The sequence below is a fragment of the Leuresthes tenuis genome, unplaced genomic scaffold (genome assembly GCF_036924035.1).
Source record: "Leuresthes tenuis unplaced genomic scaffold, fLeuTen1.0.hap1 SCAF_17, whole genome shotgun sequence".
NCBI classification, from domain to species: Eukaryota; Metazoa; Chordata; class Actinopteri; order Atheriniformes; family Atherinopsidae; genus Leuresthes; species Leuresthes tenuis.
In genome coordinates this window covers 8,524,165-8,579,149 of record NW_027325371.1, presented here as the reverse complement: position 1 = coordinate 8,579,149, position 54,985 = coordinate 8,524,165, and the positions used below count along the sequence as shown (strand labels likewise).

Here is a 54,985-nt window from a genome sequence, read left to right as displayed (position 1 = left end):
ACCTTTTCTATCACATTTGTACGGCTGAACTTAGTCTCCCGGAAAAACCTTTTGCAGTGACCTTTTATGTTGTGATAATGAAAATAAATCTTTTAACTCCTGTATGCAATGTACATACGTTGATTAGATGAGGGGTGTTTGTGCGTCATACTTTACATCAGTACTATCACGAAGCATAAGTAATTCAAGCTGGATGAAGTTGGTTTTATTGGGTTTATTCATTAACTTTTTAAAATGAAATCGACCCCAGTTATCCCACATATACAGTCTGCTGTCGGAAACTGCATTACGATGCCTTGGGTAGAGGATGGGTTATGGTTACTAAAAAATACTTCCTGAAAGCGTTTATTGGTTGAATGAGCTTCATATTAATATGCTAAATATAAATGTTTGTGCATCTTTATGCAAAGTGACACCCTTTTGACTGATATGAGCCATGGATTTAACTGCCACAGGGGAACTGAGCTTAATTTGAGTCGAGGTCTCAGATCCTAGTTGGTTGTCTGTCTCTCTCACGAGACCCTAAAGAATGGAGTGGGTATAGAAAATGATGGATGCTCCACTTTATACTTTACACAGCAGTAATGACCAGAGCCACTGTGCAGTCTGAAAAACTAAATATGAATGCAAGAACTATCACCACACTGCACATTTCAGTTTGTTTATTTCTTCACAGTAAGATCGCAATGAAAAGTGCAACATATAAACCGTAAGACACAAATATAAAAGCATGAGAAGGGCTGAGAAAAACTGCATTGGGCACATTGAAACTGATAGAAAAGCAGGTGGATCGTTAAAGCTCTTCGACACAGGGTGAAGTCACCAAATACTTCAGCCAGTGGAAGGACTATTTTGTCTCGAGCGCGCCGTCTCTGATCCTCCACATCCAGGCAGAGCTGAAGTCTGGAGCAGGAACACAGCAGAGCTCCAGACCAGATTCATGCACCTCCTCGTCGTGAGCAATCTGCTGGCCCTGTGGAGTCTCCAGAGTGAACACCCGCTCAGAGATCTACAACGGAGACGCTCAGTTAGCTCTTTCTTTTCATCCACTCAAACTGAACAACAAGAACATCTCTCAACACGTGACTGAGTGTTAGCTCTCACCTGATCGCTTATTCCAGTGGCGATGTGGCCCACTTTAACACGACGCATCTCTCTTATCCGAATGTTTCTGCTGCTGAAGTCTCTGATGCAGACATCCACCCCTGCAGCAGAGCAGAAAGGTGTTTCGTTTGATAACACACGAATGTAATGGGAGAGCGATAGACGTTTATCTATTATCTCACCTTCAAAACAGCAAGGTGGTGGAAATTGTGTGTGACCCAGCAAATCCATACTGAAGACTGGCGCATCTGGCTGACTATTGTAGGAGAACACACCAGAGCTGAAGTCGTCTCCAGGGCTCAGGGACCAACGGCCAGAGTCCTGTGGTTTGTGTAAAAAGAAAAACAGTTGAGCTGATTATGCTTCAGCCAAAGCAAATTAACCCACCAAATAACAAACTTTCAGAATATCACGCTCAGCTCAAATTTGGTCTTTATAGTGAATTTTAAATTGTTGACAGACAGCTCAAATGTTAAATCAAAAATGCCCGCTTCTGGCCATTTTGAATGACCTTTTTATCCCATGGTTCCCAGTTGGAGTTGTAGTCACTGTTGATACAAGACAGCAGTTGCTCCTGCATCTCAGGAGGATGAAGCTGGGATAGACTGCTAACGAAGAAATCTGAAAACGAACATGAAAATCATGAGCAGGGCCCAAGCGGCACATCTAACACATAAACATAAGCAGAACACTGACACCTCACCTCTCTCCAGTTTGCGAAGCTCGAGTTCAGGCACAGTGGTGATCTTGTTGCACCTCTTGAGGTTCGGCTCAGACATCAGCGTTTGTGGACTAGAAGACAAACCTCGCTTTGACTCATTGGAACCAGCCTTGACCTCTGTCTCATCATCCAGTTTCTGTGTCCTCAGTCCTGCTGTGATCACTTTGTCAGCAGACTCCAGATGTCCCTCCTCATCCTCAAAGTCAGTACTGCTAATCATGAGCTGAAGGGAGTCAGACGGTTTGTTGACAACATACAATGGCTCAAAGTAGGACCCTCTGACTGGACTGGTGAGTCCTCCAACTGCAATTAAAAAGAAAAAAAAACACATGATGAACTGTCCAGTTGTTATACTGAAGATCACAGATGATCTGAGTTGATAAAAATGCTGATGTCTCAGATGTTTTTTTCCACTTAGGCTACATAAAGCTGCACTGCCATACTGATGAAGGTGGCTGCAGATTGGAATACTCAGACTGATCAGTGCTGAAAAAGGTTATTACAACTATGCTACTATTCTTACTAGTTTAAATATTATTATTTAAATAATATACTATACAATATACTATTGTTCTAAAAATATGTTTTTAAGTTTAAGAGATGCTGGTACAGACTATCGAGCCGTTATTCTTTAAAAGTATTTAACCTCTGGAACCAAAACTTCAAAGGTAAAGTAAAAAATGAGGAACAAAAACCGTGCTACTTTACTTCACCTTTACGTAGAGCCCTGGTAGTTTTTTTTTTAAGGTCGGATGCTGATGATCTTTCCTCAGGATCTTTTTTGAGTCCCTCCTTTATGACTTCAGCAGTGAGAGGGGAGCAGTCAGGTGGGATTTCTCTCAGAGGGGGGGGCTCGTTTGCAATCTGTAACCATCACAATTACAGGATGTAGTCAATGGTATGAAAACTCGGAGATGATGCTGCAGGGTTTAATATCTGTGCGTTGCTGTGAAAAGTACCTTCAGGTAGAGTCTGCAGGTGTAGTATCTTGTCCATGGTTGACACCCATTGAGCATGTGCAGTAACATACAGCAGCTGCTCCACACATCTGCTTTGGCTCCCCGGGGATCCCCTTTTACAATCTCAGGGGCCATGTGGGTCTCTGTGCCCTTCAGATCTGCATTGAATTACATTGGGAAAACATTAAATTGAGGCATGGAAGTGGATCAGTTACATGGCATCTGATATGATTAGCTGAGGCAGCACTCTTTACCTCTGGACCCACTGAGGCTCTGCCCCTGATTGTTGAGTCTCTCTGCGTGTCCAAAGTCACACAGAAAGGCGTCTCTTCCATCTTCTGATAGCAACACGTTGTCAGCTGTGAGAACCAAGCAGAGCCATTAATCTTTGCACAGCTCGGCGGCCTCACAGGCGCAGTGTTGTAGCTGAAGTTTGTCGATGACATAATTAGAAACAGAGCAGCTGTATGGACATTATATGGTCGGCAGACAAAGGAGCCGCATAGAGGGAAACATGGAGTCAGCGGGGGACAGCTGCTGCAGGAAAAAAACTTTAATGTGAAATGAATGTGGAGACGAGTAACCGGGAGCCAGGAGATTTTTAAATGTTTAAAAAGTTGTCCTAGCTTTCTCATTTTTCCTGAAGCATTACAAACACCAGGTGGCGCTTAAGCTTTGCCAGAAAAAAAATCTACTTCTGTTGCCTCTTGTGCTTTTGTCCTTTTGCTATTCTTCTTCTGATGTCATTCTGCTTCTGTTTTTCTGTTTCCTTATTCTAAATCTATCCCCACATTGTTGTCATATTCTCTTCTTCTTTCTACACGCTTAGTTTTTCTTTTCTTCTGCTCTCTCTAACTTCCTGCTCCTCGTCCCATCCCCCATCTGCATCGTTCTTCCTTTCTTTCTTGCTCTCCTGATCTTGTGCACATGCGCCGTTTCTAAAGAGCAGCGGTGAGTCACACTGTGGGAAATTCCCAGCCCGGCAGTGCTAATCTGGTTTCACAAAACACACAGGTGCCTCTAGATCAAATCTAGGCTGTATCTATGACACTTGTGTTCCAAACAACATCTTCACAAAGACGCCAAAATCCTCTGAAGGGACTTAAGTAGAAATCTGACTTTCTCTCTGTATATTTCGTTTTCCACTGGCTACAGAGGGAAGTGAAAGTCAAGCTGATACATTTTGTTCTACTTTTGTTACTGCTGTGAAACTGTTCATTTTCAGGTGTTTATGGGCCAATATTCGGAGTTTGTCCTTGGCATCTAAATATGACATCTCATCACTCCACAGGCACGATGTAAAAATAACATTTACTGAATCACCATAATCGAGGTTATTGTTAAGTTGAAGACAAAATAAGGATAACGTTATCGAGGAAAAAGTCAATTACTATTCTTTCCTGTGGTATGAATGGTGTATAATAATAAAATATAATCAGGTTTTAGTTCTCGAGCATCATCAAATACGCCGCTTAAGAATTAAACATCAAGTCATTCTTCTTCATGATACTTTGCATTTTTAGGTTTTAGAATAACTAAGAGCAGACTTTGGACTTTGTGAAAGGAAACCCTCATTTCTATAACATACCTTTAATATCCAAATGCACCACTTTTTTCTTCCCCAAGTACTCCAGCGCCGTTAAAACCTGAGAGTGGTAGTACAAACTTAGATCCTCTGGCAGACGGCCACGCTCCACGATCAGCTCACCGAGGGAGCCTGGACAAAACAGATGAAGTCAGACCAAGACAAAGACTTGCTGGTATTCATCCACCTGGATAAAAACATTCTGATTTTATGGCATGCGAAGAAGACCAATTTTTGATGATAAATTTATAGAGAGCAACATATGTCATTGTGATGTTTGATGTAGTATGGGCCACAACACTTATAGGAAGCTCTACAGTCATTTACAGCACCCAAGAAACACCCACTGCCACATCTTAACATCAATCACACGCTCATTTCTCAACATCATCCTGATGTTTCACAGCAGATGTGTGGCAAAAGTCGCTGATCCAAAAACGCAAAAAAAGAGAAAAAATTAGACTTGCTTACCAGATTTATGCGCCATCAAAAGGACAATATAATGTCCCTCTCTGACCACTCCGAAGAGTTCCACCACGCGAGGAGATCTGAGGGTACTCCACGTACCCACCTCCTCACTGTTGAACCTCTTAAGAGGAATCTGTGAAAAACAAAGGAGCAGGAGTAAGATCCCACACAGCCCACTTCTAAGTTAGGCAATGGAAAAAAATAAGGACGGCAAAATTCTCTAATTTACCTTTTTGACAGCAAATCTGAATCCCGTGCTTACATCTTGAGCTCTGTGCACTTCCCCATAGGAGCCCTCCTTTATAAACTGTGATAGCACATACTCACTCCCCTCCTTGTATTCAGAGTCAACAGGATGAATTTTCTGTCAGAAAAAGGCGGAAGCAAGTTAGTTCGGTAGAACCACATCTAGAACAAAGATAAGAAAGGAAGTTCACTGAAGAATCGAGGAACATACTTCATTGTAAAAGATTATTCCCTCGTTGCTCACAGAATCAGCTGCAAAGAAGTCATCCTCCTCCTCCCTGGCATCCCTCTCCACATCTTTAAAAAAGGGCCCTGCGTAGCACGGGTCCCCCTGACTGACGCTGCCCCTGAGGCCAGCAAGGGCCAGCGAACAGTCTCCCAGACTGCTCAGGGAGTCTGAGCTGCTGTCCTGCTCACATGACCGCAGGCTGGGGAGGGGACACAAGACCTGGTCCCCCCAGTTCAGAGGAGAGCAGCTGGAGCCTGTGCTGTAGATTGGTGGGGTGTAGGTCCCTTGCTCCTGCTCCTCTGTGCTTTCAATGCTGCTACAGCAAGAAGTGCTGAGGTCGCTGCTCCCACCAAGAGACGACTCCTCCTACAGGGAAAAACACATTTGATCAAACATGATGTTTACATTCTTAAAGGCTGAACACTCAAAACCTTAAGGAAGCTGAGTGTTTCACTTCTAAAACACAGGAAGACTAATATTTACATGGGACTGTCTTAAGACTGAGCCTTCAACTTCCAAAGGACGAGGCAATTTCTCCTTGAAAATGATTCACAAAGAAAACACTGCACATATGAAGGATACAGTACAAATATAACTATCAACCATATATCTGAATAAGATATATAAGATACAAAGAATAACAGATTCTCACCAGGATCGGGACAAGAGAGCTTCCACTCTCCTGTTCAGGAACTCCTGAGGGCGTCCGATGTCTCTGTTGCTGCCTCTCCTTCCTCTTCTCCAGCTTCTTCTTCCCCTTGCGCTTTTGCCTCCGCCGGCTCCTCTGTCTGGGGGTGAGGTGTGCTGAAAAGCAGCCTGGCTGCTGGACAGAGGCTGTCGTCGGGCACGCCACGTTGTTGTGTTCAGAGGAAAGACTGAAAAAATATCATTTAATAACATGGTTAGACGCTTCAGTAAACAAATGTGTGGACGGTTGTCATGCTGATGTCATACCTGCCAATGTAGCAGTTTGGGGAGGGAATATAGGAGCGTTCATAACAAGAGGGGCTAAACTCCTGGGAGTCCTGGGTTTCACCTAAAGGGAGAACAGTCTTGCAATTCAATTCAATCCAGGCACCGATATTTGCGTATTAGAATGAAAGTAAAAAACGAACAAACATATTTACATTCAGCCTGAGCAATGATGGTTGAGGTCTTAAAGGGCTTTTCTCCCACTTGCTCTGCAGTTCCATGTGTCAGGAGCTTAGCAATCCTCAGCCTATTAGCCAACATTTCTCCAACATCACTGTTGTCCATTTTCTTTTCCTTCCCCTCCTCCTCCTCCTCCTCCGTCTCCTGATCTGTGTTGGAGCATGGTGGGTACGACCCCTTCAGCTCAGCTTGGGGAGATCTGCAGAATGGAGCTGTTGAGTTGAAAAGCCTCTGACTCACCGCCATTTTATCTGATGGATCTGGAAAGACAGAATATCATTCAGGTTACATTACATTCCAGTCATTTTGCAGACAATTTCATACGAAGCGACTTACGAATGCGGTGCGCATTAGGTGGAGACAATGTGGAGATTGAGTCTGCAATCATCTGATTGATAGACAGCCACACAACCTCTTGACCTACAGCCTTTATCTTTTTTTTCCAGGTACAAAGACCTCCCTTATATTAGGTCATAAATGTGTTTGGTCATGGCTTTGAAACACCAAACTCTCTCTCTTTTCTGATATCCTGTTGCCATTTTTACAGAAATGCTCAATTTGGAACTTATAACAAACATATTTGCGGATATTATGACTGCGGTTTATAATCTGCTGAGTGCTTTCTTGATTAATGTTTATCCATAAAAAGCTGGAAAAAGATAAATGCCTTCTGAAGACCTTTTGACACAGAGAGTTTAAAACCCATTCAGTTTACTATCATATAACAAAGAAAACCATAAAACACTCAGTATCAAATACTTCTGGCTCTTGCTCATTAAAAGCAACTTAAACCTTTTATTCAACAGTTACCAATTAATTGTGAACACATTTGCATTGTTTTAAAGCAGAACTCTAACATTTTTCACATGAAAATAACTTCTCACACATGTTCTCTGAACCTCTGATCACAGATAATGGTTCTGCACAGTCACATGGTAGCTGCCTGTCATCAGGAAAGAGTGACCTTTATTAATGTTGTAAAGTTCAAAATGTAACACTGGATTATTATCTTCTGCGGTGACCCTGGAAGATAAAAAAAAAAGCCAACTGACCTCCATATGCATATCTACCATGCTACATTTGAGCTGTTTCTGTTGATGACATTCTAAGTTCAGTAAGTTCAGGTCTTGTTGTTTAACTATTTCTGTTTATGGGGTGTTTTACTGATACTCTCAACGGTTACTTTTGTCATTCGAGAATCACAACCTTTAACCAAACTGAAAGGTTATAAACTCAACTCTACCTGAACCAATATTTACTCACACACACGCCGACCGATTTAACACCTTCTTAATGCAACACTTATCAGCCCGTTTGAAGTTTAGCATATTGGACAGTGCCATGTAATTTCGAGAAAACGACAATCACTTACATGCCGAACAAAAGCGACACTCTGAAAGTGTGCGGTGAGCAGAAGAGACAGGAAACCCTGCCTTCGTCTTGACAGTTGCAATTGTGTCGTTAAAGCAAGGATTCCTATTTCAGAGGAAATATACTAGGTGAAGTAGAGCCTGGCAAGATTGCAAATAATGATTTTCATCCCTCTATGCCTATAACTTGGAAGTTAAGACCAGTTCAATACGTATGACTGTAAAACATGTACGTTTAGACAAACTGCTTTTATAGCAGCACTGCTGTTTAAAAAAGCACAAACTGAGAGCCGGGAATCTCAGTTGCAGCATGTTGCATCAGTTTGTCACTTGATCACAGCCATTCCTTCGAAGTTTAACCCTGAAATCTTCAATAAAACAACCACACAGCAGCCTACAAGCTCATCGTCTTTGCATTTTACCTACAGTACCAACACTAATGTGAGTAATAATACAGGAAACCTGCCGCCGATTTTGAATAGAAACTGTTTTAAGTTTTGTGATGGCATTACCTTTTCTGTAGACTTCATGTGCTGCAAGATTATCTGTAACGATGCGATTCAACTGTCACTTCCGTCTCAAAATGCTGCACCGCCACACCCAGACAAATTTACGTGGAAAGGAAATAGAAAAAAATCCACTGTAATAAACACGACCTCAAAAACAACTCTGTGTACATGTGAGGCAGAGTACCGCGTAGACGTATCGATAGATGCCAGTCTGAACTGCTGTCTCTCTCCTGTGTATCCGCTCTAAAGAACCTCATCGATGTTAACGAGGTGCTCTGTTAGTTCGCCTTGTCCTTCATGTTCTTCGGTAATGTGTCGGCAGCCTCAGCTGCTTTGCTCTCTGCTCTGCTTGATGCTGGCGAGCAGCCAAAAGGGGGGAGGAGCCGGCTGACAATGACTTATGGGAAATGCATCTACACTTCCCCATATTCCCCCCCTCCCTCTGCTCCCTCTAAGAGAGCTGGTTTGCTTGCTCTGCCTTCTAACTACTGCAGATTAAAGGATAACATGTTTGATTACGGCTCTGAACTATGAATAGGGCCACAAAAACAGCGTTGCTTAGGTCTGTCAAGAAATGATCACATTTTAGTAGTGAAATTAAACACTTGAGCAATACAGCACAGCATCGACTTTTAAGTTGTTTGCTAATAAAGTAGAGAGCAGTGAAGAGCTATCACACTGCTCTGCATGCTAAGAGAAGAGATCTGCTCATCGATTAATCAACATCATTCAATGAAATAGAGATTTGGCCCCTTTTATGTGGGATATTGTTAGGAGCATGTGCCCCGTAGCCATGAAGTGATCTATAAGCCTGTCACATGTCATGTCACACACACATACCCCCACCGCCAACACACACACACACACACTCAGTATGTCACACAATGTGTTCTGTCGTCAAAGAGATTTCTTTGTGAAATTACGAGTATCTTCTTGTGGAAAATATTTGCAACAAGAGAACAGTAGCAAATATATGAGGTGTCACTGATGTGAGACCTCGTCTTTATCTCTCTGAAACAATCTCACTTGTTTTTCTTTAAAGCAGCAAAACAAGTTACTAAATACAAAACCACAGCTGAACACAGGAAATTCAGAATACCACTTGAGAGGCTCGGCTGTATGTCATGAGCGCCCAAAAGCTAAATGCAAGATGCACGCTGCACCTCCAGCGATAAGAGACAGAGTCTTAGAAAAACAGTTTCTGGACGATGTCGTGGGCATTTAGGATTTTAAGAGTTTCTATGACATCACCTGTTGCTCTGGAAAATTGTCGGTAACAATTTGTGCCATTTTTCTGCTATCGTGTGTTCTTTTTTTTTTTAAAGGAGAGAAAAAGCAACAATATTTGTCCATAAGTCGTGCAGAATTTTTCAAAGCATTTTGGAGCACAGCTTGCTGAGCGCACTGTGGAGAACTTGTATTGACGCCGTATTAGCTGACTCCGTCTCTTCATGCAACAACAGACTGACTCATGATGGAGAGATCACAGCTCTGTGGGGACTACGCTCTCTTCAGCAGGACTTTTTGTTACTTATTATTCAAGCTTTATGCTTGAGATCTTTGTTTTTGCCTTTGTTGGAATTTGGAGCCGATCAGGCAACTCCCTGGAGCTTCTGCAAGTAATATAGGAATCAGGCCCTAATTCTCAACACTGAACAGACCACAGTTTGGGTACATCCTTAAATCATTATGCAGAAACGCAACCCTAAACTTGCTCTATTGTTGCATTCCATCACTCATCTAGTCAAATTTTTATAGAACTCTTTAATTATTAACAAAGTTGACCCTTTTTCTGTCAGGCTGAACATAGACACCTCTCTTATCAGCTCCAACAAACACCTTCACACAGGATTTATTGCAAACTGGAGCATTGGACTACATTGGGAGCTGAAAGCAAATATCTAATAAACTTGCAATTCTGTTCCTCTTTATATGTAAGATATAAAGATGAACACTTTGTGGTGGTCTGTTGCAGGCAGATTCTGAACTGAACTCCTTACACAGTTAATTACCACACTGAGCTCACCTCCACTGTGCACTCGCACAGATTAATGAAATTCCAAAGCCTTTAGTAAGGACATTGGGAAGGGACTCAAACCGAAGTTGGACACATTATAAACATTGCCAAGCCTCCCTTAAGTGATATGCCGACCATTTGTCAGGAATACAGAGCAGCTGTCTACACATAAGAGATTTAAAAAAAACATGCGCATGCACATTTAAGAGCAACTAAGTATTTAATCACATCTGAGTATCTTCCAACAGTTCTTTTATCCGGCAACTTCCTAAGTATTAACTCAAGTAAACAAACAGGACACATTACAGAAAGTGTCTTTGCTGGACAATACTTTCCTTCAACTCGTGAAATTTTGGAAATCAACTGTGGGGATTGATTATGATGATTCAGGGGGAGGAAGAGGACATTATTATTTTAGGTTCTGAACAGTTGGTTAAACAGAAACAAGTCAAACTGAGATGCTATGCAAGTGAATAACTTGGAAACTGGCACGCATTGTGTTAGACAAAACTGCAATTCCGTGTAGTTGTGTGGTGGACAACAGATTTCATCCAGAGCATTTTCAGCACTTTCTTGCCATTTTGCAAAGGAAATGAGAATAGCACGTTTGCAGTGACAGGACACTGGGTGTTTCATTCAAAGATGGACTCAAGCCAGGGTGCTTAGCTGCAAATTCAGACCAGCAGTTTGACTTTGAGCCAAAACTGGGCCAACGTGTCTGTCCAGGGCTGGGAAACAGTCAAACTTGGACCTGACACACAGTACCCTTCAAGGGTAATTTAAAGAATGTCGTTCCCTAGATAAGAGCTAATAATGCCCTTATGCCCAATGACTGTCAGATCAGGTAGATAGAACATTAGACAATGGTGACAAAATTAAATATACCTGTACTGGACATGAATTTAACATCACAGTGGCTCTAATGGGAACTCCTTGGCAAGCTTAGTGAGGTTAAATGCTGAGAAATTTTTACTGCTTTCCTTTTTCATTAGTTTGAAGGACCTTATTGAAGGAACGTCTGAGGAACTTATCTTCATGTTAGGAGTTTTTTTAATGTGATACTGGGAGACAAAGAGAAATCATTTAAAGGGAGATGTGGAAATAAAAAAAGTGCTGGTTAGAAAAAGAAAAAATTAAACAATAAACGTGGAATAGTTCATAATCTAATCTATTAATTTAAATTATTTTCCAAATGGACATATTTTGTACAACTTATTTTCAGTATATCTTTTTAAATATTCTCATTCTTTTTTCTCTCTATTTTTTTCAGTCTCAATTACCTTCTGTTTCTCAACTGTCCCGAATGCTTCTGTTATTTCAAAATTGCTTGTTTTCCCGTTTCCCCCCCCCATTCCCTTTCCTATTCATCTACTATTTGCCTTTTTGCCATTTCCCAACTGCTTGTGCTTCTTCTAAAAACAGATGCCTCCGTGTGGCACTGAAGCTGCTTCTAAGGCAGCAGCTCTAAACACCAGACTGTGCTGCCCTACAGGAGAATTTAGGCATGCAGTTTAGTCCATGTGCAAATTGTCCCACATCCTCTTTGTTTTCTCCACACTGAAAAGCTCCTACTACAGCTCGGGGTAAAGAGAGCAAAGCCTCTCCTGAAAAGACACTATCACTGTCACACGTTGCATTTTAAGACTGTGTTGGGTTCTATTCTTCGTGGTAACAAGTTCATATTTGAGGAGATCTGTTCAAGGGAAGAAGCTAGCAACTATCCTAAAGACAGCATAAGCGGTACGGAAAAAGCTAAAGCAGCTGACAGGAAAAGGGAGGCCATGTAGAAATGAATGGGGAAAAATAAACAAGTAAGAACATTTTAAACAATACAAAAGCACATAAATGACGTAAGCAAATATAAAACCCGAACACCAAATGTAAATAAAAACAGGATAGAATAATTTGCCATAATTTGCGCTTGATGCTGCGCACATTGTTTTGAATTGGTGAAAGTTCTGGACTGCAGGCAACCAGTCCGGCACCCAAACTCTTCTGTTATGAAGCCATGCGGTTTTATTGGAGGAATTATGTGATTTAGCATCGTCTTGTTGAAAAATCCAAAGGCTTCCAAAGACGTTATCTGGGTTGGAAACTATATATACCTTCTAACATCAATGGTGATGTGCAAGTGGCAGTTCCACAGACACTGATGCAGCCTTACACCAGAGATGAGAGACGCAGGCTTTTAAACCAAGCACAGATCAACTGGATGCTCCCTCTTCTCTTTAGTCCCAAGGACAAAGCAGCCTTCATTTCCAAAATTAATTAAAAGTTTTTATTTTTCCAACCACACTTTAAATGAGCTTTGGCGCCGAGAAAGATTTGCTGGATCATTTTCACATATGGCTTCTTTTTTCTATGATTGCACTTTAAACTACATTTTTGAATGGTCGCGCTCACAGTAGATGATTTCAGGAAACCCAAGCAGTGATTTCCATGATGGACTCAAGACTGCTGCCCGACAATCAAAAAAAAAAAGAAAAAAATCACTGACATCCAATGTAAGATGTCCCCAGATTTGTCTGAATACTTTGATGATATTATGTACTGTAGAAGAAGGATTCTACACTGAAGCGTACAATTCGGAAATTTCTCAAAAATCTGTAGACATTAGGATGTTTTCCGCAGATTAATGAACTTGTGCCCATCTTTACTTCTGAGAGACTCTGACTCACTAAGGTGCTCTTTTTTTTATACCAAATCATGTTACTGACCTGTTGAAAGTTCTCAAAATTAGCTGCAATATATTCCTCCAGCTGTTTCTTTCTTAAACCACCAACCCCTGTCCCAACCTTTTCAAGACTAATCTTTTTATCTCTACATTTATTTGTTGTTTATAGTTCACTAAATATTTCCTTTTCTATTATTATTTAAACATATATTTCAACCATTTGGTTCTCTTTGTAGCACACCTATCATCCTACATCGGTTTTAGCCTCTTTGACGCATTACAGCACCAAACAGTTGAACTGCAGATGTTTAAATCGGACACATCTGTTTCAATTGGCGTGTCGTTGAGAAAAACTGTTCAAACTGAATTAACATGAAGCAACTTACGCCTAAATTACGAAGCTTTTATATTTTTAACCATCAACCTTTCAGCCACCACAATAAGCTGGAAAACAATACACGAAACTACCAATATTTCAATGTTTGCTTTTGTTTTAGGCGTTCTGAGTGCAAGAAAATCATAACTTCCTTCTCCCCATCTCCACCGCCATTTCACATAAAACTTTGTCCGGAGTGTTTTTGCCATCGTCAAGAGGCCAAGGTGTTGTAGACAAAAGGGGCTTTATTTAAAGATAGACTCAAAGATTGACCTCAGTGACTGATATCTTGGAAAATAAATTAATGTCAGATAAAAACAATAAAATTCTCTCACCGTGCCCGCAGCGAAAGGCGTCGGCCAGAAGCAGTCTCACCATAACATTTAATAGCAGTCTTCCTGGAGCAAGGTTTCCGGTTATATTTCAAAATAAGTTTACAATGTCCTCTTAATTTTACCATACTAGCATCTAATGCTATGATGCAAAACGAGCTTTGTTCCATTATATAGTTGCTACAGTTACATGTTTCTATTTCTGCTTGGGCAGTAATAAAATCATATGTTGTATGTTCTCGTTAAGTAACATTTATGCTTTAACAGAGCTGGAATAGATTACACATAGCCTAACTAAAACCTCATAAGTTATTTCAGTTTCTATTGTTCTCCTTTTTAAATATAGTTCAATTGATATCTTACCATAAAACATTTATGTGCACATTTAGCAAAGGTTTTAAAGTGAATAAAAAGTAAAGTTCTCTATTATGTTATAAGGGCAGGACACAGTGAAACTGTGTTTATCTCAGGCCTACAGTGAACTAACAATAAGGAAAAAATAAAAGTACAGAAAATATGGAAAATATGAAAAGAACTGAATAATTTGTTGTCCTGAATCACACTGAAGGGGAAAGCTGTCGTCCGATTTATTATATTAACGAGCAGCCTTGTTATGCTGGTTGTTCTCACTGATTTTCGGATGGTAAAGTTATCAAAGTGAGTTGTCAAACATTTGGTCCTCCATTTGCATTAAACTTTGCAACAGTTTCTCTTCAATGTTCTCATTGCTCCACTGCTGAGAAGCATTCTGGAGCTTTCATACATATAAAAGGGAAATTTTGTTGACAGGCAAGTGCTGTTACAAACATTTACCACATCGTATGTTCACTGATGGATAAAGCTGAACATGAGAGGATGCAAACTTGTCTTAGACCCTTGGATGAAGAGCACAAATTCACAACAAAAGCACTCTGAAGGCACTTTAAAGATACTTTTCAATCCAATTATAATCCAGGTAAATCAAATTTATCATAATGAAATTGAATCCAAATCATACTAAATTAGTCTGAATCATGAAATGCTAATTAATTTAAAAACAACATGCCTAGCCAAGGAAATAAACATATTGCATCCAATCTTCACTTAGTTTCAATAAGCCCATCTACCTCAACTGATGTGACGGTTGAGAGGACACAAAAGAGGGATCATCAAGCACATAACCAAAGGCCTGGGATAACTGCTGAGAAAAAAGTTATTGACAGTAATAATGTCATAGCTCTGTGTTCATAGAAGCATAACTAAGGCATTGTTCAGGGTCACATGAACTATCCAGAACTATAAGCTTAGTAAAAAAATTCTTCTTTCCACTTTTAGAAACTCAAGGAAGTACAAGTAAACCTGCAGTCTGAGAGCGAAGCGCTGTGTTGGGAAAACATCGTACGAAGCTTGGTCATTAAGCTTTACATGTGAGAAGAATTTTATGGAGAGAAGCCGAAATTGGAGAAACAAGATCTCTCCTGCTGAATCTAGCTGCATGTTTTGGATATGCCAAATAATTTTCATCAATATCTTGGGACAGCACAATTATCAGGAAATACAGAAGTCCAACTTTGAAGTTAGAATTATATGGATCAAATTTTCTACGTCACTCAGAGACTGGATTATCCTATTTTTTTGCAATATTAGAAAGCTAAAAGAAGGACTTCAAAGAAATCTGTTTTGTATGAAATTAGATTAGACACAAAACACACACACATAAAAAAAAACTCTCCGTTGTTTCAGTACCATGTTATGTGAAGGGTGGACAGTGCTGTTCTTTATGTTCAGTAACTTGTGCAACTTTCTTTACACCATTATTCCCAGGGGATCCAGAGCAGTCCTCAGCACAGAGCCATCCATCTTTAACAGCTTGTTAAGTTTCTTAGGTTCAGTTCTATTACATGTTATATATTGTAAACAGAAATAAATAAATGGTATTCAAGGGGAGCTTTACATTTATAAAACTTCCCTTGGCAAAGCAAATCTGTTTGGCATAAAAGGTATTCAGACTACAATTCTGCTGCCATAATGCTGAACAGGACAAGGGGGAAAAAAAATAATTCTTTGGCTCCGATGCTGCTCCTCTAAGCAGATTGACTTTCCACCACAGAATTATAGAAGATATTTTGATGCAGATGTTGAAGGACCGAAGTTCTCTTAAGTTGTACAGTCTGTTTTGTCCCTTCTTGAAGACAGCCTCAGCATTACATTTCCAACTCAGTCTGCTGTCCATGTAGACTCCCAGATATCTGTTGTCCTCAAACACCTCCACATCTTCTCTAAGGATGAAGACGGTGTTTGGCTTATTCCTGTACCTCTGAAAATCCACGATCATCTCCTTTGTTCGTTAACAATCAAGATGAGGGGATTGTTCCCAGACCATGCTGCAAAGTGGTCTACCAGCTCCCTGTAATCAGTCATCTGAGTATGTCTTGAGATGGCAGGAGATGTACTGGAAGTTTGAGGTATACAGAGTGAAGATTATCAGTGAGACTACAGTCCGCTATGGTCTTCCTGTGCTGCCATTCACCTTCTCAGACACATAAACCTTCAGGGTCCAGGTGTTTGTGGAGGCATCCATCTGTGTTTTCTGCAGCTTCTTACATAGCAGTACAGACTAAATTAAATTAAAAGCACTGGGAAAATCAAAGAACATGAATCTGACTGTGCTTGGCCTCACTGAAGCAGATAAATGATGGCACTGCCAACCCTAGGATGATATACAAACTTTAGTGGGGTCCTGAAAGGTGTTCACCTGTCTAGAGAAGTGACAGTCTCTCTAAGACATTTCAAGATGTAGGACTTGAGTCCAAACATAGATAGAAGGTTCCCCACTGTAATACTGAAAACCAAGGTAATGACATCTAGAGTAATTACATGACTGGATATTGTCTTCCTGAGGCACTGAGGTCCAAAGACAACAACTTCCATTCTGTCTAAATTTAGAAACAGAAAATTCAAAGTCTTTAAAAACTGCTTGCAGTCTAACCAACTGACTGGTTTAATCTGGCTTCGTGAATAAGTATAGCTAAATATCAACTGTGTAGCCATGGGAAATTATTGCCACACTGTCCAGTAAAAAAGAAAAATATGATTTAAACCAGCCTAATGCAGGTAATTTAATAAAAATGACATGTTTCAAATTATGTGTTGAATGAACTGATCACCACCTGGTGGTTAGTTGGACCAAGTAGCAGGGAGGTTGTCGGACAGACTTGGTGCATCAAAACGTTAAGTGACGTGAGCCTTTGGCAGAGGCCTCAGTCCAGGAGACCTTCAACTCTGATCACCATTAGAACGTCTGGTGGTTGGTGCTTGTAGTGGTAGCAACGCCTGAACCCAGGAGTACTCACCTGAGGCTAGAGAGGCTTCTGACTGACATCTGAAATTTTGAAGAATCATTCCAAGTATAGCTGCTGGCAGCTTCCATACTCATTGAGGCACCTTTGGAGTATTTTATGTAAACACGCATGCGCAGACATTTTTATAGAGGTTCAGCTGCAGGCTAGTCATTTAGATAAGAGCATTTGGCTCTCTCACAGACACTGTAAAGTCACAAGTTGAAGTGGCTTTAGATTTTAAGTGTTACATTTCATGTTATTGTGGCTATAGCTCAGATTTTACGAAAGGACACAAAGTAATGTACATTGTGTGAGCAAGTAAGTAGCAAACAGTTCAAATGCATTTATTTACGAATCTCATAGATTAATATTCTATTCACAATAGAACATATGAACCATGTCAACAGTTGAAACTCAGACATTTTACTATTTCACGAAAGAGGTTTTTGCTCATCTTCACTTTGATGGTAGTAATATGTTTAAAAAAAAGTTAGGAAGGGGCCATGTTTACCACTGTATAGCACCCCGTCTTCCTTTCAGAACAGCCTGTAAACACCTGAAAACTTTTCTAATTAGGATCCTCCAAATGTTTTCCATTTTAAAAGGTGTGGTCTGCAGAGAAACCAGTCCAACACCCAAACTCTTCCACAACAAGGCGATGTGGTTGTACTGGAAAAATACGAGGCAATTCATGAGCACCTGCTGAGATGGCCAGCAATAGCCTTCTTGTCTCCTAGTGTTTGTGGTATAGCGAGCATCCATTTAACTTATGTAAAAAAGAAAACTGCGAAGAGAATTCACATGAGAGAACAGAACCAATATCATTTATGCAACATTGCTTGAAATTTGTGTATGAGAGTCAGAGAAGTGAGGGAACGAGCAGAAGTGAAAATAAGAAGTCATTGTGGTGGGCGTAGGGCAGGCAAAGTTAATTTATAATGAATATATAGTTTAAGTGGGGATTCCATGTTGCCATCATAATAATAAACAATATCTACAAGGTTAAAAGGAGACAATGTTTTTTTTTTACAAAACAAAAGGATTGCAGATTCATCAAAAAAGTAAAGTAAAAGTTGTTTCAGTTTCATGCTAACAGTGTGAATAAAACAATATTTTCTATTAAAAATATGAAACAATGTCTTTTTAATGGATAGTTTTAAAGTCTGTTTCTTTATCATCATTTTAAATGCAAAGTTTGAAGAGTAAAAGTCAGTCTCTTCTAAAGTTTATGTTTTTTATACAAGATGTCCGAAAGAATGAATGAATGAATTTGGTCTGTGGAATTATCTCATCTAAAATGCTTTTAGTTACATTTAAAGTCTGATTGTTTAACACCATTCTGTACCACTGAGGGCTGTGATTTATTCTTATTGTTGAAACGTGGTACTAAGAGGCTTTACACAAGATGAAGTTGATCTACAGTATCTTAAAGTGAGTTTTTATTTTTTCAGGAAACATGTCAGACTACCTGCACTGACATATATCCACCACAAGATGGAGTCGTAACCTACAGACCAACAGATATGTGGAGCACTTCCGCTCCAGCACAGAGGTCTACTTTAGGTTAATGTTCACATGTAACATTATAGCCTGCGTGATTGGCAGTCATTTTAATGAACTGTTCCATTACTGAATTACTGAATTAAGTATAACTCTATTTTATGCTTTGAAACTTTGCAAGGATTAATAACATTGATAAATTGATAACCAGTTATTTCAACGTTCTCTGTAATGAAACAGTATTTCCTGAAATTTTGTTTTTTCACCTCATTGTTGCTATTTGCACAGCAGGGCCACCTTAATTCATTCTAGCTACATTTATAAGGCATCACCTGTTCTGTTTTCGAGTTTGAAGCTTATATTGCTTAGTGTGTGCAGTCACAGATGGGTAGAGACATTTGACTGAAAAAGGCATTTGTTTCTTAAATAACAGTATTCATGTGTGTACATGACCATGTAAGTAATTTAGCCTTCTGAGATCTATGAGCACGCCAGCGTGATCAGATCGTCATTACAGTGCCGTAGAAAACAAACTACAATTAATTTCGATATTACAAACTAGAAAAAAAGCTAGATAGAGATGAATATTAATGTTCATTTTAAGATGGTCTCTAGATGCGCTGCACATTTGGTACCAAGCATGGGTACGGCAAACACTTTTTTGTGGTACCAGTGGATTTTCAGCAAACCACAGACGTTTTTGATTTAAAAAGAGCAAGAAGGGGGACTGGAGAGTGTTCTTATTACTGATTATTTGTTTGCTGAAGAACATTTAAAAGACAGCTGTGTCTGTTTTGGGTGAACTTTGGGTGATTTTGTGTAACCCTATATTTGTTTTACTCATTGTAAATGCTGACTAAGTTAAAAAGAAAGTGTATCATTTCTCAACAGCAGGCATCCAACAAGCAAATACTTTGAATTTGTATTTAGGTTACATCCTAATGACAAACGTTCCTCCTCCCTGTCATCCAGACGTAGTTATTATGATTTATCATCTCCTGTTGGTTGTGATCCTCCCATTTATAGCCAGTGATTGGGGCCTCTTGCCTCTTTCAATACACTGTGCCTTGTACAGAATGTGTGGTTTGTCGAGTACACATTTCATATTTTACAACCAGCTACAAAAGGCAGATGCACGATTGACATATTCAATTTGTCAAAAATAGCATTCATTGCTACTGTCACACATCGTATTTGTAAATCACATGTAATCTTATTGACTGTCAATAATAATTATAATACATTTGTAGTTATAGTTTACAGTGTACATCCAGGCCCCCACACGGGCTTTGATTAAAAACAGGAATAACACAATCTGACACAGAAGTAATAGAATCAAGTATTAGTGTGCTGTGGGATAAAAACAGTGTTTATGTGTGGGCAATTTGACTTGATCAACAGCAAACACTGGAAACGCTAAATGTATTTTCCTCCCTTTAAAACACTGAAATGAAATTGTTGTGACCCTCAGTTGTGTTGTACCTTTGTACAAAATGTAATCCACAAGTATTCAGATAAAATTGCTTTTTTTGCATAAAACATTCCTTGGTTTTTGGATTTAGGATCTTATTACATCTCAAAATAAACCGACCCATCCTTGTGAGTAATGTAAAGTAATTTAGTGCTATGATAATAAATTATCCAGGTTCCAGGTGCTTTGTCCAGAGTGTAATACAGTCCTTATTTTAACTTCCGTGAGCAGTTAAGTGTGAAATCACTTTCTGTATCAAAGCATTAGCGATATGCATCACATTAATTATACTGCTTATGTAAATTCCCATGTGTAACATGGAAATGTTTTGGTAAGTGAGATGTGAATCCACTGCAGAGTGACCGTTTGCGGGGCGCACATCCTCACCACAGCGCGCTTCTATGTGACACACTCAGACTGAGAGGAGAAGCTGCTACTGTGCACAGAAAATGGCCGACAGATTTTCTAGATTCAACGAAGAGCGTGATTTCCAGGTAATGCATGTCAAAAAATTGACATTTGCAGAGATTCTTGCATGCTGAAACATCCGTACATTAAGATGTATTAAAACGCTATGAAAGCAAAAAACATTTTTATACAGTTGTTTGAGTTTCGGTCTACACGTCGTTTGCTAGCACTGCAAGCTAGCTAAGCTAATGCTAGTGCACTGCGGCTCTTTTGATATTTACTTCCCTAACGTCAGTGGTTGACTACTTTTGCGTGCTTTCGGCTTAATTATCAATCACATCCGACTATTTCAATTGTTTTAACCATGCAACCGTAAAATACATTCCGAAGATCAACCAGCTCGTTAGTGACCTTGGGTATGCTGGTTATTTATCGACATATGCTAACGATGTATAGCTGGCTAACAGATGGCTAGCTTGTAAACGCATTTGCTTGCTGTAACACTAATAGCCACAATTTGCTGTATCATTTTGACAACCCAAATTAAACCACAGCCATTGGTAAACACGTACATATTTGTCTTGAAGCAGGCATCTGTCTTACATTATTTGTGATTGCCTCCGTTATTTACATTAAAAAGCGTACTTAGTGCAAGTTTGGGGCATAGATAACAATAGGTTTTTAACAACTTGTCTTTTGTCAATCATGTTTTGCGCTCATTAACGTTAATCTATCAGTGACGAACGTGTGTTTTTCGTCTCGGAAATGTATTCAATGGATGTTTTGTTGTATTGACGTAGCTAGAATTATTTGCTTTATTAAGACCTACCATGATGTCATGATTTGTTTATATTCTCAAATGCGCTTTTCACAAGAAATTAGGCTTGCTCAGCCCTGGTAAATGGAGGCTTTCTTTTTCTGCTTCAGTGTGAGGTCATCCATAAAATATGTTTAAAAAGTCGGTCTCCAATGTTTTTTTGATGACATTCTCGTGGCATAACCCGAAATCACCTTGTTTATTCAAAATGAATGCAAAAGTAACCGAGTTAATGAAATGCACGAGCTGTGTTTGTGTCGTTTTTCTTTGACTTGCTTATCTAAGATGTGAGACCACACCCTGTAAAGTCTAACTCAACACCGCTTGACTTGCACAATAATCTTTATTCTACTTTGTCATGCTTACTATCATCACAAATGTTTTCTTTCAAATCCCCCATTTGGCATAAGGCTGTTAGCCCATTGTATAATCCACTTCAGAGTCGGTCAACACGTTTTTAATGATTGGGGATTTACACGTTTGTCATAGTTTTTATTGACTAATCTACCAACAGACAGTTAAACTGACAGTTGCTGCTTTAGTATCCTCTTTCATGCAACTTCTGTCACGTTCAGGGATCAGTGGATGAATATCATAAAGGTCCCTTTATTATGATAAGACTCAGAAATGATTTAATTCCCTCATCCAGGGAATCTCAAAGTATTCATTCCAGGAAGCGTCTTTTTGCAACTGGCATCATCCAGTTAGCAAAGTTGCTGCACCATCGTGTGTGAACCTAAGCTGTTTTCACACTTGAACTCCAGAGATGATATGGAACAAGTGCAGACAATTTGGTTTGGTCCTTTTTTTTCCCTGCAGTTGCTGTTAACACAAGCCCTTCACAAAGGCAGACATATGCTGGAGAAGCTCTCTCACAGCTGGAAATGCAAGGGAGGGGCTGCAGGCCAGTGTGTCTTGAGTACAGAGGAGGCAAAACCTGATGTTTAAAGTACACCTTGGAAAATTGTTGTTTTCTTTAAAAAAAAAAAATTTAAAAAAGCCACCACATGTATCTGAACGTGTAGAGTACACTCACTGAACTCGCTTAGTTGCAGAAAATGCTCTGGAAAGTCCACTTCTATGTTTGCATGTCCTCTCACCTGCTGATATTCCAGAGATTTTACTAGAGGAGGGAGGGAGGGGGGAGCTTTACAATCTCTGCAAAAAGTTCGGACATTTCGGGACTTAGTGCATGTCTGAAAACAGCTATAGAGATGAATATTAATGTTAATTTTAAGATTGTCTCTAGATGCACTACACATTTGGTAGCCAAAATGTGTGCCAATTTAAAAGCTTTGCTTCTTTTTCGTCTCCTACTACCTTATGTGTGAGAGGGGAAGATGTTGTACGACAGCACTGTTCAGTTTGTCCTGCATTAGAGTTTAGATCAGTTATTTGAATACCGTCTCGGGGGCAATGCTGGTGTCAATTCTGCCGACCTCTGTCCATCACATTTGTCCTTTAGCTAAAATCACCACATAAAAATGTTTTCTTTGACAAGACCAGCTTGGTTTGATGCTTTTTAGGTTCTCGAATATGTGGTCTTTTGTAAAACAAATATTTTTAAACCTTTTTACAATTTGCAGCTTCTCATTTTAGAATCAAGTGGGGATTTGCAGGTGCAATGTTATGGGAAAATAGGCTAATGAAGAGCATGCAATGAAATGCATTACAACTTGGATGCAGAGTACAGATATTTTGTAAAAACGTCTTTTTTTCTCCAGCATTAGCTGTTGATCTGTGTTCTCAGCTATTCTGTTTGTGAGAGGTGCATTGCTGTGTGGTCTGAATGAGTCTGTTGAGAGTGGCTCTGGCACAGCACAGTGGAGCTCTGTGTGTGAGATCTGCTGTGAAGGCATTCATATGTTCAGTATTCAGAAAGTTTCTCTCTGACTCCATGGCTTAAAACTCGCTGCCAAGCAACACAGCCCAGGAAACACCCACAGATGGTTGAACTAATATGTACCACACATTCAGCCCAGCAGCTTCGTATAGTTTATTGATTTGCTTTGTCATCGGAGCTTTAGCATGCATTGTCCTGAGTAGCAGGAAAATACAAGGCAATTCATGAGCACCTGCTGAGATGGCCAGCAATAGCCTTCTGGTCTCCTAGTGTTTGTGGTATAAAGAGCATCCACTTAACTTATGTAAAAAAAGAAAACTACGATGAGAATTCACATGAGAGAACAGAACCAATATAATTTATGCAGAATTGCTTGAAATTTGTGTATGAGAGTCAGAGAAGTGAGGGAACGAGCAGAAGTGAAAATAAGAAGTCATTGTGGTGGGCGTGGGGCGGTACTGATGGCACATTAAGTGGTCTGAGCAGAAAGGCAGGGGGAGAAATGAGAGGGGAGCTATTGATTAGCTCATAAATAAATCCTTTGCTTCTCCCCTGCACCTCCTCTTCTCATAATCCCTGGCTTCACTCATGCTGATAGAGGGTTCTGTTTCATTTGAATTAATGACTACCAGTGTGGCATCAAATCACCTCATTATGGCGAGCTGATTCTGCAGATTCCTGAGAGAATACAGTGGGTAAAGCCCCTCGCATGGCCCGTCCACTTTAGCGTTGTCTCTCTGCAGACTTGCTATCTTTAGTTTTAAAGAGCACGTTGAGCATTTTCAGTAAGCTTCTAACACAAGATGCTGTCAGTTATATAAAGCCAAGGTAAAAGTCTTAATGTGATTGTTAAATACCTGAAGTAGACATGACAATAAAAACAATAAAATGTTCTAATGTTGTGCAGTTTGTCTGAGGATTTATTACATTTACACTTTGGAGTCGCCCAGTTTCCTGCTTTTTCTCTGGTCAGGAGAAAACAGACTAACAAACATGACTTTCCTGTCTTTTCTGCTGCTGAAGTGGAGGAAGCAATCTGTGTTAAAGCAGAAACTGTTCTATAAAGTCTTCTTTGGGTTGGGGAAGGGGGGTGGGGGGTTAAGCCCATTTCTCACTCTCTGTCTGGCACAAATATCAGTGTGCAGTATGTATATATAAAGCTATGCTTAAGACAGACAACAAATGACCAGAGGTACGCTTCCCTCACTGCCACTGCTGGAATATATTTACCACAAGAGAGACACAAATCAACCCTGTCATGTGAATGTTCAGAGATGATTTTAAACTAACTAAAGCACTCAATAATTTAACTCTTTTAAGGAACGAGCAAATTGATACTGCCATGACTCTGTATGAACATATTTCTCAATAACTGCTACAGTTTTATCCCTCATATTTTCCATATAATAGTATTATTATACTGTTTTATGTCATTGACTGTTTTGTCTTCCTCTGTGATTTCTTTCAGTCAACAGAACAGCTAGTGACTATTTTTGTTGTTAAGAAATGTTCTCATTTCACAGATTGTTTCAGCACTGTTGCTCAAATCTTTAAATGTGTCCGCCTGTCTGTCTGTCTGTCAGGGTGGAAATCACTTTGACCAGTATGAGGAGGGCCAGTTGGAGTTGGAGCAGGCGTCCCTGGACAAGCCCATCGAATCGGTAAGGATGCTTCTATAATCCCGCACCATTGGACCAGCTGTGAGAGTGGATATGATTGGTCCAGGGAGAAATAAGAACCACACCTTTTAACTCCATACTGTCCGTGTAGACGCATCCAGTTTTTTCTCGAACACACTCGCCACCTAACCTGTAGAATCACTTGTCTCATGTCCATTAAGTCCCTCCCACTTTCCATGCCCTCCACTTACTCCATATCCCGTGTGACAGATAAAATTATATATATATATCCTAGATTTCCTGTTTTATGTGAAGCTTAAAAGTAAACGTTAGATTATTTTGTAACAGTCTCACATTAGTCATTGTTAGTCATCTTAGCATTATGAGATGATTCTGTAAGCATGGAGTGGATGAAGCACTGTCATTCATTGCAGTTATCTTAATATCGTAGCTGCTCATCACTTTTAAGCTAATGTAGGTTAAGAATCCAAACATGCTAATGACCAGATTTTATCCTGGGTACAGGATGGACCTGCATTAAGCGAGGCTGACATATTGAACTATTTTACAGCTTTATACTTCTGTGATTCATTGCTCATTAGCACTTTTACTTTATTTTTTAGTTTTGAAATCATTATTAATTCCTCTTACAGCACAAATTGATTAAATGTGCATTACAGCCAGGTTAGGTGAAGTCATATATCTGATTATTATTTTTTTTTAGCATGAAATCAAATTTAAAATGAAATTATGCAGTGCTTATTCCACCCCATTTAGCAAACAAGAGAGTGCACATTAGATGGTGTGAATGGTTACATTTGTGTTTGAGTGAGCGTGTATCTATGTAGCTTTAGCATTTATCTGTTAGTATATAGTGTTTGTGTCTGTAGGACAGTTATCTTATTGTACACAACTTGGGGTGTTCGACATTTCTCTCCTGCAGCGATTTGGCCCCTATTAGCTAAGCAGCAATGACCCGGTTTGTATTTGCACGCTCTGCTTTCTTACTCCTATCTTTAGGGTCCTTGTAACGCTTCTCTTACTGTCTTTCTCTCTGTACCTCTCTGTTTTTCACAACTGTCACTCTTTCCATCTATTCTCTCGTTCTACCTCTGATTCTCTCTCGCTCCCTCCCTACTACACAGTGATTCGGTGTACAGTACCCTCTGTCATTCTGTGCTGGCATGGTGCTTGTGCAACTGGGACTGCATTTTTCGCTGAAGAGGCACATCAATAATAGCGCAGGCAGCTCTCTTCTGTCTTTCTCACTCTCTTCATCCCCTCTCTGTCTCTGAAGCATTGTGGTGAGCAGGCCCAGACTCCTCTGTATTAAACATAATCAGGTAACCTCCTCTCAACATCGTGAAATTGGCTTTTTGAACCAGTCAGACAGGCTCGGCAACCAGTGAGTAAAACATTTATGTATGTGTATCTATATCAGTTGGAAACCAACATAGCGCTGGTTGATTAATCACAAGTTTTTATGTAAAATTCAACATCTATTCTGCATTTTCCTACACAGGATATTCTCAAAGACATCAATTACAAAGATTACTTAGGGTAATAAAAGAATAGAAGGGCTATCTGCTGCAAATGATTGTAGCTTTGGTGTCATAGCAAGACTAAGGGCTCATATACACCAAATCTACATCAAGAACCAACAGGAACAAAAGGGCCCCTGTCTGGGTCTCCTTCAGTCTCTGGGGAGGAGAAGAACCAAAGCAGCACTCGAGCAGGTGGCTTATTGTCATAAGTTTCTCATTCTCATGTTTTTGTGTAGTTTTATGAGATAGTAAGTGAGGAGTTAATTGTAGCAGTGGTTTTGGCAACACTTGGCCAGTTGAAAAATGAAGAAACTGCACAAAATGAGGGAAATCATGGATTCTCCTGCTACACTGAATAGCCAGAAAGAATAAAGTCAATTTAAAGTTAAAGGGGTTCAACGGTGAAGATGTTTCGTTACACATTGAAAAGAGAAGAGAGACTGACAGTTTCAAACATTCCCGATAATCGATTGGTGTATAAGAGCCTTTAAACAGTTTGTAGGAAATAGGCAATTTGCATAAGCCTTTCTTATTTCTTATACAAGGAAATAATTTTTGTAGCAGGAACATGCGTTTGTCAGGGACTTGAGCATTTTTGTTATGATGTGCTTTACCACAGTTACACAAATACGTATCTGCTTTGTGTCAGTGATGGAGAGGAATAAAAGTAAGGAAGAGAGGTGGCCTGCTCACCGGGCTTGAGTGGCCGTTCTGCTCCTGCGCTATTATTTGTGGAGGGGTGCTAAGAGCTACGCCGCAGCATCACACAGCTCTTCACACATCTGTGGAAACACTGCTGTGGCAGAGCTGCTGTTACTGTCAAACATTGTAGTATTTCTGCTCTTTTTGGAAATTTTAGGCTCTAAAAAGAGGTGACAAATGAACGCAAGCACAATAAATTTGTTTAAATAATCCTAGATATCGAAAAAGTGCTCTGAGATTTCAGTAGTTCATAATGAAAATGCCATTCATTAGTTCTTATTTACAAGGAAAATTTTACAAAATTGGGACAACGCAATGCTTTACAGTGTCTTTAAAATATCTTTAGAAGAGGAGGAGAAATGTGTTCACTTCTTCCTCCTGACAGACTTGAAGGTATGATCTACACAGTATCTCTAAATTGGTAATTCATTTGATTCACACGTCTATCATTGCCTCCTTGCTACATACCTCTAAGGCAGGACTATTTGTGGCAGTTGTCTGCTAACATTACATCTTGGAACTGTTTGTGAATGCTTCGGCCCAGCTTCTCGGAGCCCCTCCTTTGCCATTTATTGTGTGTGATTCATAGGCAGCTAGAGGTCTGTGGTACTTTTTTGGGATCTCTTTTCTCTTCCTGTCTTTCCCCTTTGGTCTTTGATATTTTTTTCTAACACTGTTTTTGCATTGCATGTGTTAACTTGGTAGCATTCAGTACTATTTCCTCTCAACACTCTTGTCTTAATCACTACTATAATTTTTCTCCCGACTCATTCCTCCTACGTCTCCCACCCCTCTCAGTTCCTTAAACCCACTTTACCCCCTTCCTCCCCCTACTTGACCCAGTGCCACAGCGATATGCAGCGGGCAGCCTCAGAGCCAAAGAAATCACACGCACACACACACGGGAAATGTAAGAAACGCGCACAAGCCACAAGAAGATAACATTTTTAGTTTGAGCTTAATTGTTTTCTGCAACTTGTCACTCTTCTCTGTTGATAATAGAGATTCTGTGGCCCTGAAGGATAGTGACGTTTGCAGCATTTTCTTTGCATAGTTGTTTTTCCCTGTTTACAGTTAGATTCTTCTCACCTTTTCCACATGAAAAAAAGGTCAAAGCCAGCCCCCTTAACATACTTTTTTTATTTACGACACCAGTTTTAAGCTAGTGAGCAGAAGGTGATGGGTTTGTGGTCTTGGCAGAGACGTTCCCACTCCAGAAGTTAACAGAGAAGCTAGAGTGGAGGTTAAACTAACAAATGGAACATACACTTTGCTAAATTCTCAGTTTTTCAGTTGGGGCGTCGGTATTATGAGGTAAGTATTGCATTTAAAATTCCATTATTTAATCAGACTGCTTTCCTGTGATATTCTCAGTCACCCCCTTTAAACCCTTCATACTGAATCTGGCACATGCACACGTTCCTCCATTTACTGTGCACACGGGACTTCTGTTTTAGTCATTTGCCTTTTGGTGAACCTCAGCAGTTGTTTCCATTTAGACACACCTGCCATAGCTGACACTGACCAGGAATGTACTAAGCCCCAAACACGAGGGAACTGCTTAAAATGTAGAGTAGCAGACAGCAGAGCTTGTCCACCAACTGCTCATTTTTAGACTTATTTAAGAACATGTCGAATACGTGATCTGTTGTTGAAGAAAGTAAACTTCCATCCATTAGTGTCCCTGTCCATACAGTCTACAATTTCTCATTCCCAGACAGGGATAAACAAATACGTGCACATACTGACACGTCAGAAATGGCTGCATTGACTGAAGCAATGAGTCTAATAAATACTCTGAGGTCTCTGGGTCGGGTCCCCTGCATATCACTTCCCTTATCCATACCTTTTGTCATGCAGTGTGCCAATGACAGCACATTGCACACTTTTATAAGACATCCCCTCCTGTAGATCTCTTTTGTTTGTATAACATTTTCTTTTTTTTCTTTCTCCTGTATTAACAATCAGTTGGTGGATTTATTGAAATGCCTACCTTTTCTGTTTGTATACAGTGTTATGTTTAAAGGCAGAGAGAGATTTATATTCTTAAGAACTAGAGAAGCTAGCTGAATTGCAGTTGAAAGCGTTTGGCCGGTTTCTTACGTTGTGTCACGTGTGACTGTTTTTTTGACAGCCCAGTATTTTAAAGCCAGGTTCGTATGGAAATGCCTTCACTCCACTTGCACTGCTGTTGGACTCGCCGTCGTTGCTTTCATCCGTCTGTCTGTCTATTCTTTTGGTGCACTCATCTGTTGTCCAACACTCAGTCTGCACCTCATCTCTGCCCTCTAACCTTTGCTGAAGCCATTTTGACCTTATCTTCTTGATGTCTGTATTTGCAAACTGTTGCCTCGTCCAACCTGCTCTGCCTATTTCTGTTTTTAAACCGTATACAAATATAATGAAATGTGTAAGAGAAAGCACCTTTATTTTAAGGTAGGGCTTCATTTGACTTTTTGGTCCTTTGTTGGACTTTTCCAACTTTGGTAATGAAAAATAAACAAATGAGTGAATGAGAGCAATTCTCGGCAGCTAGTTTTAAGTGGATTTTATTTCCCCCTTTCATTCAAGCTTCGTACATGAGCTAATTCCCCAAATGCTCACATACACAGTGTGTTTGCACCATGATATGGAAGTGAAAGATAGAAGCAGGCCAATCGTCAGTGGCGTTCACTGCTGCAAATTCTGTAGTGATTCTGTACACAGCTAAGAAAAGTGTCGTAAAAAAGCAAACCGCGAAGCAGCACCCAGTCCTACGCTGAGTTTGGACTTCAGGCTTCTAATTTGTGAGTTGATTCGGACCGGCTGCCCCCACTCGTCTCTCCTGCATGTGAGGCCCAGCACAGATTCCTCGCTTATCTCATCCGTCCAAAGTATTGGACAGAGTCTGCATGGACTGGAGGGCTAAAAACAAACTGTAAAAGAAACAGGAAGCGAATGATCTCAGCAACTCTCCAGAGGCTGGATGCATATGTCAGCTCGATGATTAGAGTATATTTATTCTGGCCATGATAGTAAAATCCCATTTCAGTGTGTTTATAACCGACCTACTTGTTTCCTCCATGAACTCATCAAATTAGGCAAAGGCAGGCAACACTTTGCTTTCAAATAAGAGTACAACTAAAAAAAAGGATAAAGTGAAATTTATTCCAGTTGCAACCTTGTGGGCGGAGATGTAGTGTGTGCTGTGTGTTTGAGACTGCCACTCCCTTCACATGCTCTAACCCATACAAGCCCAGCTTACCTCCACCACCCAAAAACTCAGCCTCATCATGGCTCAGCCTGCTATGTTCTGCCCATTTTCCTGATTTTCCTCTCTTGTCAAAGAGAACTAATTGAGCCCCGTTGAGCCATCACCTTCCTCACTGTGCCTGATCCACCTGAGACTAACACAGCTGGAGTTTTGTTAACCTGCCCTCCACCCAAAGCCTGCCCCTCTGTATGCGTACCACTCACAGTGCGCTACTAACACCGACGACCCTTTTTGTTAAAACATTTTAACAAAAAGCTGCATGCTGTTTTTTTTCTGTTTTGTTCCAACCCCCCCTCACTTTCTGTTTGTGAAAGTTGATGTCAGTCTCTTTGTGATTATAAATATCCTTTTTGTTTGGTTTGTATGGTTTTTGATAGAATGCAGCACTCTGGTGAATGTCAGACAAGCTTGGAATAGTTATAATCACAACAGAAAAAACACTGCTTATAAAGAAATCTCATTGTTTCTTGTTTATTTGTGCTTGAGGATGTACTGTAGTGTGTAGTGGTGGGACGGTCTTGCATTTCACTTAATGTTTTTGTTATCTTGCTGACGCATACTACTGATATAATGGTCTCCAACCTGCACCATTGGCCCCACGTTGTGCTGGAAATTCCTGTTGTGCATATTCACGTACACTCCTGTAGCCTCTTTGGTTTGTTATCAGTTGTCTGATGTTGTCCACATTCTTGGTTTTGCAGTATTTCCCATAGAAATCATTGGTATAAATAGAAAAGCAAGTTAATACTTTATAGTAGATGGCCTCAAGGCAGTTCTACTTTGAACAATCTTTCCATAATGAAGCCATTTTTAATGTATTTTAGCTAACCATACAAACAGGCCATCTGGTCTGTAAAGTATGTTATTTAAGTTTCTGAATACAAATGAAATCTATGGGAAAAACAGCATGAATTCTTTGTTTAGAATTAAAAGTTGGAGCATGTTTGGGATCTGACAGTCGATAACAGATTAAAGATGCCAGAGGTGTCCAAAATCATGCACAACAGCCATTTCTAGTACATCTTATGGGGCTCGATGCACAAAACGTGTCCCTCTCTTCACCTGCACACCCACATTTCCCTTCACACGTGCATAGTCTGTCCACCTTGGGCCTTGTAATGGTAATCCAAGGCCCACTAGCTCCACTTCTGTCTCCTCCTCCTGCTATATTTTTTTGTGACAGCTGCATATATTTCATCATGCTCTCCTTGTCATGGTTACGGAATCACAGCAAGCTTGGAGTTTCTGGTCTTCATTTTGTTATTGCTAGATTTCCATACCTGTTCTGTGTCACTTTACTTTGTGTATTTAGATCTTACTCTGTAGTGGATCATATATGTATGCGTGTGATACATATATTTCCCTCTCCTCCTCCCCCTCCTCTTAACTTTTCACTTAGTGGATGTAGCTTGATATGTCACAGTATCTTAATTATGAGAAATAGAAATGCTTTTGCCCAATTCTTTTTCCTGAAAATAGTTTTTAAAATCATCTATATATTGTAGTATACTGGCTACATATAGTATATGTTTTCATCTAAGTCTCCCAGCTTTTATCTCTCTTCCCCAACTGCCCTCACACTCCTTGTGTTAGAAGACACGATTGTTACATGCTGTAGGTGATGACGATAATGACGATGGTGATGGTGGTGGTGGTTGTGCTAATGATGATAGTGATTTGAGTGTTTAATTTGTTTTGTCTGTTTTTTCACCCGTGCCCACGGGGTATAGCTCTTCTTATTATTGGAATATTTTTGGTTTTTTCTCCTCTGTTCTCTCTGCTAGGATAACATCGGGCACCGGCTGCTTCAGAAACATGGCTGGAAGTTGGGGCAAGGCCTTGGCAAAACCATGCAGGGTAAGGATGCACTCTCCAGCACACTGATGTTCTATGTATGCAGTGGCACTGAGCCACTACCTCCTGTGATTGCCTTCCCCTTCACATTTTCAGGATTTTATTTTGTACTTGCAGATTTTCTCTTCCCTTTACATCCTTTCTCTGACCTCTTCCTTTGTCTGTTACTTAGTAAAAAGAATTCTTATTGGGAAAAACATCATTCCAGTTGTTTTTGTCGTGATAATGCCGCTGTTCCCTCAAACTAGAAGATGGAAGAAAATGTTCCAGAGCTCATGTAGAGGGTTAAGACTGAGGGAGGAAACCGTGGGGGTTGCTCGACGGCGTTATTTATGAATGCTCCTTTGATGCATTTAGTTTACAGCAGTTCAGGTTAGAGTTGACGTTCCCTTTTGTTGACGTCCAGCTCTGAGCAGACACAGACCCGATCAGTGTGGTTATATGTCACACTTTTTAACCCTAAACCCACATCTACTGAACCTTTGCTTGACAACACATTTCATCAGTTTACATAATTTAAATGTGTCTTTTGTTACAGGTGTTCAATGTTGTTGCAGCTGATAATTGGCTGATAATTGTTTTTTTTTGTTTGTTTTTTTTTTAAATAAGGAAGGACACATGGTTATCGTTTGAAACTCCCATCAGAAACAATTCAGCATGGCAGATTCTTTCTAAAGCACTCAAAGTAATCAGCAAATTGCTCTCAGGTCTCGACTGGATTTAAAACTGTAGCCCTTCAGGCTTTGCTAAACTTGTTGACCCAGTCTGAGGTTGTGGCAGAATCTCGATAGCTTTGCATGATGGAATTAAAAGAAGCTGGTCTTTGAGTGTAGTCCAATACATCAAAAAGTTACTGCGGGCTTATTTCTTTCTGCAGTGCAACAGAACATCTGGCCAGGTGCTGCTTTGGACAATCACACATTAGCTGCTGCAGATCTCTTGTCATACAAACACAGCTTTTTATCTTTTCACCATAGTAAAAACCTTGTTTGTTACTGAGACGATTTGAATGTATAGACATGCAAATGCATTTATCTGTTATACCAGCTGGACCACAGCTACATGTGAACAGGTTAGCTTGTCTGGAATTGCACAAAATTTAAGTTCTTAAAGCTGTTGGAGGTCAGATTGCTTCTGCATGTATAAGCTCAACTAGTTTCAAACTCGTGTAGGTGCTCTGCTCGTTCTGCACACTTCCCCCTCCCTCTTTGACTCGGAAAGTAATAGGTCAGCAGAAAGGAGCTCTGTATTATATATTGCCACCGGCATCACAGTGTCAGACACACTTCTGCCAATAACTATTCCCCACCCATGCATGTATACTTGGACAAGGACAGTGGCCCAAATAAATGGTCCAGTCGAACTCTAACTGAAGCTTGATGCAACTGCTGTGCATGTAAATGTACTGATTGTCATAACGATGCCTCAAACAACACATGTCAGAAGTTAGATGTTAATACTTTGTATCTCTGAAAGTAAAATGAATTGTGCAGGACAGAAAACTGTTTACTGACACTCTGAAGGAAAGAGGTAAACTTTGTTTGGGCCATTTTGTGCAACTGAATGAACGACCTAGTTTATCCTGATGCACTGTAAGAGTTTGAGGGCTGAACATAGCTGAGTGTGTAGGTCTTCTTGGCTGACGTAAGAACCTCATTAGTTCATTAAACCTCCTGTGCTCATAAGCTCATTGGCTCAGAGTCAGTACTTTAGAGCACTGGCATGTTTCCACAGAGCCCTTCCCTTTCTTTTCACTGGCTACCCTGCTCTTACTGTCTTCATTTTCTCTCTTTCTGGCTTCTTTTAAGACTTTCCTCATAGCCTCACCCATCTCTGGTGGATGTTGTTGAGCATTGTCCACAAACATCATCTCTTGCAGGCTAATGATTATTATTAACAGTCTGTTCATTGAAGTTGTTTTTCTCCAGCACTTCTGGCATTTAGTCCCATCTCCCTCCTCCACCATGTCCCATTTTATCCTTTGGATCCATACCATATCAGTCGTTTACCTATTCATCTCTTTGATGTGAAATTGCAACTCTCAAGTGCAGTGGTCTCCCTGGAAGCCCACCAGAGACATCTGTTCTCATTAAAGAATGTGAAGGTACGTCATGATGGGCTGCATGTTGGGATATAAGGGCCATCTTGAGAGGAATGCTCCCTTTTATCTGCACTTGCCAGTGTATAGCATAGTTAGATTTGGTTTAGTTTGGCTATAAAGCGGGGTTAAATGGCCAAATTTTATAGAAAGGTTGTGGGATGGAGGGAGGGAGAATACTTTGTTGTATCAAACTCAAGTTCAAGGATTATTCTAATGGCCCTACAGGTAGAGACTTTGAATTACAAGACCAGTATTACGCTAAATGTTGTTTGCTCACCACTAGGGAAAAAAGATTAGAACTAGTTTCCTTTCTGCTGAGCTGCATTTGTCCCATTGTAGTCAAGTCCTAGACACATGTGGATGATTGCTTTAGAATGTGGTCTTGTTGTTGGAGATAAATATTCTGAATGTGTGGATTGATCTTTCAGACACCTTCAGTTAAATTGAGTGTCTGTTCGAGTGGTTAATGAGCTGTGTTGCTGCTGCCCTCGCACCTCTCTCATGTACATATATGGCCTTAGTTCCCTGTGTCTTCTTGTAGGTATTCTCGGCCAGACCAAGGCCATAGAGCACAGTAGACCAGGAAGCTGCTTCATTCCGGGCATGCTGACAAGTGCATGGAGGCCAGCAACATGGCAGAAATTTCAGAGCATAGCATTTGCTTTCCATCGTTGTTTATTTCCAACTGGCCTTGAACAGCTGAATAGCAATCTATTTGATGTGATAAGGATGTGTGCTTTGTGTGGAGGAGAGAACACGTTGCAGGGGCTGACTGTGCTCTTGTTTTTGCCGCTGGCACCACTCATGTGGTTATGTAAGCATCCTGCTTTGTGGGCAGATGAGACTGCAGCAAATTGTGTCCAGTTGTGTAGGAATTAATGGCCCAATGTTGGAGCTTCTGATTTCTGTTCAGATTTGCAAGTAGAAGGAAGAGCAAGCTCACAGTATTATTGCACCATCACATCTCATTGAAATCTTCTGGGTTAATCATTGCAATCTTCCTCATCCTTCCTATTCTCCTTGCCAAAACAGACGGTTGTTGAAATTTGAAGTTAAAGCATTGTCCCCTCTTTAAGTTTTTCACTGTATTGACTTTGTTCTTATTCTTCTTTTGTCCCTTTTGCCCCTTTTTAGGTAAGGTTTGTTGGATCCTTTCTGTATGTCAGTATGCGTGTGTGGGTGTGTTTTCTTTCTCCCACTCTGCAGTTGACCTCAGTGTAACACCCCTTTTACTGTGTATCATAGGCTAATGGCCTCTGTCAGCTTCCTCTTTGCTTCATAATCACTAAACCTTTATGTCAATCTGCTTAAGAGTTAAGTGCTTCGATTTGAACCAAGAATAAAGATCCATTTGAAATCAAGGTAGATCTAGGAAGCCATGATTCCATCACATCCCCTAGAATCATCATCTCCACATATTTAGATTTTTCCTCTTTGAGTTTCCGTGGCTGCTGTTGGGTAATCTGATTGGCTGTAACCACGGCTCAGACTTTGAATGGCTTGCAGAGTAGACAAGTTTTCTCCCCTCTGCTTGTTTGCCTGTTTCTACTTCTAAACCTGTGAAACTTGTGTATGTGTGTGGTCATTACGTGGGACTGAGATGTATGTGTGTATCTGCTACTTACCGGGCCATAGAGTCAACTTACAGGGAAAACCTCTCCACCCATCTACACCCGAGTGTCTCTGTCCCCATGGTTACAGGCTTCCATCCTCCCCCTGTTTCTTTGCCACTCCTGCACAGCATGTTTGTCCCAGAGGTGCATTCCTGCCTGCATCAAACTGTCACTTACCTGGGGCTTTAAGCAGTGTTGGAGGTAGCACCTCTGAATCACCACTTTCATGGAAGTGAATATAGTACGATAAATGGGATGTACAGTTTATTTACGTTTTTAATTGCTGTTTCATAGCGATGCAGAACACACTCTAAGCACTGCTCAAAGCCTTGCTGGCTCTTCCCTCAGGTACATTTTTTATGTGTGTCATGTGTTCTCTTGTTGCGGCGTTAAGCACATCCCAAACTCGGCTTGCTGGCTGCAGGCTGGCGAGGAAATGAGAGAATCTCAGGGAGATTTGCTAACTAGGCTGACAAGCGTCTGCGAGGCAAAAGGCTCAAAGGGGGAAAATGGTGGTCATCCCTACAAGCATTAATCACCACAGAGTAGATATTTCACCATGTCTCTAAAAACAAGGCAAAGTATGCTTTGGATTGAAAACATCTTTTTTTTAAAAGTGTTACTTGATAGAGATGATGTATCTGATATAGTCAGACTTGGCTGTTTTTATCCATTCTCTTATGTAGTACTCTGCCCTCAAAAAACGTATTTATCTCCATTATGTTTTTGTGCTTGCTAAGGTAAAATGTGAAGGATTTCTGGGTTTTTACAGCCTGTTTGCTTTACTGTAGCTCCTTTTCCACTACAGAGACTTGTAGACCCATAACCCGTTATAAACTTATGAGAGCTTGAGCGTAGTCTTTGCTTTTCCATTTAATTTTACAAACAGGGAAGGATCAAATGTAGACTCTTCAAAAGGCAACAGGAGGTTAGACATGGTCATTTTACTGCAGGAAGTCTTAAGAAATCTTTGTTTATCTAAATGCGTAAGCCACATTGCATTTGCTTGTTTTAGTTTCTGTTTGACAAATGATGTGCAACAGACCTCTACCGTCATCTACCACTTCCTGAAAATTTAGCTTCCAAAACTCCACTGTCCCATATTAGGAGAGGAGACGAGGGAACGGAGGTTGAACCGATGACTGCAGCTACAAATTCAGGTCGCAAGGTCGTGTAGTGGAAAAGGTTTAGTTTTAGGGGGTGGTAGTCTGGTTCCAGTTCAGAAAGCATGATGACACCACATTAGGAGCCTGGGGACTGGGGCCAGAGGTTTGGAGATAGTGGTGAGAGGAACTCCCTGTAAGCACCTAGCCCTGAATGAAGGGATGAGGTGGGTGGGGGTGGGGGGGTGACACACAGAAGCTCCTCTGGTATTGAACGCTCCTAAACCCCACAACCACACTCCCAACCCCACCCTCCCTTCTCTATGTGCCTCAATCTTCCTGCTTAACCAATTGGTGTTTCTTTTTTACAGCGATTTGATCCTGCCCATGTTGTGCTGATGGTAAACTTAGTGGTAAATGTTATTTTATCCCCCAATTGAATTGTTTTGTTTGTTTTAATTTTCCCATTATTTTGTTTTCCTCTCATCAGAGCACAAATGCTACATAGGCTTTTAATTCTCTCTGTATTAGTCCTCATTCTGCTGCTTGTATATTACCATGCATCTCTGTATTACTCTTAGAAAATTGTCATTTTGTTTGTTTTCAGTTTTTTTTTCTTTTTTTCAAACCTTGTGATTCACACCTTGTGATTTAGGTGCACATTGTTTTTGTCTGGTCCCTTTGTTTTCCACTGGAATGGGTAATGTGAAAGTATTGTCACTGTGTTTACAGATTGGTGATAGTTTGGGATGACTGTAATTGTTTCTGAATCTTTAATTCTGGGCCTTGTTTGTGATTCCATTCAGACAGACCGCTGCAGTGGCTGGCTAACAGACTAAACTCTGTTTTTGGTTTCACTTCTCTGTCGCAGTTTGTGAGAGAGTGTGAAACCACACATCTATCTGTAAACTAGTCTTATGATCTCGATATCACACAAACAGTCCTTTCCTCTCACTTACTCGGTTGAATATGGCCTCCATAATCATGTGATCGGAGTTAGGTATTTGGTGAAAAACTCGCCCAGGTGACAGACACTGCAGTGGGACTGAAAGTCCAGGCAGGTCATTACATGTTACAATGCATCAATAGTTTCCGAATGAATATGTCATTGGGCTGTGATGAGTAAAGTACAAAAAAAGGCACAGGAATGACTTACTTCGCATTGTTCTTACCTTCCTCTATCCAGGAAGAGAAGAATTTGCCACACTTTTCATTTTAAAGTGAGGAATTCAGATTTGAAGCAAAGCCAAAAGCCTTAATTAGTGTCAGTATATTGTACATTTTGTCTCTTTTTAATTGAAAGCATTAATTTTTTAAAACTGTAATAATTATATATAGTTATATATAGTAACTTGAGAGAGCAGAAAATCCAAATTGAAAAGAAAGGAGTGACAACATTGGAACTGCAGTTATACATTTCCATTCCCAGTGCTATAGTTTTCCATATGCCCAATGGTATACAGAGAATATGATTTGTGGATAAAGGAAAATTAATATGTGGGAGGGAATTAAAAAAAGAAAAAAAAACTGAAACCAAACTGAATTGATAATCACTATCAGTAAGATTGGGTATCTGGCTGGCATCAGAAGCAGCAGACTAGTCCAAATTATTCCTTTTGTGCCTTTTGTTTTGAGATTCCCTTGTCTATCTATCTGTCTGTCTGTCCTCCCCTTCCTTCTCCTCCTACTCATACCCATGTTTTCAGGTAAGTATCCCCATCCCTTGCACTGTCACCATGGCGACACCTGGCCTGTGACGTCACTCTGCTGTAGTTCAGTGCTTGTGTCCTTTCATTTGAATTTTTTATTTTTTTTTTTATCATTTTACTCTTTCTCTCTGCTTTGTTTGGCTGATTATGAGTGGATTAAGCAATTCTGTGTCAATTCTCCAAAGTAGTTTTGATTTTTGTATATTTTATATCTTAAATGTTTCTTTCTGTTTTTTGGTCGTCTTTTTGGTTTGTTTATTTTTCTACAGTTAATTTCCTTCTGATCTAGCTCTTTTCACAGCTTACATAACATAGCTAATCTAGACAGGAAGATGATCTTTCACTTTGAGTCATGGTGGAGCAGGAACAAGAGAACAGATCTGGCCCTCAGGACAGTGAAAGAGGCTCGCAGGGGTCAGCAAGAGATAATGCAGTAGTCTACAAAAAATATTTAGGAGCTCTTGAAGGGTGTCACAAGCTGCACAATCCTGTTGCATCTCCCTTTCTACACACAAGCACCACACATAATTCTACAAGCTGTAGCTTGCTTGATAGACTTGGCATTCTGGTTTAACAGGACTGCAGCAATGAGTGGACAGGGGGGGGGGGGGGGGGGGGGGGTGCGGGTGGCACAGCTAGACTAAAAAGACATAAAAATAGATTGGCTTAAAGCTCACACTCTTGTTTCTGTTGCACATTTTCTATCAAGACATGTTGCTGAACAACCTTCATGCCCTTGTCATCATTCAATTGAACAGGAATAAAAATAGCTGCAGCTAATATAAGTCATTGAAGATGCAAACCAGCAGCCAGGTGAAATGTAACAGGAAGGCAAAATTTGTTCCGTATTCTGTGGCTGCAGTAAGCTGTGAGAATGGCTGGTGTTTGGTTCACTGTAGCTTTCTGGTCTCTTTGCACTTCAAGGCAAAATTCTCTAACCCCAGCACCCTATGCTCTAAAAGCAGGCTGTCTCCGAGCTGGCCCTTTGTTCCAGTGTCTTAAACTCAACTGGTCCTCTCTCTGTCTCTTTTCCCTCAGGACGCACCGACCCTGTGCCCATCATCCTTAAATATGATGTCATGGGGATGGGACGAATGGAGATGGAGGTAAGCTGTTAATTTCATCCCTATGTGCTCTTATATTCATGTTGTGTTTAGTAGAAACTGTAGTTGGCATAAATAAGCAGTTTTTTTTTCTCGTGCAACACACATAATGTTCAATCTCTTAACTTATTTTGATTATGCCCCTGTTCAGTGGAAACAACATCAGCAGCCACACTGTGGGCCACTTGACTAAACTAGGTCAACATTAGTTTTTTTTTTTTTTTTTAAATCTGTCCTCATTTGCAAAATTTCACTGCTGACAACAAAATAGCCTCTGGAGGAATCATTTGAAGCATCAAATGTATATTTGCTAATGCTGGAACATTTAAGGCAGAGGTTAGGTCCTTTAGTGAGCCATAGTGAAGTAGCAAGGCCACTTCATGTGGTGATGTTTTACAGAATCTTGGTTGTGTGGTGACTGCAGCATTCACACAGAGAAGAGTATGTTTCATGCATCTAAAATCTTTACTATCTTCACTGACCTGATCTCTTTAAATTTCAAGGAGATGGATTTAAATATGACATATTAGGCAGGTCTAACCTCCCTGATCTCACTGCTTCTGTTCAAAGAAAAGAAAACAACCAGTCCAGTGTAATTCCACTAAAGGTACTCTGACACCTGTGATGTTTCAAATCAGCTGTCTGAATTTGACCATTTTTGGATTTTTCATGCTAAAGAAGGATTTATGTGTTCGTACATCTGGTAATATATTTGACCTTCAACAAAAAGCATTGTTAGTGTGTAGGAGAAAATACACATGCTGACCAATCGCACTTGGTGTACCCACGTGCTGTCTCTGTAGCCCCTGCAGCCCGCTCCATAACAGCTCGTCTGAGCACGGTCTTCAACTTCTAAGTGGCTCATAAGATGAATTTGGACAGCTGTTGTTGACTTGTGTTGTTTTCTGCAAGAGCTAGAGCTGCTGTGTTTGTTCTTTTAGCTGGACTATGCAGAGGATGCCACAGAGAAAAGGAGAGTACTGGAAGTGGAGAAAGAGGACACAGAAGAACTCCGACAAAAGTACAAGGTACAGAGGGCAAGAAGTGCTGTTTCCATAGATGTATGTAAAGGTAGTAAATGACAGATGGAAAGCACTCTTATAGCAGAACTTAAAAAGAAGAAAAAATGCCTGTACTTTTAGAACACACCAATTAACCCGTTACCTTCTGTGTTTGTCATGAAACATAGGACCAGATGGAAAAGGAGAAAGCCATCGCAAAGGCTCTGGAGGACCTGAGAGCCAATTTCTACTGTGAGCTGTGTGACAAGCAGTACACCAAACACCAGGAATTTGATAACCACATTAACTCTTATGACCACGCTCACAAGCAGGTACTTCTGATTGCCAGCTCTCATATTAATGCTGATCTGTTGTGATTTTAACACACGACAGAAATGGTTTGAGACCATGACTTTATTTAGTTTTGTTTTATTCATTACGCTACTTTATTGTTTTTATGTAATCCAGAGGCTGAAAGAGCTGAAGCAGAGGGAGTTTGCTCGTAATGTGTCTTCCCGTTCTCGGAAAGATGGAAAAAAGCAAGAAAAGATGCTGCGCCGGCTGCATGAGTTGGCTGAGCAAAGGAAGCAAGACAAACAAGACCGGTAAGAAATCTTTACTGGAGTGCCCTCTGCTGGCTGAACCGAACCTGTTGGTGGCACAGTGTGAAATCTGATGCCAGGTTCCCAAAAACTAATATTTTAACCTTTTGATCTTACATTAGGTTGAAAATATGTGCATTTTATTTTAGATTTTACTGCTGGAGGAAAACCCTGATATGAACCATGAATTTGATTTACCTTAAGTCTAGGATTTAAGCTGTGAGGGCTTTTTCAGTGCAATTATCTTGAGAATTTCATCAAGCCTGTCATTTTCTCCATCACATTGGTATCCTCCTTGTGTTTTTTAGTACTCCTGGAAGTGGACCCATGTTCAAACCAACCACAGTCGCTGTTGATGGAGAGAAATCAGAAGAAAGTGACAGCATGATACTTGAGAATCCTGCTTTGACAGACGTCAACCCAGAAGGCTCACCGACAGAAAAAACGGACCAGTCTCCTCCAAAGTCTGGCCCAACTATTAGTTTTTCTCTGGGAAAGAACCCCTCCTTATCCCCAACCCCCAGTAGTGCATCCAAAGTCAGTGTGTCATTCTCCTTCGCCAAGAAAGCTCCTGTGAAGCTAGAGACAGCAGCTGCTGTATTTGCTGATCACGGTGAGGAGGCTGTGGAGGAAGAAGAAGGCCAGGAGGGAGAAAAGGCTGGAGGACAAGAGGAGGTATCAGGCTGTAGCACAGACAGCCCTATGGGAGTATGTGGAGTAAGTGAGGGAGGAGATGCAAGTGTTGCAGCTGGAATGGAAGAGGTGCAGCAGCCTGATGATGGAGGTTCACTAGCCTCCACTCTCAGCAAACTGAAGATGATGATGAAAAAGGAGGAAGGATATGCTGGCCAGGAGCCCCAGTACTACCACTATATACCTCCAGCTCACTGTCGGGTAAAGCCGCACTTCCAGTTTCTACTATTCATGAAGGCTTCTGAGCAGTGTCAGAGCAAAGAAGATGAGGATGAGGATGAGGAAGAGGAAGAGGTTCAGGAGGAGAAGAAGGCTGACGACAGCTCAGATCAGACAGAGTCCAATGCCACAGAGTGTAAATCTGAAAAAGAACAAGGTAATGATAAGTCAGCTGCTGAGTCCGAGCCAGAGACAGCTCCTCCATCACCTGAAGTTAAGACTGAGGAAGCTTCTTCATGTGCCGCGGAAACTGCATCCGCTGCAGCTACTTCTCCTAATGAGAAAGCAGAGAGCACATCCGATACGCTGGATTCAAACTCTGGCCCTAAAATTCCTACAGGTCCCTTCTTCCCAGTCCTGAGCAAAGATGAGAGTACTACTCTGCAGTGGCCAACGGAGCTCCTTGAATTTACAAAAGCGCAGCCTTCCCTGTCCTACAGCTGTAACCCCCTCTACTTTGACTTCAAGCTGTCTAGAAACAAAGGACTGCGTGGTGGGAAAGCAGCAAAGTCCCCCAAGCTTGGTGAAGAGACTGACGAGAAAGGACAAGAGTCAACTGCCTTACCAGCTGAAGCAGCTCCAGCAACTGAACCTGGGACAAGCACTGACAAAGACAAGTCGGGGAAGGGAGATCCCGACCAGTCAGAGAGCGATGAGCAAAAGCCTGCGCCTGGCAGCAGCAGTGCAAAGAAGAAGAAAAAGAAGAAGAAGCACAAGAAGTCTGCAAAGCATTCAAAACGCAAAGGAAAAGAAAAGGGTGCAGCTGAGGAGGCAGAGGGAGACACTGAGGTAGTGCAAGAAAAGCCCAAAAAGAAAAAGAAACACAAACGGAAGAAGAGCAAAAACAAAGCTCCTGATCAAGATGAGGCAACCGGTGATGAAAAGGAAAAAGTTAAACCAAAGTCCGAGGATAAAGCTGTTGCGTCCTCTGTTCAGTTGGCAACTGGAGGGGCAGTAGCTTCAGGAGCAGAACTGGGGAAAAGGAAGCGTGCTGCTAAGGATGTGCCTTCCAAGTCTGGAGCAGAGGAAGGAGGAAATGGAAAAAGTGCTGACAAGGCCAACTCCTCACAGGAGTACAGTGGCAGCAAGAGACAGAAAACGGACTCTAGTGCATCTCAAAGTGCCTCCTGCTCCACCTCTGCCCAAAAGAGTCCTGGACATGGGAGACCTCCGAGCAGCGAGAGTGAAGAGGAAGGCGGCTCTAATACCCAGCGTTCACGTCACCACAGGTCAAGCCCGCGTGATCAGCGGCGTCACCATAGTGAAGAATCAGGGCGCTCCTGCAGCCGTTCATCAAGACGGGGAGACAGACGTGGCAGCAGTCGTAGGCGCCATCGTGGCCAGACCTCCCGTAGTCGCTCTTACTCGAGCAGCTCGGAGCGTTCCTCGGCCGGAAGCAGTGCCTACAGCCACCGTAGTCGCAGCTACTCCGACAGCTACAGTGACTACAGCACAGAGGGTCGCAGACGAAGGCACTCCAAGCGTTCGTCAGACTCTGAGTATGAGCGTAGGGGAAGCAGAAGTCGTAGACGATCCAGGAGACACCAGTACTCCTCTTCATCTTCAGAAGACTCCCGCTCACGTTCACGCAGCTACAGCCGCAGGAAGAGACACCGACGGCACCATCGAAGCAGCTCAAGAAGTTCCAGCAGCTGGAGCCGCAGCACCAGTGCCAGGTCCTGGAGGCGTAGCTACAGTCGTAGCCACAGCTCTGTTAGCCGCTCTTCCAGTTCAAACAAAGGCTCCCCCCACAGACGAAGCACCAGGGGTCGTGGGGACACTGAAGCACAGCGCAGAGACTTCAACCGCTCTCGCATCTACCGCTCCCAGTCTCCACGATCATCATCTTCACGTGGCCTTAACCGCAACACCCATTCATCGAGCTTGCAGGCTCTGAGGCAAGGGTGTTCCAGAGATGCAGGAGAACAGAAAAACACACTTACTGCGCGTCAGCTTTTAGAGAAAATTCAGTCTAAAAAAAGCTCAAATGATTCTGCTACAGGAACAAAGTCTGGGATTAAGATTAAGGATCCACCACAGGGCTATTTTGGTCCTAAATTGCCTCCAACTCTGGGAAGCAAAGCCATGTTGCCACTTTTTGGTAAGCTGCAGGCAGGGAAGAAACCCCTGATTCCCCTAACCAGACCAGATGAGGGAGGGAAATCTGGGAAGAGTTCTGAAGCTGAGCGAGAGGTTATCCTGGTGGAGCCGATAAGGGAGTTCCCTCCACCTCCACCACCTCCAGCCCCACCAGTACAGAAGGTTGAAGAAGCCCCACAGGCCTCGGTGAACCAAGAGGAGACACAGCAGCACCCCACTACGGAGGACCAGGTACACCAAGAACCCCGGCAGTTGTTTGAACAGGAACCCTCCATGATGATGCCCCAGTATCAAGGAGAATCAGGACAGGACCCTTCCCAGAACCCAATGATGGAGTCTCTCATGCCTGAAATGCAGCAGCAGCAGCCCCCAATGCATGCCTACCCTGCTTACCCACCTCCCAGTCTGGAGGAGGATTGCATGGAGGCAGAGGAGGATGGGCTGGCTCCTTTGGAGAGTCAGCCCATCACGTTCACTCCAGAGGAGATGGAGAAATACAGCAAACTGCAACAGGCTGCGCAACAGCACATTCAGCAGCAGCTTTTAGCCAAGCAGGTCAAAGCATTTCCGTCAGCTGCTGCAGCTGCGGCTGCCGCCGCAGCAGCTGCCAACTTAGCCCCAGCTCCCCCTCCACCAGCCCTGCAGCAGATCCACATTCAGCAGCCAACTGTGTCCGTAGCTTCTGGCACATCAATCACCACGGTGCAGCACGCCATCCTGCAACACCATGCAGCCACCGCTGCAGCAATGGGCATCCACCCAGCACATCCCCACCACCCTCACCCTGCACATGCTCAGTTGGCCCAGGTACATCACATTCCCCAGCACCACCTTACTCCCATCTCACTGTCTCATTTGGGCCCCTCTCTCGGTCATTCTTTGGGACATTCGCTGGGCCATGCCGGCCTGATTCCTGCCCACCCGACAGCCTTCCTCTCTGGTCAGCCCATACATATTATCCCTGCTTCTGCACTTCACCACACCCCATTAGCTCTCCACCATGTCCCACATGCAGCTCTCTATCCCACTCTTTTCACACCTCGGCCCTCTCAGGCTGCTGCAGCAGCAGCTCTCCAGCTCCACCCACTCCTGCACCCAATCTTCTCAGGACAGGACCTCCAGCACCCACCTAACCATGGCTCTTGAGTTAGGATGGGAGTGAAATGGGGAATTCACAGCACTCAGCCACTGGCAGAAAGACTTCACCTCTGACTGTCTCGGGTAAAGGCTTTGGATAAAGTCTTTGCAACAAGGAAGCTTGTCAGTAAAACCATGATTTTTATTGACCTATACAGAGCAACAACTTGTTGCCACAAAGTGGTGCAGCCTGTTAGGTTCACAATTGACACTAACATTTTTCTTAAGTTCATGTATTTTTATGTTTTCTGAGAATTTTTAAGATGGGTTGTAGATTAAAGAGACTCTCTCTTTAGATTGGTTTATATTCCCATCCTGATAAAGCACTGGATTTTTTTTTTTCTTCCATGTATTGCTAATTTCGGCAGCCAAAGAGAAATACTGATGGCTAGACAATAGACAGTCATGTTGAGACAGGACAAATAAGTGGTTTTGTTCCAGAGAGGAACAGCTTCAGCGTTGTTGTGTGAGGTGCTCAGACATGGACAGTAGGATCATTTCTTCATACCCTTTATGTTCTGAAATGACTACCTGCTCCTTATTGGAATTCCAGTCTCCAAATAATTTGTAATGCAGTAACTTGTACATATGTCAGTGTGTAATGTGAAGAATTCTAACAATTATGATCATACGAAATTACAGCTGTGGTGTCTGAACTATGGGACACCGGTCCTCTCTGAAGGAGGAAAAATGTGATGAAGGGGTTTTAACATCCCTAATACTCTGAGGCAAATCTCGTGTTCCCTGCTTGAGGGGATCATGTGAATGAATTGCACTGAAATCTGTACATCGAGGTGGTGCTTTTGCATCATGTTACAAGATTGTAGAATACTGCAATAATTGTATTTTTGTTTTTAAATTATTTTCCAAAATGCTCTTCATGAGAGGGGCTGTGTTTGGCTTTTGTGTAATTTTGTAAATAAAAGTGCTGTAGATTTAACCTATTAACGTTTCAATGGGTTGAGAAGGCTATTGGTAAAAGCAGACAAGTGACAAGCTGGATAGAGGACGGACGTGTGTGGATTTATCAAGGTTGTTTCCTAATCATCCCAGGCGGGCTGGGATGGCAAACAAGTGATCTGTCAAAAAGTAGCAACTCTGTATTTTTTAAAAACCTAACTCTGTTTCAGCAAATAAAATTTTGAGTTCAGTTCATGGATGTTTTTTTGTTTTGTCATATTCCCATAGCCAAACATTTCCTGCAGGCCTCCCTGCTGCACAGTAGATGGTGCCCCTGTTACAGCTTTCAATAGAAGTAAATCCACAACACGCCTACCTGTGGAGACTGTAGCCCTCTTTAGGTGCTTTTAAGAAGCAGTAATCACAACAACAAGAGAGTTACACCAGCAGAATCTAGACAAGTTTAATAAAAACATTTTATTTTCTAAGAATTTTAACAACTCACATCGTGAGGCTACACTGATGCAGAGACAAAGCATGTTATTACAATGGGACTGCTGCTCCCGTAGTCTTTAATGCAGAACTGTGCCGTAAAGTTTCATCTATAAGCCCAGCAACAGAAACGATTTATCATGGACATGTCACTGAAACCAGTGCAGTTCAAGACACCAGTCCTAAAATAAATCCCATGCTTCACCTTTGCAGGGGCTGTCTGACGATGCAGGCAAACCTTGTCATTATACTTGCATGTGTGCATGATCTGCCCACATCTTATGGAGAAGTCATGTTAGAATTTTAACAGGGTGACAACTTTACGAGCATCAGACCAGAAACAGATTCTCCTGTGATTAGTGTTGAGTTGTAATGTTCTGAGCCATGAAGCGTAGTGAGAACTTCCACACTTGTACTTCTTATATTTGAAAATTACACATTCAACAAGGCAGAATGACCACATTAATGGCATTAACCGAAGGAGCCAAGCAATTAGTTTTTCATACAAGGAAAAAGCAACAGTTTAGAGAATAATTTACAGTTTTTACAGTGGTTTTGAAAAAAGTGGATGTTTTGGCAGTAAAGTCTTGGGAAAGCAGCAGATTTATCAACAGAAAAGAGCAAAATACTGTCTGTAATTAAGGTCGTCTTCAACCTTATCATTTAGCAACCATCCACAATAAAATGGTGGAAAACAATTTCAAGAAAAAAAATATGTATAATGGCATCATTGATAAAAGTTTCTTTAATTTTAAAATTCATATCATGTGGGACGACGTGCGGCAGAAATGTCCACGGCTGATCAGCTGTGGATGGCTGATGGTCAGCCCAGGTATCTGATGACCAGGAACATGAAGACGCAGGTCAACAACATGCCTCCAATCATGATGAACTTGTCTTGGGTGGCTCGCCTTTCTATGAGTCTCATCACTGTGTTAGAGAGCCCCAACATGTTGGCCACATCCAGCATCTTCTTGTGGGTCCCCTGTTCAGAGCGAAACAGCCACACTCATGTCAAGAGCAATAATCAGGTGTGAGCCGTAAATGCACAAAGAGTTGGCCCGGCCACGCGGTTAATTATCTACACTAATTCATCTCCCCTGCTCCATCTGAAGTTTCTCATGGCGGCACTACCAGGCTGTGAGTGCTGATCAGCAGTCACACCCTGATAAGAAGAAGCCTGAAGCCAAACCAGGAAGCCCATCTCCTCCCTGGAAACAAGGACTCACCCTCTAGCTGAGGATATGCGCAGTAACAATGAGACTATTGTCATCAAAGTGAACACCAGAAACTGGGTCAGGGGATATAATTAACTTTATCATTATGTGCCGATTCCTTTCTTCAGGAAACATGCGTTTCACTTGAAAACATATCACTCTGCCCCAGATGGAGAATTATTTTTTTGCACGTCATGTGAACTCACCTTCAGTGTCGATCTCTGATCTCTAAGACCGTTCAGGATGCCAGAGCCACTGCCCAGGAGGTCATCCATGCCTCTGTGTGCGTTGTGCAAGTTGGAGTTTAACTGCAGGGTCTCATCTATAGGGATGGAGGTATCTGCGTCCTGGTAAACGAGATCCAGCATTTTATTTTCAACATCATTCCACAGGACACAATTTGCATCTCTCTCTTTTAAAAAGGAATACGTGAGTTACATTTGTGGTGAAAGTGCGGTTCAGGAGTTCCTCCCGCTCTCGCTCCTGAGCCTCTCTGTCGTAGCGTCTGTGCTGGAAGTTTTGGAGGGCAGTTCGCAGGTGTTGAACATCGTACTTCAGCTGGTCCACTCGTCTGAGCGAAGCAAAGAACAACACAAAACATTAACAGAAATATACTTAGAATGCATCAAAAGGTCTTAAAAGTAGTTTACAAAGGCTTTGAATGTTTTCCTTTAATCTGCTGTGGCTGTGACAGAAGCTGTAAGGAAATGTTTTTACATCTATACTTCAAGCACACTGTTTCACAGTGAAGTAAGTCAGTGTTAGCAAAACTTCTGTTTTTTTTTTAATGGTTAATCCATCCATCCACTTTCTGCTGGGTCTGGGTCCAGGTGATGGAAAGTTACTTTTAAGAATAAATGTATTACTGCCAGTACATTCTTGAGCTTATTGTCTTCATTTTTTACAGTGGCATCAACTTGTTTATGTGTTAGTTTAGAAAGGTAAATCATTCATCCCCATCATAAAGTGCATTATGTTGCTTACTTCATCTTATATTAAACACTAGGTAACCGTAGCTGTTCTTGACTGTAAGAACAGTTCTTTTTACCACAAACTTCATGCTTATGGAGTTACAAGTCACTCACAGCCCTCTCCTTAGTTCAGGTTGGCACTCTTTGAGACCTGGCAAGATCACAGGGAAGCTTGGGGACTTGCTGAACTTTGCACCTTAAGGCCTGTTTACCCAGCTCAGAGATAAATCTGCCCGATGCAGCAGGAATGCTGGTGATGACGGGGCTTCTGAGGAAATGTTTTCAATGAGCCACGTCGCCACAGGCCATGACAGGGCTGCCTGTCTGGTCTTCTGCATCCTCCCTGTGCCTTTATGAGATATGGTTTGCACTGCCAGATATGGGGCTTTATTATGGTCACCATCAATTGACTTAGTCCAAACTCACAATTTGGCGTTCTGCCGTCGGTTTGGTGGCTCCTTGCTCGCCAGGATCTCAAGACGTTCTAAGTGATTGAAGATCTGGTCGATTCTAGCTCTAAGTTCGTTCTCCAACACTAAAGTGATAAAAAAAGAACAAGACATTAGAGGAAAAGACAGTGACTGTTGAACAGGTACTACTTCATTTAAACAAAATGTCTAAAACCCAAACTGAACGGTTTCTGATCTGTAAAACATATAATCCTGTCACAATGAAGTTGGAGCAAAAAATAAAATTGGCTTCTTTGAATCCATCCCAAAATGACCAACTTTTCATATTGTTGAGAGTGAGGGTACAAAGCAATTATATCCTCGATCTATGGCTTACATCCTCCCTTAGATGAGAACACAAAGTGATGTCATCATTTCTAAGGGGGCGAGGAGGAGGGTGGCCTGGCTCCCACCATTATCAGAAAGAAGCCCTCCCAACTTCTGTCACTGCACCCACCCTAACGCTTCCTGTCCCGGCACCAGTCTGGCCCACAGCTGACCGGGCAGGCACTATCCTTATAAATAAACTAGTCAGAGAGACATCAGCCCCCTCTTGTCTGGACACCCTAAGGAGTAACAAGCAGCCACAACAAAGAGCACGCACTCAGTAGAAATTAGATGAACATTCAGAGGAAAATAGACCAGAGGTGGCGGTGCTATCACTAACAGTTTGTATCATAGTAACATTCAAACACAGAGCCGGTGAGGAGCTGAATATAACCTTTACATCAATCATGACAGTTCAACACTCACAATGAACTGACTGACGGTCTGTCCTCTCCAGGTTTCCCATCATAGACTGCACCTCCTGGATTTGCCTAATTTAGTAAAAACAAACTTAAGGATTTCATTTTTTCAAACATTTAACCACATAAAGTACATATTCCTACAAATTAATTATCACATTATGTTGACAGTGGTTACATTTTCATTTGAAACCTAGTAATTTGCTGGCTTAAATAGTTACACTCGTGAGCTAAGTTAGCTAACAAAGTCTGCACAATTTCCACAGAAGACAGATGCACTTACTTGTTTGTCTGGTGGTAAAGCGTCTCCATTTTTATCGATCTAACGAAACGCTTTCTCCCCTTTCACTTTTATCGCCACTTTACCTGAGCACCTTTATTCTGACAGGTGGCTAAGCTAGCTTGCCAGCTAACGGTGGAGGAGTGTACACGTCATCAGCCAAGATTTTGTATACGGAAGTGGGAAAGCGGAAGCTGCGCGGCGTCACCCGATGAAAGAGAAAAGGAAATTAAGAGGACTCACTCCGCCTTGAATTTTAGAAACTGTAAATGTCATACAACAAACTCGTGTATACTCACATCTGTCTTTAGAGACTGGTATGTTCTGATATTTTTATGTCAACATAAGAAAGTCATAGATTTATAACTATTGTTGATAACACGATTAGTGCTTTCTATAAATTACAGTCGTGAGCAAAACAAATGGTCGATATACGATCTTTGGCATTACATAATATGTTTGTATCAGTGTAGGATGATAGTAAACAAACTGCAAAGGAACCCAACACATATCTCCTTTTTTGTTAATTTTCTTTAGAATAACCTTTTCTAGGTTTTAAATTTCCTAATGCTGTTATACATCAGGTGAAACGTGAAACCAAATTTTAGCACTGCATGTTGTGTAGACACCAGAGTTACCCCATAACTGGTTGAGGCCTACATTTTCCATTACACTTTATACTCTCTTTAAAGTCGTAACTGACAGAGATTCCTTTGACCCACACACTTCGAGTGCAGATGCATAATCTGTTGACATGTAGACATGTGACAAGAAAGAGTCTGAAAAGCATATCCCGAGGCTAGCTTTTGTCAGCTCTCTCTGACTGGGTCTAATTAGGCTATTCTGTTTTTCCACAGATAGATGTCAGAGTATTCCTGTTTGTCTATCCAGAGGCCTCCCTCTTGCCTGCAGTCAGATGCACCAAAGCTTATACTATCAATCTTTTCATTGTGAGAGTCGCAGATCACTGTAGAGAGGATGTCAGAGAGAGGAGACGGGCTGTTTGTGAATTTGCCAGTCACAGGCTGACTCTGACACAGAGTACTGTGTGAAAGTGGCATGATTGAATTTCCCAGAACAAGATGTGAAAATTTCATAATAGTTCTTTGGTGATTTAGTGGGAGGAAAATCATCCTAGGGCGCTGGCTGGCACCTTAACAAAACCACATCTCAATCACCTTACCTCAGACATCCGTCATTGTGGTGTCTGCTGCTTTGGGAGGGCAGAACCAATGAATGCATGGCGAGCAAGTAAAGTCAATTCAAGCATCCTTTAACGTAATTATCTGCATGAGTTGTTACAAGCTCCAGTTTGCCAGTGATAGCTGAATTTGTTTTCCTCCTTCAGCACAGCAAACAGAAGTCAGCCCAGACGGCTTTCCCGCGGTGGCCTGATGGTACACGAGTTGATGGTTGTATCTTCAGGCTAGACACTTCTCAACAGAGGTCCTTTTCACCAACCCCCACCCATCAGAAACCCTAAGATTTGTTCATGCCACTTCTTGCTCTTGCTGTTCACCGTTTTCGGTTGTCATAACAAATCCCCAGGGCAACAGTTGGATGTGCACAGCTTCAACTTGCTGCTCAGAACAGAAAAGAACCAAAGAGAAGAAGAATAAGCCCCCCCGTCAAACCTTTTCTGAGCCGTACATGAGGCGAACTTAGGTCGTGGGGTTCTCTCCGTCTGTCCTTTATTGTTTCAGCCCTGAGGAAAGGATGAGATGAGCTTACAGATTTTCCCTTGCACCTGAGCACCACGGGCACTAACTGGAATCCGGACTCCAGGTGTGGAACTCAATCATGCCCCTCTGACTGAAAGAGATGTCACATGTGCTTACACCTAATTTGATGTAAAAATGTTGCTATCATACCTAAATACACAGGGATCGTACAAAATAAGGGTTTGGTCGCAAATACTCAAAACATTTGGGCTTTATAAGTTGATTTACTGGTTTGTTTAATCTATACATTTTAAACTAGCTCACATTAAAAAAATCTTAATCTGAAAAAATATTTATTCCGTAAAACTAAATAAATGTTTAATATTGCTTACAATATATTTGTTCGTTGGAATTTCTAAATACACTGTGCTGTAAAAAAAAAAGAAGAAAAAATAAAAAAGATATTTCTCAGCACCAGACTGCATCCCTTTGGGAGTCTTTTTGAAACCAAACAAAATTTGGTGCCTCCCCCCCCCCCCCACACACACACTTAGTTATACAACACTGCAGTGGCTTAATTGTTCGCTAAAGGAAGAAAGCACTCAGTGTACTCGAAGACTACAAACCTTAATAAAACTGTTTTGTTCACAGAGGGAAAATGATATGTTACGGAATCGCCTATACACACGAACTTAATGATGTTTTCCAGGCAGTATAATGTATCATAACTCTGCAATGATTGCCCAAGAAAGACAGAGTGAAGAAGCTAATTATGAGGAGCAAAATTGCCTTGGGTCGACAATTTTTGGATACCATTCATTTTTTGAAGGCACACTGATCTTCTCGTTCCCCCCCTGAGGGAGATGAGCCACTCGTCTTTGAAGCCGTGATGAGATGTTGAATGAAAGCAAATGAGAGGCTGTCAGAGATGACAGGAGAAACTCATAAGCTCCCAACGTCTCCGTGGGTTTTGGTGGGAACGGGGTCCAGGAGTGGATCAGAGAGGATGCCATCCCCCAACCCCTCCAGGAATCTGACTGACCACCCCAGTTGTCACCCGTACCCGGTCAGATGCTAGATACTTATTTACATTGCCAGCAATGCAATGTTTGTGCAAAGAACGAACAAATAGGATTGTAGACTGAACTCAAAGAGGAATACAACCTAGCCCTATTGTCTAATAATCTATCCATTGCTGCAGTTTATGTGCATTTGCAATGACCTGTTACATGCTCATTCATTACAGTATATTAATATTGTAATTATTTACAAGTCTGAGATTTAACACATGGACTTTTTTCTAGATTTCCAACTTATTTGATGCAGTCAAGCTTCCCATTTGAAATTTTAAAATCTGTTTATGAAAGGGTTCTACATAAAACATCACTTGGACCTTGTTTGCTTCTCTTTGGAATAGAGAAAGGGGTGCTTTCCCACATGTCAATGGTATTCAGACATAGCCATGCCACCTGTGACACACAGATCTCTAAAGGATGAGAGATGCCTTCTACCTTCAAGGCTGGCTGACAGCTAAGCAGGGATGGGAACATAAACAGCAAAGCACAGAGCACTGCACCGGGCTTCCCCTACCTGACAGCTTCCTACTTACCATCATGCCACCACTCTAAACCGCACGCTCATGATTAAGTCGTGTGTCAGTCAGCTTAGTGTGTGGCTCACAGAGCTGAAAAGTCATCGGATTTTGACGGTAACTCATTGTGTGCTTGAATCCTTTAATGACAGTGATGATTTAATTGTGAATACTCAAGAACATAAACCAAAGATGGCATAATTTTGCGGCTATCGAGATTACAAATAATCACAGACAACATACCAGACTTATTTTCTGGGATGTTGCTGGTTGTGGAGAACACATAGCTCTGGCCTTTATCTGTGTTTTTCTTACTTGGACATTGTTGATGTGGGAAAGTTTTGCTTTGCTTGTGATGGAGGTCAGAGTGTGTGTTTGTGTGCGTGGCTGTGTGTGTTTGTGAGAGAAAAGTAAGAGGAGTGCCATACGTTGAACAGGGGGAGTCAATTGTGAGGATGCACAAGGTCTTATCATGTCCTATCTCAGTGGCTGCCTTGTAAACTCTACTGTTAGAGCTGCAGGTGTTACTGTTGAGCAGCATGGGAAAAGCCTCCCCCAGAAGCTTCCCAATGGGGAGTTAGTGGGGAGGAGGGACACACAGTGGACTGTTCAATAGGAATCCAGTTGCTCTAATTTTTAGGTATCTTTGCTGTGTGAAACTAGTTAATTGGCACTACTTCTGTAGCAAGCAGTTTGCCACATCCTCAAGCTGACATATTAAAAATGTAGAGAAAGATATTCCAGATGCTGTAAACAGACATTTTTCTTTTTTTGCTGAAGAATTACTTTTATGGTTCATTGAAAATCAAAACAGACTGTTCTGCTGATTCATGGATTCATTTAAACTCTAAGATTAGGGCCAGTTCTCAGGTTTGATCGTTATTCTCTTGTAAACCCAAAGACGAGCTTGCTGAATCCTTGCACACTTGATTTTAATCTTGAATCTTTCGTGCATTTTTTAATCTAATCTGTTTTTAATATAATCATTTGAAATGTAAGAAGATTCTGTTCAGTTTATTTTTTCCCACCTTCAGGTGAAGATCCATCATTTGAATCATGTGTCTCATTACCTTCTGCGAGGAGCTCAGTCACCATCCCAGCCCGAATCACCCTCTGAATTAACCCCACTCACCCACCCCCCTGTACAGGTATGCACTCAGCCTTGTGATAGCTCTAGGCAGTGCATGTTCTTGTTGTGGGTTGAGCAATTGCATTAGTCATTTC

At 41.5% G+C, this 54,985-nt stretch overlaps 4 protein-coding genes across 13 annotated transcripts in view; 2 read left to right on the top strand and 2 right to left on the bottom strand.

Moving 5' to 3' along the window:
• Positions 1-99, top strand: part of baxa (BCL2 associated X, apoptosis regulator a) — a 4,048-nt gene extending 3,949 nt beyond the window's left edge. For both annotated transcript variants that reach the window (XM_072368857.1, XM_072368856.1), the window contains exon 6: positions 1-99. This exon is cut by the window's left edge and continues 1,304 nt beyond it. The gene's annotated coding sequence lies outside the window, so the exon portion shown is untranslated.
• Positions 100-647: 548 nt separating this feature from the next.
• Positions 648-13,797, bottom strand: map3k14a (mitogen-activated protein kinase kinase kinase 14a). Of its 2 annotated transcripts, none has more exons than XM_072368400.1 (16): positions 13,746-13,797; positions 6,440-6,724; positions 6,267-6,348; positions 5,965-6,187; positions 5,295-5,678; positions 5,067-5,201; positions 4,841-4,970; positions 4,373-4,501; positions 3,039-3,143; positions 2,785-2,942; positions 2,539-2,689; positions 1,808-2,128; positions 1,616-1,725; positions 1,287-1,425; positions 1,105-1,205; positions 648-1,009 (listed from the first exon to the last, which is right to left on the bottom strand). In XM_072368400.1, the coding sequence occupies exons 1-16, from the start codon at positions 13,786-13,788 to the stop codon at positions 848-850; spliced, it is 2,658 nt and encodes an 885-aa protein (XP_072224501.1). In that variant the 5' UTR covers positions 13,789-13,797; the 3' UTR covers positions 648-847. The 2 variants fall into 2 exon arrangements, with proteins under 2 accessions (XP_072224501.1, XP_072224502.1); XM_072368401.1 differs by lacking the exon at positions 13,746-13,797 and adding an exon at positions 8,347-8,736.
• Positions 13,798-20,420: 6,623 nt separating this feature from the next.
• On the top strand, positions 20,421-46,609 carry gpatch8 (G patch domain containing 8). Of its 8 annotated transcripts, XM_072368067.1 has the most exons (9): positions 24,695-24,762; positions 25,664-25,699; positions 29,101-29,119; positions 32,004-32,076; positions 39,638-39,705; positions 40,644-40,730; positions 40,892-41,035; positions 41,172-41,308; positions 41,614-46,609. In XM_072368067.1, the coding sequence occupies exons 4-9, from the start codon at positions 32,070-32,072 to the stop codon at positions 45,461-45,463; spliced, it is 4,293 nt and encodes a 1,430-aa protein (XP_072224168.1). In that variant the 5' UTR covers positions 24,695-24,762; positions 25,664-25,699; positions 29,101-29,119; positions 32,004-32,069; the 3' UTR covers positions 45,464-46,609. The 8 variants fall into 8 exon arrangements, with proteins under 8 accessions (XP_072224164.1, XP_072224167.1, XP_072224169.1 ...); XM_072368063.1 differs by lacking the exons at positions 25,664-25,699; positions 29,101-29,119 and adding an exon at positions 20,421-20,527 and having other exon boundaries at positions 24,685-24,762; XM_072368068.1 differs by lacking the exon at positions 25,664-25,699 and having other exon boundaries at positions 24,692-24,762.
• Positions 46,610-47,573: 964 nt separating this feature from the next.
• On the bottom strand, positions 47,574-50,684 carry gosr2 (golgi SNAP receptor complex member 2). The gene is made up of 6 exons (XM_072369348.1): positions 50,513-50,684; positions 50,237-50,301; positions 49,461-49,569; positions 48,502-48,634; positions 48,270-48,410; positions 47,574-47,831 (listed from the first exon to the last, which is right to left on the bottom strand). Exons 1-6 carry the CDS (start codon positions 50,539-50,541, stop codon positions 47,670-47,672), a joined length of 639 nt encoding a protein of 212 aa, XP_072225449.1. The 5' UTR covers positions 50,542-50,684; the 3' UTR covers positions 47,574-47,669.
• Between the last annotated feature and the right edge of the window lie 4,301 nt (positions 50,685-54,985).

What these genes read in the sequence shown, in the direction of transcription:
- map3k14a (XM_072368400.1), bottom strand. Translation starts at nt 13,788, where the DNA reads ATGGTGAGACTGCTTCTGGCCGACGCCTTTCGCTGCGGGCACG. An exon ending in GAGCCTCAGTGGGTCCAGAG is followed by an intron (nt 2,943 to 3,038) that starts GTAAAGAGTGCT and finishes AATTCAATGCAG; the next exon opens with ATCTGAAGGGCACAGAGACC. An exon ending in CCACTGGAATAAGCGATCAG is followed by an intron (nt 1,010 to 1,104) that starts GTGAGAGCTAAC and finishes TCTCCGTTGTAG; the next exon opens with ATCTCTGAGCGGGTGTTCAC.
- gpatch8 (XM_072368063.1), top strand. Translation starts at nt 20,483, where the DNA reads ATGGCCGACAGATTTTCTAGATTCAACGAAGAGCGTGATTTCCAG. An exon ending in AACTCCGACAAAAGTACAAG is followed by an intron (nt 40,731 to 40,891) that starts GTACAGAGGGCA and finishes CATGAAACATAG; the next exon opens with GACCAGATGGAAAAGGAGAA. An exon ending in AAGCAAGACAAACAAGACCG is followed by an intron (nt 41,309 to 41,613) that starts GTAAGAAATCTT and finishes TGTGTTTTTTAG; the next exon opens with TACTCCTGGAAGTGGACCCA.
- gosr2 (XM_072369348.1), bottom strand. Translation starts at nt 50,541, where the DNA reads ATGGAGACGCTTTACCACCAGACAAACAA. An exon ending in CTTTACCACCAGACAAACAA is followed by an intron (nt 50,302 to 50,512) that starts GTAAGTGCATCT and finishes TTACTAAATTAG; the next exon opens with GCAAATCCAGGAGGTGCAGT. An exon ending in ACCGCACTTTCACCACAAAT is followed by an intron (nt 48,411 to 48,501) that starts GTAACTCACGTA and finishes CTCGTTTACCAG; the next exon opens with GACGCAGATACCTCCATCCC.